The 64,526-nt window shown below is 41.1% G+C and overlaps 2 protein-coding genes and 6 non-coding genes across 22 annotated transcripts in view; 6 read left to right on the top strand and 2 right to left on the bottom strand.

The window, feature by feature from the left end:
- LOC133539814 (nucleoporin NUP42-like) overlaps nucleotides 1-6,999 on the top strand; it is a 9,564-nt gene extending 2,565 nt beyond the window's left edge. For 6 of the 8 annotated variants that reach the window (XM_061882021.1, XM_061882020.1, XM_061882018.1 and 3 more), the window contains 7 exons: nucleotides 1,292-1,350; nucleotides 1,438-1,684; nucleotides 1,792-1,886; nucleotides 1,974-2,032; nucleotides 2,111-2,179; nucleotides 4,146-4,245; nucleotides 6,398-6,999. In XM_061882021.1, the coding sequence (XP_061738005.1) occupies nucleotides 1,299-1,350; nucleotides 1,438-1,684; nucleotides 1,792-1,886; nucleotides 1,974-2,032; nucleotides 2,111-2,179; nucleotides 4,146-4,245; nucleotides 6,398-6,852 (1,077 nt within the window). In that variant the 5' untranslated portion in view covers nucleotides 1,292-1,298 and the 3' untranslated portion in view covers nucleotides 6,853-6,999. The remainder of the gene's footprint in view (nucleotides 1-1,291; nucleotides 1,351-1,437; nucleotides 1,685-1,791; nucleotides 1,887-1,973; nucleotides 2,033-2,110; nucleotides 2,180-4,145; nucleotides 4,246-6,397) is intronic. The other 2 variants (XM_061882023.1, XM_061882022.1) reach the window with 2 other exon arrangements.
- Nucleotides 7,000-12,812: 5,813 nt separating this feature from the next.
- On the top strand, nucleotides 12,813-12,884 carry trnap-ugg (transfer RNA proline (anticodon UGG)). The gene has a single exon. It is a non-coding gene; the product is annotated as a tRNA-Pro (tRNA).
- A 1,525-nt stretch (nucleotides 12,885-14,409) lies between these two features.
- trnap-agg (transfer RNA proline (anticodon AGG)) lies at nucleotides 14,410-14,481 on the top strand. Its single transcript has one exon. It is a non-coding gene; the product is annotated as a tRNA-Pro (tRNA).
- A 1,828-nt stretch (nucleotides 14,482-16,309) lies between these two features.
- On the top strand, nucleotides 16,310-16,381 carry trnap-agg (transfer RNA proline (anticodon AGG)). The gene has a single exon. It is a non-coding gene; the product is annotated as a tRNA-Pro (tRNA).
- Nucleotides 16,382-17,154: 773 nt separating this feature from the next.
- On the top strand, nucleotides 17,155-17,226 carry trnap-agg (transfer RNA proline (anticodon AGG)). Its single transcript has one exon. It is a non-coding gene; the product is annotated as a tRNA-Pro (tRNA).
- Nucleotides 17,227-39,984: 22,758 nt separating this feature from the next.
- LOC133539812 (nucleoporin NUP42-like) lies at nucleotides 39,985-48,416 on the top strand. Of its 8 annotated transcripts, XM_061882008.1 has the most exons (11): nucleotides 39,985-40,227; nucleotides 41,710-41,800; nucleotides 41,909-42,021; nucleotides 43,280-43,338; nucleotides 43,428-43,498; nucleotides 43,570-43,674; nucleotides 43,782-43,876; nucleotides 43,965-44,023; nucleotides 44,102-44,170; nucleotides 45,034-45,112; nucleotides 47,465-48,416. In XM_061882008.1, the coding sequence occupies exons 7-11, from the start codon at nucleotides 43,807-43,809 to the stop codon at nucleotides 47,914-47,916; spliced, it is 729 nt and encodes a 242-aa protein (XP_061737992.1). In that variant the 5' UTR covers nucleotides 39,985-40,227; nucleotides 41,710-41,800; nucleotides 41,909-42,021; nucleotides 43,280-43,338; nucleotides 43,428-43,498; nucleotides 43,570-43,674; nucleotides 43,782-43,806; the 3' UTR covers nucleotides 47,917-48,416. The 8 variants fall into 8 exon arrangements, with proteins under 8 accessions (XP_061737992.1, XP_061737994.1, XP_061737995.1 ...); XM_061882010.1 differs by lacking the exon at nucleotides 41,710-41,800; XM_061882011.1 differs by having other exon boundaries at nucleotides 39,985-41,800; nucleotides 41,909-42,026.
- A 9,906-nt stretch (nucleotides 48,417-58,322) lies between these two features.
- On the bottom strand, nucleotides 58,323-58,394 carry trnap-ugg (transfer RNA proline (anticodon UGG)). Its single transcript has one exon. It is a non-coding gene; the product is annotated as a tRNA-Pro (tRNA).
- Nucleotides 58,395-60,071: 1,677 nt separating this feature from the next.
- trnap-ugg (transfer RNA proline (anticodon UGG)) lies at nucleotides 60,072-60,143 on the bottom strand. Its single transcript has one exon. It is a non-coding gene; the product is annotated as a tRNA-Pro (tRNA).
- Between the last annotated feature and the right edge of the window lie 4,383 nt (nucleotides 60,144-64,526).

Genomic DNA, 64,526 nt, shown 5'->3' with positions numbered 1-64,526 from the left:
TTTGTAATGCACAACACAATGTGATAGGACACATACAGGTTGTTTTTCTGATGATTTTCATATTGGTTATATGATATCTAAAATTAAAAGTATTTTTTTCTTAATCTAGTTATTTGTTTTTTAATTCTTCACGGTGGCAGAGGGGTTAGTGCGTCTGCCTCACAATACGAAGTTCCTGCAGTCCTGGGTTCAAATCCAGGCTCGGGATCTTCCTGTGTGGAGTTTGCATGTTCTCCCCGTGAATGCGTGGGTTCCCTCCGGGTACTCCGGCTTCCTCCCACTTCCAAAGACATGCACCTGGGGATAGGTTGATTGGCTACACTAAATTGGCCCTAGTGTTTGAATGTGAGTGTGAATGTTGTCTGTCTATCTGTGTTGGCCCTGCGATGAGCTGGCGACTTGTCCAGGGTGTACCCCGCCTTCCGCCCGATTGTAGCTGAGATAGGCGCCAGCGCCCCCCGCGACCCCAAAAGGGAATAAGCGGTAGAGAATGGATGGATGGATGGAATTCCCATTTTTATATATCAAATTTAATGACCAAAAGACATGCTAATCAAGTAAAGTTAATTGTATTTCTATAGCTACCATTTCAGAATCAGCATTATTGGCCACAAGCAATTTGACTTGGTAGACTGCTCTCTGCGTTTAATGGAACAATAGGTATTAACAGTTAACAAAAATATAGTCAATGACTTAGATAACTAACATGTGAGAGGCTAATAATTAACAAAATAAGTTATCTTAAGGCACTCTATACATACAAGAGGTCCAGAACTCGTCTCTTCGTACATAAAAAGAACCAACTGAAGCATTTAGGCTGCGTTCACACCGGGTTCAATGTCCAATTTACATTTTTTTTGGGTCAAATCCAGTCTTTTTAGTGGCCGTTCACATTACAAAAAAATGTGATTTTTAATGTGAATGCAAACTGACTCTCTTGCAGACATGACGTAGCGAGCACTTCAGTGTTTACAGAAGTAAAATTGGCTTCAGCTGTAGTTGGTCTCAGTACTGGCACATTTGTGACAATTTCAAGGGTTTTTTGTGATCAAATTCAACGTTTTCTGAACCAAAATTATTGCGCATGTGAGAATAAGAAAGAAGAGAAGTAGTATTTTGGCTCCCGCAGTTCTACGGGATAATTTGCTTCAATGTCTGCTTGAAGACCTGAGCGTGGGAGCGTTCACACTGAGGACACAGCACATTTATATCCACAATGAAAGAGGCCTTGGTCAAATATGAAGTATTTGGAATTGCACTGTTTATACTGACAATAAAAATTCTGATACAGGTCACATATGGGGAAAAAACTTGGAATTGACCTGCAGTGTGAACAAGACCAAGACAGAGGCAAGGGAAAACTCCCTCATAAAGAACCCGGACTGTCTCGACTGTTTTGATAAAAAGTCTCCAATGTCACTTCTGTGTGTGTTTCAGGGCATAGAAACAAGGTTCCGGTGAATCCCTCTCACCAAAAAGGAGGACATAGCCAGCAAGTGTCCTCCCGTGTGGGTAATCAGTGTGGTGGGAGAGGACACAGCTTGAAGAGCTCCGAATTTAGCATCTCTTCTCAAAACAGTGTTTCGACAGTGGGCATCAACCGCGGGGACGATGAACAGGATGGAAGAGGAGGAAAAGGAGACAGAGGACCAGCACCGGGTGAAGAATATGAAGAGCAAAAATTGTGAGTTGTCATTTTCCTCAACTATGAATCATGCAACAATGACGTAAAAGCACAAATAGCCCTCTGATGTCCTCCCCTAAAAATGTTAACATCCTTGTCCTTCTCAGGGAGATCATTCAGACTCAGAGTGACATGATGGTTTGGGAGAGCTCAGACCAGTCAAGCTTTTCATGTTCTAGCGGCTCCAAGGCACTGTTTTCTGGTCAGTCTTAAACACACGTGACATTTGTTTTCGTAATACGCCAGCAGATAAACATAATGTCTCTCCCCTCTCACCCCACCACTGTAGGGTTTGCAGACATTTCTCCAGAAGAGCAGAGGTTTGAATATTACTCCACCGAGAGTTACGTAAGTGTAGCGTTGAAAGTTGGAATCTTGAATTGGTGTGAAAAGTGTTTAATGCTTGGTCCTGGTCTACTTCTTTAGCTCGATCGCATCAGCTGGCTGCTCATTCAGTGGGGAGACCGAATGAATCAATCTACTCGTGCAGCTTTGGTGAGGCACACACAGTCACTCATATTGAGTATTTATACTAGGGCTGTTTTCTTCTCAACATTTTCATAGTCAAATCTGATTTGTTAGAGTTTGCCCATTGTCCACGATTATGTGGGATGTTTTTATTTATTTATTTACTTAAAGGCCTACTGAAACCCACTACTACCCACCACGCAGTCTGATAGTTTATATATCAATGATGAAATATGAACATTGCAACACATGCCAATACGGCCTTTTTAGTTTACTAAATTGCAATTTTAAATTTCCCGGGACTTTTTTCTTGAAAACGTTGTGTAATGATGACGTGTGTGCGTGACGTCACGGGCTGTTATGAATATGAGCAATGCGTACACACACAGCTAAAAGTCGTCTGCTTTAACGGCATAATTACACAGTATTTTGGAGATCTGTGTTGCTGAATCTTTTGCAATTTGTTCAATTAATGTTGGAGAAGTCAAAGTAGAAAGACGGAATTGGGAAGCTTTAGCCTTTAGCCACACAAACACACGGTGATTCCTTGTTTAAAATTCACGGAGGTGAAACTTTAGTATGGATCACAGCGGACATAGATCCCGACTATATGTCAACCAGCAGGTTTCGGTGAGAAAATTGTGGTTAAAAAGTCGCCTCTTACCGGATATCAGCTGAGCTTGTGCCGTCCAAACAGCTGCCGTCAACTTCCCCGAGACACGGCGCGTCAACACCCGGCCGTGGACGTACACTTCCGACTATCAGGTACAGTTAAACTCACTAAAGCACTAGCAACACAATAGAAAGATAAGGGATTTCCCAGAATTATTCTAGTAAATGTTTCTAAAACATATGAATCCGTCTCAATGCAACGCGATTGCAATCGCGTTTTTTTTTTAAACTTTATTATTTTATTTTTTTTCTAGTCCGTCGCTATCAATATCCTCAAACACGAATCTTTCATCCTCGCCTAAATTAATGGGGAATTTGTCGTTTTCTCGGTCTGAATAACTGTTTTTGTTGGAGGCTCCCATTAAAATCAATGTGAATATATGAGGAGCCCACAACATGTGACGTCATCTTCTGCAACTTCCGGTAGAGGCAGGGCTTTTCTCCAGTTGCAAACTTTATCGTGTATGTTCTCTACTAAATCCTTTCAGCAAAAATATGACAATATCGCGAAATGATCAAGTATGACACATAGAATGGACCTGCTATCCCCGTTTGAATAAGGAAATCTCATTTCAGTAGGCCTTTAAGAGGAACAAATCTAAGCTATATAATAGTGTATACTGACTAGTCACTAGGTGTGACTAATGTCACATAGATGTTTTCTAGCACATATATGTGAATACTTCAAAGTTAATAAAAGGTACATGTGAAAGGAATACCGTACTATATGAAAATGAACAATATAAATATCCAATTCGCAATTTTTTCCACCTCACAAAAAGACTTAACTGCAGTGTGTGAAGTCCCCGGCTTTGACGCAGCACCGAGTGGACATCAAACTTGACCAAATAGAGGATGTAAAAGTATTAACAAAGTTTCCATACATGAACCTGCAGAAGGATCATTACCTTTTTTAAGAGCAGAGTTAAGCCTGTGGGGCTAAGCGGTAGATTGAATATAATAAGAGGTGGCCGAAACACGGCCAGCTGATTTTACAGACGTGACGTCACACCAGGAAGCAAGTGAAAACCGAGATTAAGATTTATCTCTTACTTTCTGAAAACTATTTGTCTGCACAGAAGAATATTGTTGTAATCTTTAAAGAAGACATGATGAAAACCATCAATGTTTCCTCCCAACACACCTGCTGCATGCGAGGCACGCGCAGGAATTAACTTAGTTTAAAAGCAGACGATTCAACTGCAAGGTTAATTGTCAAATCAGATTGCTCCCACTTAAATATTCAAATATTTGAAGACAGCCCTAATTAATACATGTTTTTATTTTTGATGCAGTACCTAATTGTTGGATCATTTCACAGATTGCAGAACTAAGATATCCAGCACCTCGGACCTCGTCAAGTGGCTTTGGCTCAGCACCTGCTGGATGTGGGTCCTCTTCCCTTGATGTTGGCAATAAAGGTAAGAGTTTACTTTTTTCTAAGAGTCAGTTTCAGAAATCTTGTGAATGCATTCTTCAGGGTTTTTGCGGTTCATTAAAAAGTAGACCTTGGCCAAAAAAGTAAATTAATTGAACGATAAATTGAACTTTTTAGCATCGATAAATTCCTAGATCTGTTTTTTTCTTAGTTCCTGGCTTTCAAAATGGATACTAGCTGTCTCACTCTGTACATTGCTCTCAGCACCTGAGCACGCATATTTGACAGCAGAATTAATTTAGTGAACCGAGTAACCTTTTTGTCAGTCATCAACACTCTTTGTGTCGGTGTGAGCAAGCGGAGCTGCTAGCTTACAGACAGAATACACAGACATTGTCTCGCCAGTGAGAAGCACTGCTAAGTAAGAACATTTAGGAGGAAAAAGATGATTGTAAAGGCAAACATCTGTGTGTGGGAATATTTCATCTTCAAACTGCTTCAACACAGATGAATGAGCAAGTATGTCGTGATGGCATTGGAAATTAAAAAAAGACAACAAAAACACCCGATCCATTTTTTTACCAATTGAGGAAAAACTGCACTTCAAGATGTTCAATATTGAAGGTCAATTTTTGATAACATAAATTAACAGTGTATTTTATTGTTTTGTTTATTTACTTATTTAAGATAATTGAGTTATTGGCCTTCCAATTAGACTGGTAGAAAGAAATACTACAGTATGAAAAATATTTGTTGCATTTGAAAGGGTTACTTGTATTATCATCAATCAAATATTACTTTAGTGCTTAATTTGGCCACAGTTAATGTCAACTTTTCAACATATATCAAATTCTTACAAATGTGTTGATACAAGTTTAAACTTTTGGCTGGATATAATAATTATCTGCAGTACAACATAGTTAACAGGCAAGGTTAATATTTCGAGCCTTCACAGTCATAAAAAAAAGTTAACCACCACTAATAATATAAAGTCTAAACATCAACTTTGATTATGACAGTGCATTAAAGATGCTAAAACCAATCCAAAGTAGGTCAATAAATGAGTGTAATATCTACTTTTGCATGTTAGAAAACATTCATTGCATGAATTAATGATCGCGCAAATTCAACCATTTTCTTGGAAATACGCACAACCTCGCAACTTTGTCCAATGCCCAAAGCCTAACAGTACATTTTGGCCAATCATTTGTCATTTTCCACCATTGAATTTGCCTCTGACCTGAAAGGCGGACATCAATCATCAACGGTCTAATCAAAACTTATTGTTTCTTGTGTAGACAAAGCAGGAACAGCAACATGTGACAATATATAAACTATTCATTGCTTAAACAGCAAAGTTTTTTTCTTCCTGTGTAGCTCAGACTTACTTCTGAACACCGTCTTCAGCACTAATCCTTCCGGACAACACCACGAGTTTAGATGTATTCATATTTTTATTTAACCTTTATTCATCCAGAATAAGTTAATTAAAATTACCATGTATATAGATCACTACCAACAGTTAACTAAAGCTCTTAAAGGGACACTTCACTTTTTTTGGGCATTTTACCTGTCGTACACAATCATTATGAGAGACATGAACACAGTTTTTTTTTTTAGGGTATTAAAGATAAAAAAAAGCTCATGGGAGTCATTGTTGTAGCCTTCAAAGCCCTCTAAAAACACTCTAAAACACTCCAACATTTTAATAAACAAACTGCAAGTAAATGTAGATAATGTAGTAACAGACACTTTCATAACAGTATGTAATATGTACAATGTTTACCATATTTTGGTCATTTTAATCATTGCCGGACTGATTTCTTGCCAGCAAGAACGAGACGATTTTGACACTTTAGAATGCAAACAAAAAACATTTGTTTTCTTATCTTTCATGATTGTAAACGATAGGCAAAATTCCCCCCAAAAAGTGCAGTTCCCCTTTAATGTGCAGAACATATAAAAATTACCCAAAAAAAGCCTGCAGAATCCTGAAAGACGGAATAAAAATATATTACATTCATTTTAAAACTATAGGCCAGTAATGCGAGCTAAAAAATGGCCCTGGTGCAGTTCTTAGTCAGATGTTTGGTGAGCTCATCGTCTGTGGATGTTATATTTTTCTGATCTTGGAGGGTTTTAGCGGTAGATGTGTAACGTACAAACATTTCATTCCTCATCTTGCTCTTCTTTAGGGTTTGAGGCCGAACCACCAGCCCAAGCAACTAATATCAGTTTAGCTTCTCCAGCGAGTGGATTAGGCTCTCCAGTGGCCCCAACATCTCCTCCTGGTTTCAACGGTGCCATCCCAGCTGTGACACAACCGCCCTCCGGGTCTGACGCCACCCCGTCTACAAGTTCTGATGCACCTCCGGGCTCCCCCTGCCCCCGCTCGTCCGGTGAAAAACTTGCGGCTCCAACTTCGGGCACAGGTTCCTCCTCCACAGCCGAGACCAACAAAGCGATGGAGAAGTCCGTCGCACCTGCAGGAAATTTGCCAGGACAGGTGCGTGCGGTGGAAACCTCAGGCGGTCTTTACTCCCTTGAGAGCGAGCTAACCCAGGAGGAGCTGGATCAGTTCAAAGCACAAAGGTTCACTTTGGGCCTGATTCCTCTGAAGCCGCCTTCTGCTGCAATGCTTGCCATTTAATGCTTACATTTATGTATTTATTTTTTATAAACAGTTTTTATTCATTTAAATTAATGCACATATAGAAATATCTATAACAAACTCCTCACTCCCCACACTCCAAACAGTCCTTGGACAAAATAAATAAATGCACATAAAATAAAATAAAAAGTGAATGAAAAAAACTACATGAGTGTTGAAGCTTCTTATAGACAATGCTGGCTAAGTACACTAAATGTACACACATTATTACACGTCTTGAAAGGAGTAACTTGGTTACCAAACAGACAGAGTTGCTACTTAGTCATCAGGAAGTGGCTTCAGCTTATTGAAGTGGGAGATAAAGGGGCGCCACCTTGATTGGAACTTGTTTAAAGGCCCTCTTAGATTGTATTTAATTTTTAAAGTTTGATGACGATCATAATATCTTTAAGCCAAAAATGATGAGAGGGGAGACTAGAGAGACTTCCATTCAAAAAGTATTCTTCTCCGAGCTTGGAGAGAAGAGAATGCAATAACATCTGCTCGCGGTCTTGAGTAGGCAGAAGGCACCATGCAGACTTTATTCTATCGATGGCCTTAGCCCACCAGTCATCAGTAAAATCCACACTTCATTCTTTTTCCCATGCAACCCTAGCTTCGAATACTGTTTTCTTACTGAGTGACATGAGACCGCTACATATCCGGGGTATGAGAGCTTTCTGAATTCAATTTAATTTAAACAAATCCTCCCAGGGCAAAGTGGGGAACAGTGAAGGAAACGGGGGATACCGAGTACTGTGATGTCCGAAAGAAGTTGCTCTATGTTGAACTTTTTTCTGGGGACAGGAAATGTGCAGCGTCCTACTAAAAGTTACAGTTTTAATATCCATCCATCCATCCCTTTTTTCCACCGCTTATCCCAGATATACACACACACATCGCACAACAAAGGGAGTACCTTAAACACCAGTCATTGAAAAATATATAGTAGGGAATAAGCGGTAGAAAATGGATGGATGGATAGCCTCACAAATACCAGAATCAGCTTTGAAGGCCAAGTGATTGTGACCATGTATCACTTCCTGGCCTGTTGATGTAAAGCAGTGGTGTCCAAACTTTTTCCACAGAGGGCCGCACACGGAACAATTTAAGCATGCGTGGGCCATTTTGATATTGTTCCTTTTCAAACCATAACAAAATATATGGATTTTTTTTTTAATCCTTAGGTCCCCTGGGGAGCATAGAGTGTCAGTCACTAAAATGTTAAAAATAAGTCGAATTATTATTTTTTTATTTTTATTTAATGCTTACAGTAAATCTCTAAATCAACTTGAGGTTGATATAAAGTAAAACAAATAAGGTTTTATGCCTTTTCTGTCAAAGACAATTTTGTTTTTCGTAGTAAAACTCAAATATGCAATATTAAGACAGATAGATAGTACTTTATTTATTCCTTCAGGAGAGTTCCTTAATTTAGCAATTAAAGCCCTCAAATATCAATAATGCAGGACACCATTGATTTTAATTATTTAATATTTTTGAGTAATCAAAGTAAAAAGTAAAATCCTACTAAATATATTTGAGATCCGAAAGTTTCCCCAATTCATAAAGTGATACATTTTTATTTGTTGTTTTTTTACTTTTAACACATACATTTCAAGATCAACTTCCGACATATCTGTCGATTTTAAGTGGGAACTATTATTTTGTTTGTTTTATGCTCTTTTGTCCAAATTTTGATGTTTTTATACGGCAACCACACAACATATGCAATATTTTTTCCACATAAAACATTTTAAAGTGATAATTTTTAAGAAATAATTCATTATAACATAGATTTTTTTTTTGAGCAATGGAAAAAAATGAAAATAAAGACAAAAGGAACAAAAAAACTGCCTGCATGGCAGCTTTGTGTCAACATTGCCACTTTTTCTCATTAGATTTCACCTCATTCCACTTTTTTTAAATGTTTTTTTAAATTTTTGCAATACCATCAATTTTGCCATTTTTGCAGAATGTGTGGCGGGCCGGTAAACGATTAGCTGCGGGCCACAAATGGCCCCCGGGCCGCACTTTGGACACCCTTGATGTAAAGTAACAACAGTACATTTTAGTGGAGGACCTTAGGGAGATTTTCATTCACTTTTGTCTAAAAGCGCCAAATTTGGCACAGGGCATACTTAAATGATTTAGCTAGGGCGCCCGCGCCGCTGACCTTTGGGGTCGCCACAGCGGCCAATCAAATATGGCCGCTGCTTGTAACATTTGAAACAGATGAGCTACAAATGTAAAGTTTGTGTCTATTTCATGTGTTTTGACAATTAGAAATGTGTTGAAATGCTCATTTTTATTTGTGGGTGTGTCTCGACCCCTAATTTGCATATTTCCAAGTGGCGTTTTGCTACTCTGAAGACATTGGACGTAACTTGGGCATTGTTATGACTAAAACCTGGTGCAACATGCATGATTCCTTTTTAATGTTTACATGAAATATTCACATATCACACAATGAATACCACTGGTTTGGGGATGACTTGATCGAAGCTTTTTAGGATTTAATAAGGAGAGGGCAGCATGATACTCATGCTTTGTAGCCCTTTTAACAGGAGAACTAAGACAGTAGCTTCTGCAGTGTTAGTGGTGTTTGGCCTTATTTAATACAAGTGTTGATGCGATACCTGAACCATCAGTCAATGGATCAATAGCCACATTTATACATAAAGGTATAGCATTTGCAATTTCAATGAAATCTTTCAGATCCTTTTCTAGCAACAAAAGTCCTTCGCTTTTGGGTGTTTGTAAGGGGTCATCAGACTGGAATTGGCAGAGATAACATAAGTCCCAATTGCTGCTGCTGCTACTACAAACCCCGTTTCTATATGAGTTGGGAATTGTTAGATGTAAATATAAACAGAATACATTAATTTGCAAATCATTTTCAAACCATATTCAGTTAAATATTCTACAAAGTCAACATATTTGATGTTCAAACTGATAAACTTTTTTTTTTGCAAATAATCATTAACTTTAGAATTTGATGCCAGCAATACGTGACAAAGAAGTTAGGAAAGGTGGCAATAAATACTGATAAAGTTGAGGAATGCTCATCAAACACTTATTAGGAACATCCCACAGGTGTGCAGGCTAATTGGGAACAGGTGGGTGCCATGATTGGGTATAAAAACAGCTTCCCAAAAAATGCTCAGTCTTTGACAAGAAAGGATGGGGCAAGATACACCCCTTTGTCCACAAATGCGTGAGCAAATAGTCAAACAGTTTAAGAACAACGTCTCTCAAAGTGCAATCACAAGAAATGTAGGGATTTCAACATCTACGATCCATAATATCATCAAAAGGTTCAGAGAATCTGGAGAAATCACTCCACGTAAGCGGCATGGCTGGAAACCAACATTGAATGACCGTAACCTCCGATCCCTCAGACGGCACTGTATCAAAAACCGACATCAATCTCTAAAAGATATCACTGCATGGGCTCAGGAATATTTCAGAAAATAACTGTCACTAAATACAGTTTGTCGCTACATCTGTAAGTGCAAGTTAAAGCTCTACTATGCAAAGCGAAAGCCATTTATCAACAACATCCAGAAATGGCGCCGGCTTCTCTGGGCCGGAGATCATCTAAGATGGACTGATGCAAAGTGGAAAAGTGTTCTGTGGTCTGACGAGTCCACATTTCTAATTTTTGGGGGAAATATTCTACATCGTGTCATCCGGACCAAAGGGGAAGCGAACCATCCCGACTGTTATCGACGCAAAGTTCAAAAGCCAGTATCTGTGATGGTATGGGGGTGCATTAGTGCCTAAGGCATGGGTTACTTACACATCTGTGAAAGCACCATTAATGCTGAAAGGTACATACAGGTTTTAGAACAACATATGCAGCCATCTAAGCGCCGTCTTTTTCATAGACGCCCCTGCTTATTTCAGAAAGACAATGCCAAACCATATTCAGCACGTGTTACGACAGCGTGGCTTCGTAAAAAAAGAGTGCGGGTACTTTCCTGGCCCGCCTGCAGTCCAGACTTCTCTCCCATCAAAAATGTGTGGCGCATTATGAAGCGTAAAATACGACAGCGGAGACCCCGGACTGTTGAACGACTGAAGCTCTACATAAAACTAGAATGGGAAAGAATTCCACTTTCAAAGCTTCAAGAATTAGTTTCCTCAGTTCCCAAACATTTATTAAGTGTTAGTAAAAGAAAATGTTATGTAACACAGTGGTGAACATGCCCTTTCCCAACTACTTTGGCACGTGTTGCAGCCATTAAATTCTAAGTTAATTATTATTTGCAAAAAAAAAATAAAGTTTATGAGTTTGAACATCAAATATCTTGTCTTTGTAGTGCATTCAATTGAATATGGGTTGAAAAGGATTTCCAAATCATTGTATTCTGTTTATATTTACATCCAACACAATTTCCCAACTCATATGGAAACGGGGTTTTATATGTATATAAAGATATATATGTAAGTGTGTATATATATATATATATATATATATATATATATATATATATCATGTACATGTATATATAGCATGTATATATATTCTATATATTGAGTGTGTCAGAACGCACACACAAAGTGCATACAAGCAATGACATCATAGAGAGGAGGAATGGCAAAAATTTACAATGTGGTGAAGTACAATATGGGGGTATTTGGGCTTCAAAACTAACACTTTAAACAAGGAGGTGCCGCGCTGCAATTTGTGCTTTAAAACACGCCTCGCCAAATGTGGCGATTAGTATTACCACCGTTGCTTCAAACTTAGGTAAACGTTTAAACAATAATCATTCAGATCTTCACAAACAGTTATAAAGAATGACAGGTAATAATGTTGTTACACCTGTCCTGCTGTTCAGCTCCGGTGCAGACCGTAGTAGAGGAGCACAGGGCAGACATTCCTTCCTGGGTGGATGTTTTCATCAGGGGTAACACCCTTCACTTCACCTGGGAATTTGTCTGCTAAGCTCCGCTTTCGGGTCAGAATGATGAGGCCGCCGATTCGTGACAATCTGTTTGCTTGATTATTAGTTTTGCAGGACACAACCGGACCTGTTCATCACTCTTCTGCGCAATGAACACGCTACATTTCTCTCTCTCTCTACTTGCCCTCTCACTCACCGATGTCACTCACACAGCCAACACGATGACATTCTCGCAAACATACATACTGTACGCGACTCTCATAAGTAAACTAGCTCCTCTGTTTTGCACATGTAGATACATAACATTTAGATACATAACATATAGATACATAACATATAGATACATAACATGTAGATACCTAACATGTAGATACATAACATGTACATACATCGACGCGCACACAGCTGTTTGGCTTGATGCCAAATATAAGAAGAATTTGGAGTAATTTTTATTAACTTTTTTTAAATTAGTGGTAAAAGTGCAACACACTAACCTAGTTTTAGATTGTGTTCCCTGTTTAAATCTCAAAATTCATGAGATTTTTTTGTTGAAACATGACTTTTCTGGACTTGTTGGTGTAGTTGTATGATTCTCGCTTTGTGTGTGAGAGGTCCCGGGTTAAATTCCCAGACAAGCTCTTGAAAGTAATTTTATACTCTTTCCAAGGGATCCACGACATTTGATAAAATCAAATACAGTTGTACTTAAATCTATGACCACATTTTGTTCTAGAATTGAGCTCATAAGCCTTAGTTCATTTTGGTATGAAAAAAAAATGCAGTAAATCCAATTGGGGTTAAAAGTGCAATATGGAAGCCCAGTTTCAGATTGTGTCCCCTATCAAAATATCACATTTATTGACATTCTTGCAAAACCACAACTCATAAATTGTTGATTCAGTCGTATGATCGGATCTGGGGTTCAATTCCTGAAAATGCTCTTGTTCAATTATGCATGAAAATTGCAGTGAATTAAAATGTGTGTTATTACAAGTGCAGTTACCAATGATCTCCGCAAATAAAATGCATTTTTATGTGGAGTTTAACGGTTTGTTGGTCTAGTGGTATGATTCTCGCTTTGGGTGTGAGAGGTCCTGGGTTCAATTCTCAGACAAGCCCATAACTGTGATCCTAAACACTTACCTCAATTTTCCAAACTGCACACACTCAAGTGATCAATGAAAGTCCATAAAATGAAGTATAGTGGTACCTTAATTTACGATCTCTAAATGTTTTAGGACAGAGCTTGTAACCCTTAATTATTTTTTGAATGAAAATAGCCATACCTTTAAATTAGTGGTCAAAATGTTACACACTAACCTAGTTTCAGAATGTGTTCCTTGTTAAAATCTCACAAATCTTTGTTGAAACATTACTTTGTAGGGCTTGTTGGTGTAGTCGTTTGATTCACGCTCAAAGTGCGTGAGGTCCTGGGTTCAATTCCGGGTCATGCCCTTGTGTACATGTGGCCTAAGTTCTTCATTAGTCCACAAGTGAATATCTTTTCATGTATGACTTTCGACTTAGTTTTAAACTTTAACTTCTTTTTTTCATGGAATACACTCAATAGATCAGTAAAAATCTATCAAATCAAATCAAATCCTTTGTGATGTTGGATTTTTTAGTTTTGTGACTTCATATCAGGTTCCATGGTGTAATGGCTAGTGTGCTAGACTCTGAATCTAGGGATCCAAGTTTAATTCTGGGTGGAATCTCCTTGTGAAACGTATGAATTCTATTTGACTTACTTTTTGCAAGCCCTGGTTTGTAATTCATTTATTCAATCATGACTTTTTACCTCACACAGACAGTTGTAAAGTTGTTTCATTTGTTACCCGAGACTTCATCTTAAAGTTTACCTCAATTTTCCAAACAGCAGACACTCAATGGATCAATGAAGATCTATAAAATATATATATATTTTTTATAACAATAAAGTTTTTTTTGCCTGAGCCCATAGATGAACCAAAGTTAATTTAAGCATTAAAATGGCTTTTAATTTAAATTTAGGTTAAAAGTTTAATACAATTTTAAATTCCAACCATCCATCCATTTTCTGCGGCTTGTCCCTTTTGGGGTTGCGGGGGGTCGCTGGCTCCTATCTCAGCTGCATTCGGGCGGGAGGCGGGATACACCCTGGACAAGTCGCTACCTCATCGCAGGGCCCAATTTTATATTGTTCACCCAATTTACATCACACCTTTCATGAGATTTGTGGAACAATACTGTTTCAGGGTGTGTGCCATGGACGAGCCCTTGTGTATACACTATCAGTTTTCAGTCATTATTTTCCCACCTGTACACATCCGCTTGTTGGTCTAATTGCATGATTCTCACTAAGAGTGCAAGATGTTTCGGTTTCAATTTCCAGGCTAACCCTGAAGAGTAACTTTAAACTCTTAGCTGAATTTGCCAAACTGCACACACTCAAGGGATCAAAGAAAATGTATAAAATGAAGTGCAGTGGTAGCTCAATTTACAAGCTGTAATTGTTTTAGGACAGAGCTTGTAACCCTTAGTTCTTTTTATGCATGAAAATAGCCATACCTTTAAATTAGTGGTAAATATGCAACACACTAACCCAGTTTCAGAATGTGTTCCTTGTTAAAATCTCATAATTCTCTGGTGAAATTTGGTTTTTCAGGGCTTGTTGGTTTAGTCGTATGATTCTCGCTTAGGGTGCGAGAGGTCCCGGGTTCAACTCCCGGACAAGCCCTGGGCATGGATTTTTGAACTCTTTGCTCAAATTTCCAAACTGCACACAATCAAGGGATCAACAACATTTTAATAAAATCAAATACAGTTATACTTAAATCTACGACCACATTTTGTCATAGGAATGAGTTCATAAGCCTTAGTTCATTTTGGTAGGAAAAGAAAATTCAGTAAATACAATTTGGGTTAAAAGTGTAATTTGGTAGTCCAGTTTCAGATTGTGTCCCCTACCAAAATATCACATTAATTGACATTCTTGCAAAATCATAACTCATAATTTGTTGATCTAGTCCAGGGGTCGGCAACCTGCGGCTCCGGAGCCGCATGTGGCTCAGCTGCATAATTGCCGACACCCCCGATTATCCCGAGAGATTTCCGGAGTTTAATGCTTCTCTCAGCAATCACCCGGGTCCAACATTCTCCGATTTCCACCTAGTCGATAATATTGAGGGCATACCCTGATGGAAATGCCTTTACAACCCTCTAACACTCGTCGTCGCGCCCGCTTTTACACACTGCTATCTGCGTGCCAGCTGGTCACATGTAGAACACAGCCTCTGGTGTCAAACGAAAGTGACTGCAAGACATACTTGTTCAACAGCTATACAGGTTACACTGAGAGTTTAACAACTTTAACACTATTACTAATATGCGCCACACTGTGAAACCACACCAAACAAGAATGATAAACACATTTCTGGAGAACATCCTTACTGTAACACAACATAAACACAACAGAACAAATACCCAGAATCCCATGCATCCCTAACTATTCCGGGCTACATTATACACCCCCGCTTGCACCAAACCCCGCCCACCTCAACCGACGCACGGAGAGGGGGGGGGGGATTTGGTTCTAGCGGGGATGTATACTTTGGCGCATATTAATAAGAGTGTCAAAGTTTATTATATCACAACTCTCAGTGTAACCTGTATGGCTGTTGAACAAGTATGCGTTGCAGTCGTCTGAGTGTGTTCAAGGAAGCCACATGTGACTTGTGGCTGGGCTGTGCTAGATATTTGTACATGTTGTAGAGAGTGGTAAAGGCAGCGCCTTCATGGAACGCCCATATTAATGTTGAAGGGCGACATTTAGCAGACATTCGCGTGAATAGTTGCTCTGGATCCCGGAAGGTCGGCAAGTGTGATGCTGTCAAACGGCATTAATTTAAATCTCGCGGGCCGCACTAACGTAACATTTTCATATTAAGGTTAATACACAGCAGGAAGCAAAAAAACAACTCCGTATGCAGTGTTATTTCATTTTAAATTTCAAAAGAGTTTTGTGGCTCCCATTGCTTTCTTTATTTTGTGAAATCCGTCAAAAATATTTCTTTGGGTGGCAAAGGTTGTTGAACCCTGGTCGAGCCATAAGTTTCTCATTTAGGGTGCGAGAGGTCCTGTGTTCAATTCCCTGACAATCCCTTGTGTTCATGAGGCGTGAGTTTTTCATTCGTCCACATTTGAATTTCTTTATGACTTTCGACTTAATTTTAAACTTTAACCTGTACTCACGTCACACACTCAATGGATCAGTAAAGATCTATAAAATAAAATAAAATTGACCAAATTTTTCACTACAAGTTTTTTTTTGCCTGAGCCCATAAATGAACCAAAGTTAACTTAAGCATGAAAATGGCTTTTTATTTAAATTTAGGTTAAAAGTGTAATACAATTTTAGAATGTGTACCCTATTTACATCTCACCTTTCATGAGATTTGTGGAACAATACTGTTTCAGGGTGTGTGCCATGGACGAGCACTAAACCAGTTTCAGAATGTGTTCCTTGTTAAAATCTCACAATTCTATGTTGAAACAAAACATTTCTGGGCTTGTTGGTCTAGTCGTATGATTCTCGCTTAGGGTGCGAGAGGTCCCGGGTTCAATTCCCGGACAAGCCCTTAACGGTGATTTTAAACTCTTAACTCAATTCTCCGAACTGCACACACTCAAGGGATCAACAACATTTTATACAATCAAATACAGTTGTACTTAAATCTACAACCACATTTTGTTCTAGGAATGAGTTCATAAGCTTTAGTTCATTTTGGTATGAAAAAAAAATGCAGTAAATCCAATCGGGGTTAAAAGTGCAATATGGAAGCCCAGTTTCAGATTGTGTCCCCTATCAAAATATCACATTTATTGACATTCTTGCAAAATCACAACTCATAAATTGTTGATCTAGTCGTATGATCGGATCTGGGGTTCAAATCCTGAATACGCTCTTGTTCATTTATGCATGAAAATTGTAGTGAATCGAAATGTGTGTTAATAAAAGTGCAGTTACAAATGATCTCCCACAATATAATGCAACTTTTTGGTGCAAAACTAGGGCTTTAGTAGGTCTAGTAGTATGATTCTCACTTTGGGTGTGAAAGGTCTTGGATTCAATTCTCAGACAAGCCCGTAACGGTGATTTTAAACTCTTAGCTCACTTTTCCAAACTGCACACACTCAAGGGATCAAAGAAAATATATAAAATCAAGTACAGGGGTACCTCAATTTACAAGCCGTATTTGTTTTAGGACAGAGCTTGTAACCCTTGGTTCTTTTTTGCATGAAAATAGCCATACCTTTAAATTAGTGGTAAATATGCTACACACTTACCCAGTTTCAGAATGTGTTCCTCGTTAAAATCTCACAAATTCTTTTTTGAAACTAGAATTTGCAGGGCTTGTTGGTCTAGTGGTATGATTCTCGCTTAGGGTGCGAGAGGTCCTGGGTTCAATTCCCAGACAAGCCCTTAACAATGATTTCAAACTCTTAGCTCAATTTTCCAAACTACACACACTCAAGGGATCAATGAAAATGTATAAAATGAAATACAGTGGTACCTCAATTTACGATCTCTAATTGTTTTAGGACAGGGCTTTTAACCTTTGGTTCTTTTTTGCATGAAAATAGCCATACCTTTAAATTAGTGGTAAAAGTGTGTTGCAGGTCCCAGGTAGCCAGCACAAGCAGTCAGATAATAATGTCCTGTTAAACAGGAGGAAAAAGCACATCAAACGTTTCAGTTGTTCACAGACCGGTCGCTCTCATCAGAATGACGAGACACTTCCGGTCTGCAGGTAATACCATTCAATTAGGAAGAAACGCCGTACTGCCCCCTGCTGACCAAGGTGAATATCGACAATTGTGGGATGGCAGCTCCAAAAAGAATTCAAACCACAAAATAAAATAAATAAATCAACACAAAAATGTGAAACATTATGGGTGGGTCACACGCTCCCCGACAAAGAAAATGATTCCCGGAATAAAAAAAAAATATATTCTTTTCAATACACTTTTTTTTTTCAAATCAAAACTTGTATGTTAGTATGCAAAGGAAGGGACAGTGTATGGCAGTGTTGGGTATGGTGTCGGATAGGGTGGGTAATGTGGTGTTAGGCCTGACTGTATTCCCCATGCTGGCAATGTCTGTGGCCCACAAAGTCCAATATTGTTGACTGACCCAATTGACTGGTAGGATGGCTGACCAAGAGACTCGTAAGTCAGTGTGCTGGGTGGTCTCCTGTCTCGCACTGGTCTCTTGACTGTACCACACTGAGGGGAAGTAGGACTGTCTTGGTTAGTGTCATACTTGGCAATGTTCATTTTCAGCATTCGGTTCATATTCGTGTTCACTGGATTGTTCTTGCCCCATCAGTTAAGGTTCCTCTGCTGTGAAGCCAGGAGGCTGTCTGTGCTCTCCTGCTTGTGTGGTCAGCCTTGCTTGTTCATGTAAGGATGGAGAAGTAACAGGGTTTCTTTGAGGCACATGAGTGGTTGTTATATTTGACCTTTGTGACTCTGCTGGCCTTGATACTCTGAGCCAGTACTGTGGTCTTGGGCCATCTTCATCAGAGTCAGATGAAGCACTGCATTGGAACGTCTCTCTCTCTCTACATTCCTTTCAACCTTATTCCTCTTCCTTTGTCTTTCCTTAGTCTGTTCTTGGTTCTTTGACTCTTCAGCCACACTCACAGGTAAGTCATTTACCAGGTGGAGGAGATTCCTATGTAGAGTACGGACCTTGCCACCACCTGTCTCTGGAGACACTTTGTAAACAGGGCTGTCGTTTATTCGTTCCTTAACAATGTTTACCGTTTGCTCCCAGTAGGACCTGAGCTTTCCTGGACCTCCTTTCTCACTCATGTTGCGAATTAAAACCCTGTCACCAGGCTGTAGAACGGTCCCCTTCACATGAAGGTCATACCGTCTCTGTCCTCGTGCACTAGACTGCTGACTGTTCTCAGATGCAATGCGGTAGGCCTCTTTCATTCTCGCAGCCCATTTGTCCGCATACTCTTGGGGTGTTTCACCCTCCTCTTCAGAGGACAGACCAAAGAGCAGATCAACGGGGAGGCGGGGATGGCGCCCAAACATGAGGTAGTGGGGTGAGAAACTTGTTGCCTCATGTCTAGTGCAGTTGTATGCGTGCACCACCTGTGGCAAATGATCCTTCCAGTTGCTCTTTTTCTCCTCTTGCAGTGTTCTCAACATCTGAAGCAACGTCCGATTGAATCTCTCGGCAGGGTTTCCCTGTGGATGGTACGGGGTTGTCCTGGAGTGTCCCACCCCAGACAGTTGCTGAAGGGTCTTGAACAGGGAGTTCTCAAACTCTCTGCCTTGATCATGGTGCAATTTGGATAAAAAACCAAAGCGAGGGATAAAGTCATTAAATGTTTTCTCTGCGGCTGTTCTGCCAGTCTTGTTTCGTGTTGGATATGCTTGGGCAAATCTGGTGAAGTGGTCTATGACTACTAAGATGTATCCATATCCACCCTTACTTTGCTCTAAGTGCATGTAATCGATAGATACAAGCTCAAGAGGTGCCTTGGTCGTGATACTGCCCATTGGTGCTCGGTCATGTACTACAGGTTTCTTTTTCTTGATACAGGGGCACTGTTTTGTGACATATGCCTCAATGTCCTTTTTCATGAAAGGCCAATAAAAACGATCTCTTGCCAGCCCAATGACTCTCTCTGATCCTAGATGTGCCATGTCATCACGGAGATGCTTCAATACAAGGGGCCGATATTCAGAAGGTAGGACAAGCTGCTGTCGTTCCCCTGCACTCCTGTACAGAAGGCCACATTTCATATATAGTTTACCCCACTCATGCATGAGTCTTTTCACAGGGCCACCTGCTTTCCTCCTATCCTCATTTGTCAGTGCTGTCTTTGTCTGTTTCAGCTTGATTATCTCACTGATGGCTGCATCCTGCATCTGAGCTCTGATTAGTTCACTTTGGCTGATGGTCGGTACTGGGTACTTAACTTGAGACTCTGAACTTTGGCCCAGGTTAAGAGAAGCAACATAGGCAATGTCATACCTTTTTGCAGCCTCAATTCCTTCCCAAGTAGCACGTATCGCATCTCTGTCGAGCTCTTCAGTACACTCCTCAACATAACTGTTTATGTCCAGTGGGAGACGAGAGAGTGTGTCAGCATCCACATTGACTTTTACATTGACTGTACATTAGGTTGAATCTGAAGTCAGCAAGCTCTCCAACCCAACTGTAGCCTGTGGCATTTAGCTTTGCAGTACTCATCACGTATGTCAGTGGATTATTATCTGTATACACTGTGAAGGATGGGGCATAAAACAGATAATCCCTGAATTTTTCACATACCGCCCACTTTAAGGCTAAGAACTCCAGCTTTCCAGAGTGAAGGTTATAGTTCTTTTCAGCGGGGGTCAATGTCCTTGAACCATATGCGATGACCTTCAGCTTTCCACTCTGTCGCTGGTACAAGACTGCACCGAGTCCCTGCTGACAGGCGTCTGTGTGTAGTGTAAAGGGCATTTCAATGTCAGGGTACGCTAGTGTAGGTGGGTGTGACAAGATGTCAATGAGCTGCTCAAGGATGGTTTGGTGACAAGCAGTCCACTGAATGGGGGTCTTTGAAGGTAACTGTGCTCCTTTAACTTTCTTCATCTTCCCCTGTGTTGCATCAGGATTTACTTTCACTTGTAGCAGCCCATATATTGGCTTAGCGATGCGGGAGAAATCTTGAATGTACATTCTAAAGTAACTCAGAAAACCTAACAGTTTTCGGACATCCCCCACCGTAATGGGTCTTTTCTCCCTCAGTGGTATTACAGCCTCGATGTCTTTTGGGTCTATTCTCACCCCATTAGCTGACACCTACCTCCCCACATACCTGACCTCTGGCTTGAACAACTCACATTTTGTGGGTCGCAGCTTGACTCCATGACGTTGTAGGGCTCTCAGGAGACGATGCACTGCATCGACATGATCAGCAAAGGACTTGGAGTAGCAGAGAATGTCATCAAGGTAAGGAATACAGCAGTCATCACGCAAGGTGACAAGCATCGCCTCCATGCTGCGTTGGAAAGCAGCAGGGGCATTGCTGAGACCAAACGGTATTCTCACCCACTCATGTAGACCCCAAGGCGATATGAAGGCTGTCATGTGGCGGGATCCTTCAGCTATGTAGCCCTGATGATAGGCTTTACCTTGGTCAAGAATGGTGAACCAGCTGTGGCCGCCCAGGGTGTCCAAGAGATCCTGGATGCGAGGCAGTGGGTGGCGATCTGGCACTGTTTTCTTGTTCAACTGCCTGTAATCAATACACAGTATCAGAGATCCATCACGTTTTCTGACACAGACAACAGGTGCTGCATGATGGGAATATCCAAGATGGCGCCAGTGTGTGCTATGGCCTGCCGTCTATCGCTGTCAGTTCTGTTTGTTTTTGTGCTGTTCACGTTTTTTGTTGTCCCTGTCCACTCACTGTTTGTGTATGATCGCCAAACGCTGTTGGATCTGTGTCCCTCTCACACGGACATGATCAACTTCGACGTTGGTTTTTCGACGTCCAAGTCAGCGTTCTCACTTGGCCGGATTCCTCCTTTCCTTTTTCGCCCACTGGCTCCTCCCCCCCGGCGAAAGCGCCACCGGCGCCGCGGCAAACGTGGCGGCCAGCTGGTGAGAGTTAGGGCACTCCTGGCCCGCCTTTCCGTGGCTTCCCGAAGGAGGTATGGTCCGGTACCTGGTCTCTTCCTGCACCCGCGTTCGCTGGATCCCCCCGGGTCCTGGATTGTGCCTGTTGTCGGTCTGCAGAGGGAAGCTCGCCCGCCTCGCTCCTGCTGGCCCCGCCCCAAGTGACGCGGCGTGAATTCCCGCCACCTGCGGGCTCTGTGTCGGGCCCCACCTGGATTAGCAGCGGCCTTGGACGCGACGGCCCCCGTTAAGTTCAGTCTTGTTAACGCAAGATCCTTGACCAACAAAACATTTATCCTGAAGGATTTATTCCTCTCCCGCGGACTGGACCTCCTCTGTTTGACAGAAACCTGGCTGAGAGTTGGTGAGTCTGCCGCTCTTAATGAACTTCTGCCTCCGGAGTGTTTCTATTTTAATTCTCCGCGGTCTTCCGGCCGAAAAGGAGGAGGATTAGCAGTCGTTTTTAAAAATGACTTTAAATGCCGTCAGATCCGCCTGCAATCCTCCTTTTCAAGCTTCGAACTATGCATGTTTGAACTGGGTCTTTCTGATGTCGTCCTGTGTGTCGTCGTATATCGACCACCCAAGTACCACAAAGACTTTATAAATGACTTTTCAGAATTTCTGGCCGAAATCCTGCCCAAATATGATCGTGTCTTAATTGTTGGTGATTTTAATATTCACACCTGCTGCCCAGACGAACCATTATCCAGGAGCTTCCTGAATGTCATTGACTCTTTTAACTTTGTACAGTCTGTGTGTGGTTCTACACACAAACGCGGGCATACACTAGACCTCGTACTGTCTTATGGTTTTATTGTTGACAATGTTGTTATTGGTGATGCGGTGTTCAGTGATCACAGTCCTGTTATGTTTAATTTAACTTTTGAACCTGATGTAAAACCGCTTGCCGTGCGTCATGCGCGTGTTATTAGGTCTGACACCGCAGCCGCCTTTTCTCCTTTGTTTACTGAGTACATGCAGAGTATATCACACCCTGCAGACACTGAACAATTGATGTACTCTTTTCTTTCGACATGTTCTAAGATTCTGGATAGTATAGCGCCCCTCAGAGCTATACGTCCCAAACTAAAACAGGAACCTTGGCTCAATGAAACCACACGCTCGGCGTGAGTGGCGAAGGGCGGAGCGCAAGTGGAAAGGGGATCACTTGGAAGTCTCCTATCAAATTTTAAAAGAAAACTGTCAAAATTATCAAAGTTTGGTTAAAGCTGAGAAAACAAAATATTTGTCAGACTTAATTTTAAATAGCATCAATAAGTCACGTGTTCTTTTTAATACTATTAGTAATGTTCTTAAACCAAATCCAGCCACTTCACTGGAGATGACAAGTGAAACTTGTGAAAAATTTCTCTCCTTTTTTAATGATAAGGTTGCTTCTATTCGGGCAAATCTTTCTCGTTTTCCGTTAAGTTTAATGTGGCCACTCAGTGCTCGACTGTGTTCTGTCACTTTGAGCCTGTGTCCATGCCTGAACTTACAGGAATAGTCGGCAAGCTAAAACCCTCGTCATGTCCCACAGACCCAGTCCCCCCTCGCTTTTTTAAAGAAATCTGGGACACTGTTGATTTGTCTGTTAGGAACATCATCAACAGCAGCTTGATTTCTGGCTGTGTCCCCTCCTTTTGTAAAAGAGCTGTTGTTGAGCCTTTGATTAAAAAAACAGGTCTTGATCCGACAAGTTTGTCAAATTATCGGCCAATTTCCAAATTACCTTTTGTGTCAAATATTTTGGAGAAATGTGTTCTGGCACAACTGCAGCCTTTTTTAGATGAAAATAGCACTTTAGATCCATTTCAGTCTGGATACAAAGCTTTGCACAGTACTGAATCTGCACTTTTAAAGGTTTTTAATGACTTGCTTTTAATGTCTGATTCTGGCAGCTCTGCCATTTTAGTGCTTTTATATCTTACAGCTGCCTTTGACACAGTCGACCACACAATTCTTTTAGACCGCCTGAGAGACTGTGTGGGTGTCAGGGGGACTGCGTTAGCGTGGTTCAGATCTTACCTGTCTGAGAGGTCCTTCTCTGTCAGGCTGGGGGACGCCACCTCCTCTTCTGCCCCGCTTTACTATGGTGTCCCCCAGGGATCTATTTTAGGCCCCATCCTGTTCGCTCTTTATCTCCTCCCTCTTGGAGATATTTTTAAGAAACATGGAGTGTTTTATCACTTTTATGCAGAAGACTGCCAAATTTATATGCCGATTTCAAAAAGCCACGGCCCCCTGACACCCCTTCTTAACTGTCTATGCGACATCAAGGCTTGGTTAGCCCAGAATTTTTTAATAATGAATGAGGGAAAAATGGAAATTTTAGTTTTAGGTCCGGCCCTCACTGACTTGGGACCATTGCAAAATTATGTGCGTCCCAAAGTCACCAGCCTTGGCGTCACTATAGACAGCGATGTTAAACTAGAGAAACAAGTCAATGGCGTTTTAAAATCGTGTTTTTATCACCTTCGTCTTTTAGTAAAGGTTAAACCGTTTTTATCTTTTAACCTTTTTGAACAAGTCGTGCATGCTTTTATTTCAAGTCGCCTGGACTATTGCGATGCACTTTATGCTGGCATTAGCCAAAAAGCTCTCTCCCGGTTGCAGTTAGTCCAGAACACGGCAGCACGACTTTTAACAGGGGCCAGGAAACGCCAGCATATAACCCCAATTCTTCAGAGTTTGCACTGGCTCCGTGTTCATTTTAGAATTGATTTTAAAACATTGCTGTTTGTTTTTAAATCTTTACATGGACTGGCACCTCAATATATCTCGGACCTTATCCAAATTTACATTCCTGCGCGCGCTTTGAGATCTGAGAGCCAGTTCCAGCTCGTGGTGCCCAAGACCAGACTTAAGACCAGGGGAGACAGGGCCTTCTCTGTGGTCGGCCCTAAGCTCTGGAACACTCTGCCCCTCCATGTTCAAACTGCTTCCACAGTGGTGTGTTTTAAGTCTCGTCTTAAGACCCACTTTTATTCTTTGGCTTTTAACACTACGTGAGTTGTGTGGTCCTCTGTTCTCTGTTGTCCTCTGTGTTTTTTATACACTTTGATTTCTATTTTACTGTTTTAATTGATTTTACCCTTTAAAATAGTTTTTAATCATATTTGTTTTTATATTGTTTTTATTGGTTTTATATTTATTTATTTTTTGTTTTTATTCAGTCATTGGTGGAGCATAATATATATATATATTTTTTTTTATTTTTTATTTTTTTTTTTTTTTTTTTTTTTTTTTTTACAATTGTTTTTAACATGGCTGTGCAGCACTTTGGAAACGTTATTGTTGTTTTAATGTGCTATATAAATAAAGTGGATTGGATTGGATTGCTGCAAAGGGTGATTTTGACTTGACAATCCAGCCTTTTGCAAGCAGCTCTTGGATGTACTGTTTGACCTCTTGATATAGTGGTTTGGGAATGGATGAATATGTTTTTTGGACTGGAATGTCATCTTTCAGACTTATGGTCATATGGAGGCTTGGGATGTCCCCAATGTCACCCTCATTGTGAGCAAAAGCTCCTGATTCCTCCATCAACATTTGTTTCACCTCCTCTTCTTGATCATCTGTCAGATGACTGACATCCACTGGTGGGTGCCACAGGTCTGCAGTTGTTGGGGCCTGATTAGAGCTGGGAGGAGATGAGGAGTCAACAGTATTAACCTGAATACTTTTAGGGTCACTGTGGGGACTGTCTGTCTCTATGACTTTGTCAATGGACTCAATGCTGCCTAGGACTGTAAAGCTTGGCAAGGTCACATCATGTTGGGAGTGGTTTGACATGGGCACTTTAATGAAACACCTGTCAGTCTGGTGAATCTCCATTAGGCCTGCTCCAATGCTCAATGACTCCAGCTGTACACTGTCAAGGTTGGGTTCAAACAACACAAATGACTCTGAGGGGTTAATCTTGGGAGGAACCCTGCACTTAACGTAAACTACCTGACCTGAACAAATTGTGACCTCTTTGAAACCCACATTTACAGTAGCATGTTCCTCTTTTGGGGAGTTCTGAGTCCGAATAAAACTCACTATGGCCCCGGCACTAACATCATCAATCTCCATGGCACCTGCGAGGAGGTTAGACAGAATGGACATGAGTTTAGGCCGGCCTTCATTGCTTTTAATGAGTTCTTGGATTACGTTAAAACCAACTAATGATCTGTCTAGTTTCAGGCAACTCACTAGGAAGGGTACACGGATGGATAAGTCTGGCTCATCATTGCCTGGCAGGTTTACCACAATTTCAACCCATCCGTCGTAAGGCACTTCATCACCTGTGACTGCCGAAACATTCAGCTCACTGTCCAGTAGCTCACGGAGAGGTTGAATATCTTGGCTAGGCAGATATTTGCTTTTCCATGTGCGGTCAATTAGGCTCACATTAGCTCCTGTGTCCAGCAGGACAGTGACAGCGTAGCCACCCATACTACATTTCAGCAGGGATTCGCGGCCAATGAGTGGGGCTACTAGCTTGCATGGTTGTGATGTAATATGGGATTGTATTGTTTTTGCATCACTGATCTTAGCTGGCTTTGGTTTTGGGCCTGTTTGGGGTTGGGACATGGGTGCAGGAGCGGTCAAAGGTTGTCCATCTGTCTTGACCGCGCCTCGTTTCCCGACGGTTTCTGTTTCTTCAAACACCCAACTGCACGATGGCCTTCTTCTCCGCATGCAAAGCAGTGGTTGCAATTTGGATTGGACTGTGCGACACATTGTGTGCAGCCATAGGGTCTCTGTGTCTTTCTCTGAGTTCTGGGCTTGTCAGGGTCACAGTAAGGTGTTGGTGCACAGCGTTGGTCTGGTGCATGAGCCTGCGTGACCAGCTGTTTCAGGGTGTCCATTGCCTGGGTCAATGCTTCAACCTGGGAGCTAAGCCTATGTATTGTGTCATCTCTATTGACGATGTTGACTTTTACCTCACTCTTACCTTTCTCCTCAGGTTCAGCCTGGATGCTATGGGCCTGACTTACTTTACGGGCAGAGCTGCGACCAAATCGGCGCTTTCTCTCACTTTCCTCTGTGGTGGTCTTTATCACCTGTCGCAGCAAAGCTTCATCAGATACTGTTGGGTCAGCAAGGAGAGGCTGTATTGTAGCGGTATCATACTTTACTACTGAGCTTGTCTGTTTAATAGTGAACATAATCTTTTGTTTGAGGCCAATCATTCTATACAAGAATTGCTGGGGTGTCTCATTTTCATGTTGCTTGGCACACATCAAGTCCTGAAAGAGCTCTGTGCATCCCTTTTCACCTAGGTGTGACTGGAGGAAGCTTTTGAGTTCTGTGACAGTCAAGTCGTCTTTGTTTGTCAACATATCTCTGAAGATGCCAGGTTTGATTGCACGGAGCACCCCTCTAATGACCTCCCCCTCAGTGTGTTTCTCTCTGAGACCTTCATCTATTTGTTTGCATAAGCTGTTGTAGCTGAGATCAGATGTTGTGTCACTTATTTGGCCCCCATGTATCCTGAACTCTTTTCGCTGGAAATAAGCAAGATCTTGTAGGGAGACCAACCTCTCGGGAGTTTGGTGTGGTGTGGGTTCGATATCACAATGGTGACCTGGCTGGTTGCCACCTTGTGCTGGTGTTCTTAAAGTCATTAGGGGGTCATTTGCATCATGGTTGTTCAGGTGTGGGTTAGTTGTGGTTGTCAGGCCAGAAGATGTGTTGGGAGTCACACATTCCTGTAACTTCCTACCTAGTTCTTCATACATGGCTGGTAGTTGCTTCATATCTGGTGTTGTTGTGTGGGTGTGTGTACTGGGGTTAGTGTGTGGATATGTAGTGTCACCTGAGTGTGTGGGTGGTGCATTTAAACAAGATGGCTCACCATTTGAAACAAAAACAGGTAATTCAAAACAATCACGTTTTTTGATAACCTTCAATATTACATCATTCAATATCATCAAACGACCAATACCCTCATTATTAGAATTAAACAGATCATCAGATTGCATAAAGGAAAGGATATGGTGGATGCAGCTTTCCTCATCGGTTGAGCTCAACTCATCTGTGCCTGGATGATCAATTCCGATGGACATCGCAACCTCATAAGGTTCAATGCCTGAGAGATGGTATAGTTGCTTTTTGATGCTCCATAAGAGTTCTTTGCGTCTTTCAGACATGGCCATAGCTGCAGTGATGACACCTTGCTTCTGTCGTCGCTTTGCAGCCACTTCACCTAGCCTCTGTAATGGCACTGAGTCACTGTAGTTGCACTGCAGTCCCTGTAGTTGCTTTGGCTCTATGGTCACACGCCACCTCTGTACTGTAGTTGTCCTGCAGTCACGCCACCTCGTCTCTGTAGCCGCACTGTAGACACACCACCTCTGCTCTGTAGCCGCACCGCAGACACACCACCTCACTTCAGCAACGTGAAGTCACTCTGGCCTTCTGGTTCATATGTATCACTGGATCAGCAACCGTCAAAACATCAATGGCGTTGCCGATCCCGGACGAGCCCCCAAATATCTGTTGCAGGTCCCAGGTAGCCAGGACAAGCAGTCAGATAATAATGTCCTTTTAAACAGGAGGAAAAAGCACATAAAACGTTTCAGTTGTTCACAGACTGGTCGCTCTCATCAGAATGACGAGACACTTCCGGTCTGCAGGTAATATCATTCAATTAGGAAGAAACGCCCTACTGCCCCCTGCTGACCAAGGTGAATATCGACAAATGTGGGATGGCAGCTCCAAAACGAATTCAAACCACAAAATAAAATAAATAAATCAACATAAAAATGTGAAACATTATGGGTGGGTCACAAGTGCAATATACTAACCCAGTTTCAGAATGATTTCCCTGTTAGAATCTCATAATTCATAAGATTTTCTGTTGAACAATATTTTTCGGGGCTAGTTGGTCTAGTCATACGATTCTCGCTTAGGGTGTGAGAGACCTAGAGTTCAATTCCCGGACAAGCCCTTGTGTTTATCAGGAGTTTTTCCATTAGTCCACAGTCAAATTCCCAATCACGCAGTAGTTTTGACTTATTTTTAAACTTTAACCTCTATTTTTCTCACAGCACACACTCAATGGATCAATAAAATCCCTAAAATAAAATACAGTGTTACCTCAATTTACGAGCTCTAATTATTTTAGGACAGAGATTTTAACCCTTAGTTCTTTTTTTTTTTGCATGAATATAGCCATACCTTTAAATTAGTGGTACAAGTGTAATATACTAATCCAGTTTCAGGATGTGTTCCCTGAGAGATGTTTTGTTAAAACACAAATAAAGTGGTACTTAAAAAAATATCACATTTATTGAGATTCTTGCAAAACCACAACACAAAGCTTTTTGGCCGAATCGTATATTTTTTGTTTTGTGTCTAGGGTTCAAATCCAGAAAAAGCTCTTGTTCATTAATGCATGAAAATTGTAGTGAATCAAAATGTGTGTTATTAAAAGTTACAGATTATCTCCCCAAATGAAATGGCGACTTTTTTTGAAAATTTGGGCTAGGAGTGTGATTCTTGCCCTGGGTGTGAGAAGTCCATGTTTCAATTCCAGGACAAGCCCTCAATGGTCATTTCAAACTCTGAGCTCACTTTTCCAAACTGTACACACTCAAGGGATCAATGAAAATGTATAAAATGAAGTAGAGTGGTACCTCAATTTACGAGCTCTAATTGTTTTAGGACAGAGCTTGTAACCCTTAATTTATTTTTGCATGAAAATAGCCATACCTTTAAATTAGTGGTATAAGTGCAATATATTAACCCAGTTGTAGATTGTAGTCCCTATTAAAATCTCATAATTCACGAGATTTTTTGTTGAAACATAGTTTTGCATGGCTTGTTGGTCTAGTCGTATGATTCTCGCTTAGGGTGCGAGAGGTCCTTAGATCAATTCCTGGATAAACCCTAAACAGTGATTTTAAACTCTTTGCTAAATGTTCCAAACCGCACACACTCAAGGGATCAATGAAAATGTATAAAATCTAATAAAGTGGTTCTTACATCTACGACCACATTTTGTTCCAGGACTGAGCTCAAAAGCCTTAGGGCTTACAAAAAAATTGCAGTAAATCCGATTTGTGTTAAAAGTGCAACATGGAAGCCGAGATTTAGATGGTGTCCCCTATCAAAATATCAAATTTATTGAGATTCTTGCAAAATCACAACTCAAAGCTTGTTGGTCTAGTCCAGGGGTCGGCAACCCAAAACAGTGAAAGAGCCATAATGGACCAAAAATACAAAAAACTAATCTGCCTGGAGCCACACAAAATGAAAAGCCGAATATAAGTCTTATAATGAAGGCAACACATGTTGTAAGTATCGTTATTAGCTATAATAGCCTACAATCAAAATGACTTTAAAAGTCTTATATAAGTGTTATAATGAAGACAATGCATTACATAAGTGTCGATATTAGTTTTAATAGCCTATCAAAATTACTTTACAAGTCTTATATAAAGATAAAGTCGTTGGCAATCACTTGAAACGAGCATGATTGTCCTCCTGTTGGTGGGATTGCCTTCAGGAGAACGCCTGTGTGTGAAATCTTTTAAAGTGGGGAGACTGGTGCACAGACAGCCACCACACTGTCCTTGGCAAATAGAAGGCCAGGGTTTCAATGGCATGGAGACCAAGACAATTGGGGGCCCATCTTTGCTGCAGCCTTCTGCCGCCTTTGTGACCATTGTGGAGCTTCGAGGTCTTTTTCGACAAGGTAGACGCGCAGACTCCAATGTCACTTTTTGGCTGTATCCGGTGGCAAGGGAAACCCAGGACGACTGACACAGCTGCAGGAGGCTGCCGGAGCTCCGGTCTGTCGGAGGAAGTGAAGTGAAGTGAATTATATTAATATAGCGCTTTTCTCTAGCGACTCAAAGCGCTTTACATAGTGAAGCCCAATATCTAAGTTCCATTTAAACCAGTGTGGGTGGCAATGGGAGCAGGTGGGTAAAGTGTCTTGCCCAAGGACACAACGGCATTGACTAGGATGGTGGAAGCGGGAATCGAACCTGCAACCCTCAAGTCGCTGGCACGGCCGCTCTACCAACCGAGCTAAACCGCCTATGGTGCGCCTACCAGCACTTGCTTTTCTCTCTGGTTGTGCTTCCCTAGCCTTTTGTCTTCCCAGACTAACCCACAAGGCAGCGGGGCAAAGTTAAAGTACTCCAAAGTATTCTCTGCATTTGACCCATCACCCTTGATCACCACCTGAGAGGTAAGGGGAGCAGTGAGTAGTATCGGTGGCCACGCCTGGGAATCGTTTTTGGTGATTCAACCCCCAATTCCAACCTTTGATACTGAGTGCCAAGCAGGGAGGTAATGGGTCCCATTTTTATAGTCTTTGGTATGACTCAGCCGGGGTTTGAACTCACGACCTAAGTGCTATAATGAAGACAACACATGACATACCGTATTTTCGCGACTATTGGGCGCACCGTATTTAGAGGCGCAGTCTCAGTTAAGACATACGCTAGCTTAAAACACACGGTAGCATGCATGCACACCGTTCTAAAAAGGCAGCAGGAGCGAAGCTGAGTTTGGCTGTTCTTTATTGAAGTATTGAACTGCCGGTTTCTTTACGTAGACCTCACTCAGCCACTCTCTCATTTACTCCTCGTCCATCCAGCCCTTTTGATTCACCTTAATGATGACTCCAGGTGGAAACTTTTCTTTCGGTAGCGTCTTCCTCTTGAAAATGTTTTCTGTCCATTAGCACAGCAAGCTAGCACAACAGTAAAAGTCGACTTCTCATGCCCAGTTGTGCGTATCGCTACCGTGCTGGTCCCCCTTCTTCTTGACATTGTGGTTCACCGGGATGTCGAAAGTGAGCTGCACCTCGTCCATGTTGGTGATGTGGCTCCAAACTGTTCCCACAAGGTTTGGACTCGGGAGCATTGGAATTGTCCAAAATGTTTTGGTATCCTGGAGTTCGTTTCACTGGAACTAAAGGGGCCAAGCCCAACTCCTGAAAAATAACCTCACACCATAATTCCTCCTCCACCAAATTTCACACTTGTCACAATGCAGTCCAAAATGTACCGTTCTCCAGGCAATCTCCAAAACCAGACTCATCCATCAGATTGCCAGATGGAAACGCGTGATTCATCACTCCAGAGAACGCATCTCCACTGCTCTAGAGTCCGGTGGCGACGTGCTTTACACCACTGCATCCAACGCTTTGCATTGGACTTGGATGTATGGCTTAGATGCGGCTGGGCAGCCATGGAAACCCTTTCCATGAAGCTCTCTGCGTACTGTACGTGGGCTAATTGTTATGGCACCAAAGAGCCATAAAGTACAATTTATTATATATAAAGTCAATCAATCAATCAATGTTTACTTATATAGCCCTAAATCACTAGTGTCTCAAAGGGCTGCACAAACCACCACGACATCCTCGGTAGGCCCACATAAGGGCAAGGAAAACTCACACCCAGTGGGACATCGGTGACAATAATGACCCAGTGGGACGTCGGTGACAATGAAGACTATGAGAACCTTGGAGAGGAGGAAAGCAATGGATGTCGAGCGGGTCTAACATGATACTGTGAAAGTTCAATCCATAATGGATCCAACACAGTCGCGAGAGTCCAGTCCAAAGCGGATCCAACACAGCAGCGAGAGTCCCGTTCATAGCGGAGCCAGCAGGAAACCATCCCAAGCGGAGGCGGATCAGCAGCGCAGAGATGTCCCCAGCCGATACACAGGCGAGCAGTACATGGCCACCGGATCGGACCGGACCCCCTCCACAAGGGAGAGTGGGACATAGAAGAAAAAGAAAAGAAACGGCAGATCAACTGGTCTAAAAAGGGAGTCTACTTAAAGGCTAGAGTATACAAATGAGTTTTAAGGTGAGACTTAAATGCTTCTACTGAGGTAGCATCTCGAACTGTTACCGGGAGGGCATTCCAGAGTACTGGAGCCCGAACGGAAAACGCTCTATAGCCCGCAGACTTTTTTTGGGCTTTGGGAATCACTAATAAGCCGGAGTCCTTTGAACGCAGATTTCTTGCCGGGACATATGGTACAATACAATCGGCAAGATAGGACGGAGCTAGACCGTGTAGTATTTTATACGTAAGTAGTAAACCCTTAAAGTCACATCTTAAGTGCACAGGAAGCCAGTGCAGGTGAGCCAGTACAGGCGTAATGTGATCAAACTTTCTTGTTCTTGTCAAAAGTCTAGCAGCCGCATTTTGTACCAACTGTAATCTTTTAATGCTAGACATGGGGAGACCCGAAAATAATACGTTACAGTAATCGAGACGAGACGTAACAAACGCATGGATAATGATCTCGGCGTCTTTAGTGGACAGAATGGAGCGAATTTTAGCGATATTACGGAGATGAAAGAAGGCCGTTTTAGTAACGCTTTTAATGTGTGCCTCAAAGGAGAGAGTTGGGTCGAAGATAATACCAAAATGTTTTACCGTGTCGCCTTGTTTAATTGTTTGGTTGTCAAATGTTAGAGTTGTATTATTAAATAGAGTTCGGTGTCTAGCAGGACCGATAATCAGCATTTCCGTTTTTTTGGCGTTGAGTTGCAAAAAGTTAGCGGACATCCTTTGTTTAATTTCATTAAGACACGCCTCCAGCTGACTACAATCCGGCGTGTTGGTCAGCTTTAGGGGCATGTAGAGTTGGGTGTCATCAGCATAAAAGTGAAAGCTAATACCGTATTTGCGCATGATGTCACCTAGCGGCAGCATGTAGATGCTGAAGAGTGCAGGGCCAAGGACCGAACCCTGGGGAACTCCACACGTTACCTTAACGTAGTCCGAGGTCACATTGTTATGGGAGACACACTGCATCCTATCAGTAAGATAAGAGTTAAACCAAGACAGGGCTAAGTCTGACATACCAATTCGTGTTTTGATACGTTCTAATAAAATATTATGATCGACGGTATCGAAAGCAGCGCTAAGATCGAGGAGCAGCAGCATAGATGACGCATCAGAATCCATCGTTAGCAATAGATCATTAGTCATTTTTGCGAGGGCTGTCTCCGTGGAGTGATTTGCCCTGAAACCGGATTGAAAGGTTTCACATAGATTGTTAGACGCTAAGTGTTCATTTAACTGCTCCGCAACAATTTTTTCGAGGATTTTTGAAATAAAGGGAAGGTGAGACACCGGTCGGTAGTTTACCATGTGGTCAGGATCGACGTTAGGTCTTTTAAGAAGAGGATGAATAACCGCTTTTTTAAATGCTAGGGGAACAGTGCCCGAGGAGAGTGATAAGTTTATAATATTTAGCACTGATGGACCTAATAATACAAAGAGCTCCTTGATCAGTTTCCCAGGAAGAGGGTCAAGTAAACATGTTGTTTGTTTTATCCATTTACACGTTGTAACAATTCCTCTAATGTTATTTCCTCAAAACGAGAGAAACTATTTTGGAGGGCAGTATCCGCCGTATATACCATCGTGTCAGTGTTAATAGAACCCCGTTGTAGCTGGGACGCATTGTCTTTAATCTCCTTTCTAATGACTTCAATTTTCTTACTAAAGAATTGCATAAAGTCATCAGCTGAGTGGGTGGAGCAACTGGAAGGAGTCCCTTGTTGGGTTAGCGATGCTACCGTACTAAACAAAAATTTTGGATCGCTTTTATTACGGTGGATGAGATTTGAGTAATATTTAGCTTTAGCTAAGGTAAGCATGCGTTTATAAGTTATTAAACTATCACTCCATGCTTGATGGTGCACCTCAAGTTTAGTCGTGCGCCATTTGCGTTCCAGCTTTCTACATAATAATTTCTGAGCTCTAGTTTCTTCTGTAAACCACGGGGTGCGCTTTTTTGGAGCCTTTTTTAACTTCAGCGGTGCTATGTTATCAAGGGTTTCGCGCAGGGCGTCGTTAAAGTTGTTAGTGAGGTTATCAATAGAGCCCACATACTTTGGGAATGGTGCCATTACCGAGGGCAGTAGGTCAGCAAGAGTTGTCGTTGTGGCCGTCTTAATGTTGCGGCTGCTATAGCAGTTATTATTATTAGTTTGACGAACATGCGTCTGAACCTCGAATTTTATAAGGTAATGATCGGACAATACTTTAGTATACGGGAGTATCGTAACTTTGGAAACGGTGATACCCCTGACAAGCACTAGGTCTATCGTATTACCGTTGCGATGCGTGGGTTCATTTATTATTTGTGTGAGACCACAGCTATCAATTATAGTCTGGAGCGCTGCGCACGGTGGGTCCGATGGGGTATTCATATGGATATTAAAGTCCCCCATTATGATTATATAATCGGCGTGTGTCACTAGATCAGCAACGAACTCTGAGAATTCATTGAAAGTCCGAATAGGGCCCTGGGGGGCGGTAGATAACAGCCAGGTGTAGAGGCAGCGGTGTGACAGACCTCATAGTAAGCACTTCAAACGATTTATATTTATTATTTATGTTAGGACTAAGGTTAAAGTTTTCGCTGTATATTAGTGCGACCCCCCCACCCCTTTTAAACGGACGGGCAATATGCGCATGTGTAAAGTTAGGAGGACATGCCTCATTTAGTGCAAAAAAGTTGTTTGGTTTAAGCCAGGTTTCACTGAGACCGATGACGTTAAGATTGTTGTCTCTGATAATATCATTAACGAACAACGTTTTGGGAGACAATGATCTTATGTTTAAAAAACCTATATTATAGGTAGTGGGCTGTTTTAGGGAATTTTTGATCAAATTATCCGTAGTAGCAATATTAATAATGTTGTGTTTATTATGCCCAGTGCATTTAGTATAATTACGATCATATCTAGGAATTGATACGACGGGAATTTTCCGATTGTTTGATTGTTGCTTTGATAAACTGCACGCATCATGGTTAGCCACCTCAGTAACGGGGATTTTCCGATTGTTTGTTTGTTGCTTTGATAAACTGCACGCATCATAGTTAGCCACCTCAGTAAAACACATGTCCAACTCTGAAACACTCAAAGCAGAAAAAACTTGTTCTAATTTAACTGACTCCTTACCCAGACCAGTAGTCTCGCATCTTCCATTTAAATCTGGCTGCAGGATGGAGGGAAGTGTTCTGTGGGGATTAGCATTCTGCTTTGTTTTTAGCCCCGCTCGGCATCCGCGTTTCCGATCACACCGCTGGCGTCTGCTCCGTAGACGGCCCCCGCTGCTACTATACTCCCCTGCTTCACAGGCCGCTGGATGTAGCCGTCGACGTATTCCCATGCTAGTTAGCACGTTTAGCACGCACGCGTCTATCGGTCCAAAACGGCCCGATATGTCCATATCCAGAAGTGTCTGGCGGTCGTACGTGATCACGGAGTGACCACGATGTGAGCCAGCCATAAAGTTTGTAGAATTGTCCGGTATTTCTGCCAAATGTTCCATCTTTAGCAGGAGCTCCGCGAGGTCGCAGCCCGTCCGGGCGCCGCCATCTTAATATATCAATATATAAAGTCAATGTATATATAATAATACCAAACATTACTACTAAATAAACTAAGGAAATGAAGTGTGTCAAACTCAAGTGCGTATGTGTGTTACTATGTGTGTAGATTAACTGAAGTGTGTGTTACCAAGTGTTGACGAGAGCGAAGGAACGAATTAGTCCATGGGTCAGGCAGATGATCAGGGGCGAGAGAGAGGCGTTGGAGTCCAGGGACGAGCGAGGAGTCGAGGAACGAGGGAGGCAGTCAGAGGACAGAAGGAGATCCGGGGAAAAGTGAGACGGGAGGGTAGGTACAGCATGAAAACTATTAAGTTCCCACGCCGATCCTTGGGTCCACTGGTCTTTTATCCAGCTCGCCCTCATCAATACCAGGTGTGCAGATTAGCAATTGAGTGCAGGCTTTTCGCTGCATGGGCGTGCTGCGCTCAGCGTGAACGGGGGCGTGTCCGGGCGAGCAGTCAGATGACGAATTGTGACACTCAGATGCAGGAGGGATAAGCAGACTTGCGCGTGCGCCGTAACACTAATTGGAAGGTCACATGAAGTTTGGAGCTCTGTAGCAACTGACTGTGCAGAAAGTCAGCGACCTCTTTGCACTATGCGCTTCAGCATCCGCTGACACCTCTCTGTCAGACTACGTGGCCTACCATTTTGTGGCTGAGTTGCTGTTGTTCCCAAACTCTGTCATTTTCTTATAATAAAGCCGACAGTTGTGTTTGGAATATTCAGGAGCGAGGAAATTTCACGCCTGGATTTGTAGATTAGGTGGCATCCTGTGACAGTTCCACGTTGGAAATCACTGAGAGTGACCCATTCTGTCACAAATGTTTGTAGAAACTGTCTCCATGCCTAAGTGCTTCATTTTATACACCTCTGGCCAGGCCAAGTGATTAGGACACCTGATTCTGATCATTTGGATGGGTGGCCAAATGCTTTTGGCAATATAGTGTATTAAACAGTGGGTTTTCTAACAACTGGGAAGGTTTGTGTCATGTTTGTCCTCAAACAAAAAACATACTAAAACTAAATAATTATTTCACCCCCATGTTATTCCATTTTCAGTCCATTTTTAAAAATGTTCCAGGGAGTAAAGAGCACTAAAGGGCAGCATGCGGCTCGGGAGCAGCAGGTTGCTGACCCCAGTTCTAGTCGTATAATTTTTGCCTCGGGTCTGGGGTCCAAATCCTGAAAAAGCTCTTGTTCATTTATGCATGAAAATTGTAGTGAATCAAAATGTGTGCTAATGAGAGTGGAGTTCAGACCTAATACTGAACTGGGGCACACCTGGGGCACAAATAGTTTATGTGAGCGTGCAAAGCGCGCAAGCAAAAACATTTTTAGCACTTATTTATCATAAAAAATTAAAAAATAGTGCTTTAAACTATGAAATCATATCAGATTATGTTGTATGGATCTTTGATTAACCGACTGAAATTAACTAATGCATTTGACCTACTTGTGCACTTTTTTACTCCAGACTTCTAAACTGCTACTGGTAAAAGCAAAAAGGAAGAGCAATGAATCTTTTTGAAATATATATTGCAGTAATCATCTGCAAATTTAACATCTACAAAAGTAAAACAAAAAATAAAGCACCCGTAAATCTCTGGGTTCTTTTATATTATTTAATTTCCATTTATGGCAACGTGGCTAATCCTATTTCAGATACACAAAACTATAAAATATACACAAAACAATAAAGCCACAGTAGTAGAATAAATGAACAACTGTTGTGTGTCTGTTCAGGGAATCATTTTCTGAGAAGTAAACTGTAACGTCTCCTTTTCATTTTTGCAAAGTGGTCAATCACTCTGGACAGACATGGAAATATTACAGTAACTGTTATGCAGTTGACCAGTGGTTCCCAACTGCTGGGTCGTGACATAAAAGTGGATTGTGTGTCATTTTCAGTGAGTCGCAGTCAGATGTGTGCATGAAAAAAAAAAAGTTTAGGGAGAAAAAAATCAAATTGTGGCAACAAAACCAGATATTTTTACCCATTTTTCAAGTGACTATTAGTGAGTATTTTAGCAAAAGGCAAACAGACTAACAAGTTGGAGGAGGACTCAGGACAGACATGGAAATATATTTTTTTTAAATCTAAATGGGGCAACAAAACCCGATATTTTCAGCCATCTTTCTGAAAACAAATACAGAAATGTTACTATTTTTTCTGGAAACAAAACCAGATGCTTTAGCTGTAGCCATTTTTCTGGTGACAAAACAAGATTATTTTAGTCAAAGTCACTCCGATTAACAAGACAACTCTACTGTGCTATTTCTCTGTGAAATAAACTTGAATGATTAAAAAATTTGGCTCACGACTTGATGATATGGAAAAAAAATTTCTTCCTGAAGATATACCATTTGAGAAGCACTCAACTCACACAAGCTTACTCCAAATCATCGTTGACGCAGAACCAGCAGACAATAACCAACATTATGTTTCATGTTTATTGGAAATTCCCCCGACAACTCGTACAACAAATGAATATGTTTGTCTTGATACAAGGAATAACGTTAGCTAACTTAGCATCAACTTAAGACAATGATGTTGCCTAGCTAGCTAGGACTTCACTTACATCTCTCATTCCTTCCTGCTTCTTCCCTGCTGCGGCCGAATAACTTTCTGATATCCATCTAGGAGTTACATCCATCCATCCATCCATCCATCCATTTTCTACCGCGTATTTCCCTTTCGGGGTCACGGGGGGCGCTGGCGCCTATTTTAGCTACAATCGGGCAGAAGGCGGGGTACACCCTGGACAAGTCGCCACCTCATCGCAGGGCCAACACAGATAGACAGACAACACTCACACTCACATTCACACACTAGGGCCAATTTAGTGTTGCCAATCAACCTATCCCCAGGTGCATGTCTTTGGAGGTGGGAGGAAGCCGGAGTACCCGGAGGGAACCCACGCATTCACGGGGAGAACATGCAAACTCCACACAGAAAGATCCCGAGCCTGGATTTGAACCCAGGACTGCAGGGGTTAGGCAGACGCACTAACCCCTCTTCCACCGCGAAGCCCTCTAGGAGTTACAGTTTGGGTCAAATCAAAATCAAAAAGAGATTTCTTTCTAAATCATTCATGGTTGTTACCCTGTAAAAACTGTGGTCGGTAGATTGAAGAAGGACATTGATGTTACCTGCACCTTATGTAACATGCATCCAGGGACTGTTTACTACCTGTTTTGGACTTGGGAAAGCACTTGATCATTATGACTGGCATCTGTCCTTTCATCGTGGACAATATTCATGGGAAATATTTGCTTCATTTTGAAAATGTGGTATTTGGATTTACACAGTATGAAAAAAAAAATAATAAAAGGAATTTTAGCTATTGGCTAAGTTTTATATTCATAAATGTAAGTTTCTCAATACCCAAACCTGTTTTTTTGCCTTTAAAAAATAATTCAAACTTGATTTCAAAACGCCTTCTATCTCTAACAACCAAAAGGCTGTGAAAACTATGATGCCATGCTCCAAATTTGTATTACTTATGGAACTTGTGTGAGCCTATGACTTAACTTCACACACACACACACACACACACACACACACACACACACACACACACACACACACACACACACACACACACACACACACACATATATATATATATATATATATATATATATATATATCTACACATTGCATTCTACTTAAGTTGCTTATGGAGATTACAACCCCCTGGCACTGTTTTGTTTTGTACTGTTTCTGTACTTGTTTTGATTATCATTATATATTTGCGTGTATGTAAATGTTGAATATTAAAAATAAAGGTTTTAAAAAAAAGAGCTTTAAGTGGCTGCTGTGCTTAACCAATCATGTGACAGTTTAATCAGAGGTCACTTCTTTGTCACAAGAAGACACGAGAAAGGGGCGTGGCGAGCAGGGTTGCCAAATTGTGACCAATAGACCCTTTTACAGCAAACGTAAGTGCGCCAATTCAGGTACCGAAAGTGAAGCAACACTGCTTTTTACACTCAGACAAGGAAGTGTAGCCTTAAAAAAAAGTTCAGAAAAATATCATGGAGGTGTCAGGTTGTTGGTTTATTTTCTGTTGAGATGGAAAAACATGGCAACGAAGGTAAGGAGAAGCTCAGCCATCGATGACGTCACAGCAGTGTCAAACTTGACAACGACGGAACTGACGACACTTTAGCGCATGCGCGGTCTGATAGAGTTGACAGGTGGATAGTGGGGCAAGTAGGAGCGACAAGACAAGCCGACGTTTAAGTTTAAAGCCATAAAAAGAGAAATCATGACTGTCTGTAAGTATTTCATGCAAGGACGTTGTCAATATGGTGTTAAATGCTGGAACGAGCACCCGGTTGGAGGAGGAGGAAGAGGCTATAACCGCTCTACCTCTCAACAGCACTCCAGAGGAGATACAGGTAAGATATGTTATGTATATATAGTTGTATTTAAAACAAATAGTTGGGCGCTCTTAGGGTCAGTGTATAGTTTGGTAATTGATATTTTCGTTTAATGAATAGGAATTTTTAAGAAAGAAAAAAAACATTTGCTTTATTTCAATCTAATTTTGTAATATGTAAATGTTCAATTGAACAACGTAGCTTTCTTTTTGTTCGTGTCGAAAAACAATAAGTATATCCAAGGACTGATTGATTATCACTTTATAGTTTATATGGCAAAAATAAAAATCATCAGTTATTAAATTATTATAACGTAATTAACGGACGTCTTTTTCAAATTCGGGAACCGGAAGTTGCTGTTTAAATACACGACAGCTGATTGGCCTCTAGGGGGGAAGAAAACTGATGATCCGTTTGCGCATGCGCTGAAAGTCAGCAACTTCCGTTTTACAGGTTTAACTTTTTACAAGGGTTGGCAAATGTATCAACTAAACTCAAATAATCAACAACTACTCCTTGTAAATAATGATTTGTTATCCATCTAAATCGTACATTGCTAATTGCCTAAATATTAGGTAGAAAATGATTATGTCAGAAAATGGTTTAAGTACACTTTAAGCAGGATAGAATGCAGCTGAGATAGACTCCATCAATCCCCGCCTATGACCCCAAACGATTGATGGATGGAATGAATGTGTGTCTCAACTGCATGTTAAGACCAAAGAAAATTTAATAAACTGGGTTTGCAATATTTTCCCTCAAAAAAGTTTAAAGAGCAATGTTTGATGTGAAGTAATTAGAGCCTTATTAATCATTCATAACATCATTGCTTTTGGTTCAGTATAGTTTTTTAAATATTGATAGTTTATTAAAAAAAATCTGTTTAAAGGTATTTTTTTTTACTTTCCATGCTTGAATCTCATGATCAACTTCCATGCTTGAATCTCATGATCAACTTACATACGTATATATATATATATATATATTTATTTATTTTGCCCTTGTTGGGAAATCTGTCGCAGGCTGTAAAAAAAAGTTAGCTGCGGGCCGCAAATGGCTTTTGGGCCACACTTAGGATGCCTCTGCTCTAAAGTATTTGAATATATTCTTTAGTTTCAAAAATACATTACCACTGACAATCAATTTGGTTTTAAAACGACTAACCAGTTCAAAGGATTTAAACTTGTATTTCTCATTACTGTAGAATTGTTTATCATTGTTCTGTAAGTTGAAAATAATAAGTTTATCGTACATAAACAAACAAAACAATTGAATGGACTCATAAATGTAAACATAAATTGTACCTAAATAAATATAGAATATAAAAATAGGGTGCTTAAAAAAGAAACTGTGTCCAGAAGGTCTGCTGTGGAGAGGTCCAGTGTCTTCAGCGATGGTGGGGGCGGGGGTCCAATGCATCTCTGATTTCACAGCGATCAAATGTATCACTGATTCATGTATCGTTTTATCTGCGCTTCTCTCGGATGATATCATTGACAGCTTCACCTGTTGGGACGTACACACAGCGTGGAAATCAAATGAAGGCCCACCCAAGCAGGCCAGTTGCCACGCTAATGTGGGGAACGCCAAGGTTCGCTGTTTGCTCGCTCTGTCCACTGCCGTCACGTTATTCTCATGAGCAAATTGCAAAACACCTTGGCCTTCCGGGCGTCTCTGGCGGGCTTTTTACACTTTTCAGACGCCGCTGAAATGAGAATGGCCGGCGGCTTTTCTTCCGGCAGCTTCTTTGCCGGCGGAAGCGTCTTCATGGACTTTTGAGGCATGAAGGCTGGCGGATTTTCGGGGTGGCTGGTGAGGTATACACATATGAATCCAGTGTTATTGTTATTCTTCCCAGCAGAGTGTTAGCAGGGCATTTGGTGTGGGCGGCATGCAGGATGTCTTATTTTGAAAGGAGCAACAAATTCCTACATGACCAATGAAAGCCATGTTTAACACTCTGTCTGCTGCGTTTAAATGGGCGCTACACTTCATTTACTTTCCGTAACCTGTATAATAACCAATCTGTATTGCCATTGTTATTGTAAGAGCGAATACTGGTATTTTTTTTGGCATAGTAACACATCGCATTGTTCACAGAGACACTCACACTGCTACGGCATTAACAAAGGCAAGCTAGCTTCTGCGTCAGCAGCTGAATTGCTTTTGAGTTTGTAATGCACAACACAATGTGATAGGACAAATACAGGTTGTTTTTCTGATGATTTTCATATTGTTATACGACACCTAAAATTAAAAGTATTTTTTTTTTAATCTTGTTTTTTTTAATTCTCATTTTCATATATCAAATTTAATGACCGAAGACATGCTAATCAAGTAAAGTTAATTGTATTTCTCTAGCTGCCATTTCAGAATCAGCATTATTGGCCACAAGAAATTTGACTTGGTAGACTGCTCTCTGTGTTTAATGGAACAATTGGTATTACAAGTTAACGAAAATATGGTCAATGACTCAGATACTTAACATGTGAGAGGCTAATAATTAACAAAATAAGTTATCTTAAGGCACTCTACACATACAACAGGTCCAGAACTCGTCTCCTCGTACATAAAAAGAACCAACTAAAGCATTTAGGCTGCGTTCACACCGGGTTCAATGTCCAATTTACATTTTTTTGGTTCAAATCCAGTCTTTTTAGTGGCCGTTCACATTACAAAAAATTAGATTTTTAATGTGAATGCAAACTGACCCGCTTGCAGACATGACGTAGCGAGCACTTCAGTGTTTACAGAACTAAAATTGGCTTCAGCTCTAGTCGGTCTCAGTACTGGCACATTTGTGACAATTTCAAGGGTTTTTTGTGATCAAATTCAACGTCTTCTGAACCAAAATTATTGCGCATGTGAGAATAAGAAAGAAGAGAAGAAGTACTTTGGCTCCCGCAGTTCTACGGGATAATTTGCTTCAATGTCTGCTTGAAGACCTGAGCGTGGGAGCGTTCACACTGAGGACACATCGCATTTATATCCACATACGAAAGAGGCCTGGGTCAAATATGAAGTATTTGAAATTGCACTGTTTACACTGACATTAAAAATTTTGATACAGGTCACATATGGGGAAAAAACTTGGAATTGACCTGCAGTGTGAACAAGACCAAGACGGAGGTGAGGGAAAACTCCCTCAAACAGAACCCAGGCTGTCTCGACTGTTTTGATAAAAACGCTCCAATGTCACTTCTGTGTGTGTGTTTCAGGGCATAGAAACAAGGTTCCGGTGAATCCCTCTCACCAAAAAGGAGGACATAGCCAGCAAGTGTCCTCCCGTGTGAGTAATCAGTGTGGTGGGAGAGGACACGGCTTGAAGAGCTCCGAATTTAGCGTCTCTTCTCAAAACAGTGTTTCAACCGTGGGCATCAACCGCGGGGACGATGAACGGGGTGGAAGAGGAGGAAAAGGAGACAGAGGACCAGCACCGGGTGAAGAAGATGAAGAACAAAAACTGTGAGTTGCCATTTTCCTTAACTATGAATCATGCAACAATGACGTAAAAGCACAAATTGCCCTCTGATGTCGTCCCCTAAAAATGTTAACATCCTTGTCCTTCTCAGGGAGATCATTCAGACTCAGAGTGACATGATGGTTTGGGAGAGCTCAGACCAGTCAAGCTTTTCCTGTTCTAGCGGCTCCAAGGCACTGTTTTCTGGTCGGTATCAAACACACGTGACATTTGTTTTCGTAATACGCCAGCAGATAAACATGATGTCTCTCCCCCCTCACCCCCACCACTGTAGGGTTTGCAGACATATCTCCAGAAGAGCAGAGGTTTGAATATTACTCCACCAAGAGTTACGTAAGTGTAGCGTTGAAAGTTGGAATCTTGAATTGGTGTGAAAAGTGTTTAATGCTTGGTCCTGGTCTACTTTTTTAGCTCGATGGCATCAGCTGGTTGCTCATTCAGTGGGGAGACCGAATGAATCAATCTACTCGTGCAGCTTTGGTGAGGCACACACAGTCACTCATATTGAATATTTATACTAGGGCTGTTTTCTTCTTAACATTTTTATAATCAAATCTGTTAGAATTTGTCCATTGTCCACGGTCATGTGGGATGTTTTTATTTGTTTAAGAGGAACAAATCTAAGATATATAATAGTGTATACTGACTAGTCACTAGGTGTGACTAATGTCGCTAGGATGTTCTTTAGCACGTATATGTGAATATTCTGAAGTTAATAAAAGGTACATGTGAAAGGAATACTGTACTATATGAAAATGAACAATATAAATATCTAATTTGCAATTTTTTCCACCTCACATAAAGGCTTAACTACAGTGTGTGAAGTCCTCGGCTTTGACGCAGCACCTAGTTGACATCAAACTTGAGCAAATACAGGATGTAAAAGTATTAACAAAGTTTCCATACGTCAACCTGCAGAAGGATCATTACCTTTTTTAAGAGCAGAGTTAAGCCTATGGGTCTAAGCGGTAGATTCGATATAATAAGAGGTGGCCGAAACACGGCCAGCTGATTTTAGAGACGTGACGTCACACCAGGAAGCAAGTGAAAACCGAGATTAAGATTTATCTCTTACTTTCTGAAAACTATTTGTCTGCATAGAAGAATATTGTTGTAATATTTAAAGAAGACATGATGAAAACAATCAATGTTTCCTCCCAACACACCTGCTGCATGCGAGGCACGCGCAGGAATTAACTTAGTTTAAAAGCAGACGATTCAACTGCAAGGTTAATTGTCAAATCAGATTACTCCCACTCGAATATTCAAATATTTGAAGACAGCCCTAATTAATACATGTATTTTTTTTTGATGCAGTACCTAATTGTTGGATCATTTCACAGATTGCAGAACTAAGATATCCAGCGCCTCGGACCTCGTCAAGTGGCTTTGGCTCAGCACCTGCTGGATGTGGCAATAAAGGTAAGAGTTTACTTTTTTCTAAGAGTCAGTTTCAGAAATCTTGTGAATGCATTCTGCAGGGTTTCTGAGGTTCATTAAAAAGTAGACCTTGGCCAAATAAGTAAATTAATTGAACGATAAAATGAACTTTTTAGCATTTATAAATTCCGAGGTCTGTTTTTTCTTCGTTTCTGGCTTTCAAAATGGATACTAGCTGTCTCACTCTGTACATCGCTCTCAGCACCTGAGCACGCTTATTTGAAAGGCAGAATAAATTTAGTGAACCGAGTAAGCTTTTTGTCAGTCATCAACAATCTTTGTGTCGGTGTGAGCAGGCGGAGCTGCTAGCTTACAGACAGAATACACGGACATTGTCTTGCCAGTGAGAAGCACTGCTAAGTAAGAACATTTAGGAGGAAAAAGATGATTGTAAGCCAAACATCTGTGTGTGGGAATATTTCATCTTCAAACTGCTTCAACACAGATGAATGAGCAAGTATGTCGTGATGGCATTGGAAATTAAAAAAAGACAACAAAAATGTGAGTGTGAATGTTGTCTGTCTATCTGTGATGGCCCTGCGATGAGGTAGCGACTCGTCCAGGGTGTACCCCGACTGTAGCTGAGATAGGCGCGACCCCAAAAGGGAATAAGCGGTAAAAAATGGATGGATGGACAACAAAAACACCCGATCCAGTTTTTTACCAATTGAGGAAAAACTTCATTTCAAGACGTTCAATATTGAAGTGCAATTTTTGATAACATAAATTAACAGTGTATTTTATTGTTTTGTTTATTTACTTATTTAAGATAATTGAGTTATTGGCCTTCCAATTAGACTAGTAGAAAAAAATACTACAGTATGAAAAATGTTTGTTGCATTTGAAAGGGTTACTTGCATTATCATCAATCAAATATTACTTTAGTGCTTAATTTGGCCACAGTTAATGTCAACTTTTCAACATATGTCAATTTCTTACAAATGTGTTGATACAAGTTTAAACTTTTGGCTAGATATAATAATTATCTGCAGTACAACATAGTTAACAGGCAAGGTAATATTTAGAGCCTTCACAGTCATAAAAAAAAGTTAACCACCACTAATAATATAAAGTGTAAACATCAACTTTGATTATGACAGTGCATTAAAGATGCTAAAACCAGTCCAAAGTAGGTCAATAAATGAGTGTAATATCTGTTATTGCATGTTAGAAAACATTCCTTGCATGAATTAATGATCGCGCAAATTCAACCATTTTCTTGGAAATACGCACAACCTCGCAACTTTGTCCAATGCCCAAAGCCTACCAGTACATTTTGGCAAATCATTTGTCATTTTCCGCAATTGAATTTGCCTCTGATCTGAAAGGCGCGCATCAATCATCAACTGTCTAATCAAAACTTGTTTTTTCTTGTGTAGACAAAGCAGGAACAGCAACATGTAACAATATATAAACTATTTATTGCTTAAACAGCAAAGTTTTTTTCTTCCTGTGTAGCTCAGACTTACTTCTGAGCACCGTATTCAGCACGAAGCCTTCTGGATATCACACCACAAGATTACATGTATTAATATATTTATTTAACCTTTATTCATCCAGAATAAGTTAATTAAAATTACCATGGATATAGATCACTACCAACAGTTATCTAAAGCTCTCAAAGGGACACTTCACTTTTTTTTGGCATTTTACCTGTCGTACACAATCATTATGAGAGACATGAATACAGTTTTTTTTTTTTCAGGGTATTAAAGATAAAAAACAGCTCATTGGAATCATTGTTGTAGCCTTCAAAGCCCTCTAAAACAACTTCAAAACACTCCAACATTTTAATAAACAAACTGCAAGTAAATGTAGATAATGTAGTAACAGACACGTTCATAACAGTATGTAATATGTACAATGTTTACCATATTTTGTTCATGTTAATCATTGCCGCGCGTGCGTGGACCGATCGTGTCTTACAGTACCGATTGAGTGACACGGTTCCGTTTTTAAAATATTTAATAATATTCTAATTTCTAGCCAGCAAGAACGAGACCATTTTGACACGTTAGAATGCAAAAAACGTTTGTCTTCTTATCTTTCATGATCATAAACGATAGGCAAAATTCCCCCCAAAAAGTGTAGTTCTCCTTTAATGTGCCCAACATGTAAAAATTAACCAAAAAATCCTGCGGAATAAAAATATATTACATTCGTTTTAAAACTATAGGCCAATGATGCGAGCTAAAAAATGGCCCTGGTGCAGCTCTTAGTCAGATGTTTGGTGAGCTCATTGTCTGTGGATGTTATATTTTTCTAAACTTGGAGGTTTTTAGCGGTAGATGTGTAATGTACAAACATGTCATTCCTTATCTTGCTCTTCTTTAGGGTTTGAGGCCGAACCACCAGCCCAAGCAACTAATATCAGTTTAGCTTCTCCAGCGAGTGGATTAGGCTCTCCACTGGCCCCAACATCTCCAGGTTTCAGCGGCGCCATCCCAGCTGTGACACAACCGCCCTCCGGGTCTGACGCCACGCCGTCTACAAGTTCCGATGCCCCTCCAGGTTCCCCCTTCCCCCGCTCGTCTGGCGAAAAACTTGCGGCTCCATCTTTGGGGACAGGTTCCTCCTCCGCAGCCGAGACCAACAAAGCGATGGAGAAGTCCGGCGCACCTGCAGGAAATTTGCCAGGACAGGTGCGTGCGGTGGAAACCTCAGGCGGTCTTTACTCCCTTGAGAACGAGCTAACCCAGGAGGAGATAGATCAGTTCAAAGCACAAATGTTCACTTTGGGTCTGATTCCTCTGAAGCTGCCTCCTGCTGCAATGCTTGCCATTTAATGCTTAAATGTATTTATTTATTTTTCATAAACAGTTTTTATTCATTCAAGTTGATGCACATATAGAAATATTTAGGGTGAGAAGCTCTGCCATCCGGGAGGAGCTCAACGTAAAGCCGCTGCTCCTCCACATCGAGAGGAGCCAGATGAGGTGGTTCGGGCATCTGGTCAGGATGCCACCCGAACGCCTCCCTAGGGATGTGTTTAGGGCACGTCCAGCTGGTAGGAGGCCACGGGGAAGACCCAGGACACGTTGGAAAGACTATGTCTCCCGGCTGGCCTGGGAACGCCTCAGAATCCCCCGGGAAGAGCTAGACGAAGTGGCTGGAGATGGGGAAGTCTGGGCTTCCCTGCTTAGGCTGCTGCCCCCGCGACCCGACCTCGGATAAGCGGAAGATGATGGATGGATGGATATAACAAACCCCTCACTCCCCACACTCCAAACAGTCCTTGGACAAATTAAATGCACATTAAAAAAATAAAAAGTGAATAAAAAAACTACATGAGTGTTCAAGCTTCTTATAGACAATGCTGGCTAAGTACACTAAATGTACACACATTATTACACGTCTTGAAAGGAGTAACTTGGTTACCAAACAGACAGAGTTGCTACTTAGTCATCAGGAAGTGGCTTCAGCTTATCGAAGTGGGAGATAAAAGGGCGCCACCATGAGTGGAACTTGTTTAAAGACCCTCTTAGATTGTATTTAATTTTTAAAGTTTTATGAAGAGCATAATATCCTTCAGCCAAAAACTATGAGGGGAGACTTGGGAGACTTCCATTCAAAAAGTATTCTTCTCCGAGCTTGGAGAGATGAGAATGCATACTTGATCATTTTGCGATATTGCCATATTTTTGCTGAAAGGATTTAGTAGAGAACATCACCAATAAAGTTTGCAACTTTCGGTGCTAAGAGAAAAGCCCTGCCTCTACCGGAAGTTGCAGACGATGACGTCACATGTTGATGGCTCCTCACATATTCACATTGTTTTTAATGGGAGCCTCCAACAAAAAGTGCTATTCGGACGGAGAAAACGACAATTTCCCCATTCATTTGAGCGAGGATGAAAGATTCGTGTTTGAGGATATTGATAGCGACGGACTAGAAGAAAAAAAAACGTGATTGCATTGGGACGGATTCCGACGTTTTTGGACACATTTACTAGGATGATTCTGGGAAATCCCTTACCTTTCTATTGTGTTGCTAGTGTTTTAGTGAGTTTAACAGTACCTGATAGTCGGAGGGGTGTCTCCACGGGTGTCTTGAAGCCAATGTCTCAGGGGAGTCGACGGCAGCTATGGACGGCACAAGCTCAGCCTTTCTCCGGTAAGAAGCGACTTTTTAACCACAATTTTCTCACCGAAACCTGCTGGTTGACATTCCTTCGTGATTCATGTTCGCTTGACCGCGTTCTGATCCATAGAAAAGTTTCACCACCAGGAATTTTAAACAAGGAATCACCCTGTGTTTGTGTGGCTAAAGGCTAAAGTTTCCAAACTCCATCTTTCTACTTTGACTTCTCCAATATTAATTCGACAAATTGCAAAAGATTCAGCAACACAGATGTCCAAAATACTGTGTAATTATGGGGTTAAAGCAGACGACTTTTAGCTGTGTGTGTGTGTAGCGCTCATACTTCCTAAAAACCCGTGACGTCTTGCGTACACGTCATCATTACACAACGTTTTCAAGACGAAACTCCCGGGAAATTTAAAATTGCAATTTAGTAAACTAAAAAGGCCGTATTGGCATGTGTTGCAATGTTAATATTTCATCATTGATATATAAACTATCAGACTGCGTGGTGGGTAGTAGTGGGTTTCAGTAGGCCTTTAAACACCAGTCATTGAAAAATATACAGTATTTAGTCTCACAAATACCAGAATCAGCTTTGAAGGCCAAGTGATTGTGACCATGTATCACTTCCTTGCCTGTTGATGTAAAGTAACTACAGTACATTTGAAACAGAATGTAAAGTTACCTTCATGAAGTTTGGGATTGTACATCAAAATGGACAAAAAGTATCTGCAGTCGTCGGCCATCAAAGAAGTGATGAGAGCAGAGTGTCTGTGGAATTGTGCAGGGCAGATGTGCACTTTATGACTTTAAATGCAGGTTAAAACATTAAAGTTTACATTGTGGTGGCATAACTGACACACTCACGGTGTGAACTTTGACCTTAGAAACACAATCATCATACAGTATGCTGTAATTACACTTAAATAGGGTTTTTTGCTTTTACATACTAGTATTTTAATTTATTTTGTGACCTTAAATTAATCTTAAACAAAATTGCTGTGTTACCGCATTGCTCTTAGAAATATTGCAAATATTTAAATATTTTAAAATATTCACTGCATAAGAAATACTTTTTTAAAACCTTATTATTATAATTATGGCCTGAATGAAATATTTTTAAGCATAAAAATGGCTAAACGACAACTAGAAATATCAACACTACAGAAAAATTGGCAACTAAAAGGAGACCAAACTAGTCAGAACGCACTGTTAAGTATTGTGGCCACGATTGGCTCAGCCTTACAGTGTAAATGTGACTAAAGCGTGTTCATTTGTGTCTTGAAGGGTTTCAAATGTTAAAAAATTTATTTAGAAGATCATAAAACAGCTTTTTATACTTGAGCTATGAACATATTTGATCTATAGTGAATGATTCCTATTTCCCACTTCACCGAAATTAAATTATTTCTTTAACCTTTTTATTGTGTATGAAATTCCGACTGTTACATTTCATTTGTGTTCAAATATTGTTTAGTTTTTTTAAGTTTATGTATATTGTGCAAGCGAGTAATAACCTGTGATTGATGTCAGCGATACACAAGGGACGACGGTATTATTATTTGTAAATACAACAATGAATATGTATGCTTATATACTGTGTATTTATATATATATAGATATATGTATATATATATATATATATATATATACATATATATATATAGTGCTGTCTAATTATTATATATTTTTAAAATCTGAATAATCACATTTTACAATGTGTATTTATCATAATCAAGCACATAATACTCATTTCTATAATATATATTAACCTAAAAAAATATGCCAATTTATGAGCACTAATGCCATTTTATAATCAAAATATCATACAGGAAAATGTTTGAATTGCACTTCATTTATTTGTTCTAGACTTTTATCCAAACGACTGTCTGGGTTTAATTTGAAAACAATTTTAACCAGGGCTGTGAATCTTTGGGTGTCCCACGATTCGATTCAATCTCGATTCTTGGGGTCACGATTCGCTAATATATCGATTTTTCGATTCGATTCGATTCTCGATTCAAAAACGATTTTTTTCCCCTGATTTCAAAGGATTCTGTATTCATTTAATACATAGGATTTCAGCAGGATCTATCCTAGTCTGTTGACATGCAAGCAGAGTAGTAGATTTTTGTAAAAAAAAGATTTTATAATTGTAAAGGACAATGTTTTATCAACTGATTGCAATAATGTAAATTTGTTTTAATTATTAAACGTACCAAAAATATGACTTATTTTATCTTAGTGAAAACATTGGACACAGTGTGTTGTCTGTCACGATCCGCGACTCGGATTGTTTATGGTTTTGCCTTTTGGTATGTTTTTCATCATGTTTGTTTCTGGACTCTGCCGATCCTTGTTTGAGCACTTGTTCGTTTTAGTCACCATGGCAACTTATTGTGCTCCTCCTCACGGGCTCCTGTCACACACCTGTTTCTGATTATTATTTGTGTATTCAAGCCCACCTGATTCCTTAGTTCGTCCTCGGTCCATTGTTTGCTTTTGCAACAAAGTCACGTATGTATTCAGTCTTATGTTTTCCATGTGCTAAGATCCGCCTTAGCTTCGCGTGCGGTCGGCACGTCGCATTTTTGTACTTTCGTCTCCTGCTAAGTTTAGCGTTAGATTCCGTGCGTAGGCACGCGCTTTATTTTGTCCTTTTGTATCAGTGTTCTTTTGTTTTATTATATTAAAAATCAGTTTCTTACCTGCACTCCTGCCTGACTGGTCGTGTGCATCCACGAAGTGGCAACTCCGCGCAACAAGTGCGCCGAAAGCGTGACATTGTCAAGCTTATGAGATGTATTGCAAGTGTAAGCCACTGTGACACTTTATTTTAATTTTTATAAATGTCTAATGATGTCAATGAGGGATTTTAAATCACTGCTATGCTGAAATTATAACTAATATTGATATTGTTTTTGATGATATTAATGTTTGTTTCCATTCTTTTGGTTTGTTCTGTGTCATGTTTGTGTCTCCTCTCAAGTGCTCTGTTTATTGCAGTTCTGAGTGTTACTGGGTCAGGTTTGGTCTTGGAATTGGATTGCATTGTTATTGTATTGCTGTGTAGTGGTTTGTTGGATTAATTAAAAAAAAAAATTAAAATAAAAAAAATATATTTTTTAAAAATTGGAATCGATTCTGAATCGTACAACCTAAACGATTCGATTCGTATTTGAATCGATTTTTCCCCACACCCCTAATCCATCTATATATATATATATATATATATATATATACAGTGGGGCAAAAAAGTATTTAGTCAGCCACCGATTGTGCAAGTTCTCCCACTTAAAATGATCACAGAGGTCTGTAATTCTTACGCTTCAACTGTGAGCGACAAAGAATGTATTTGTAAATTATGGTGGAAAATAAGTATTTGGTCAACCATTCAAAACTCTCACTGATAGAAGGAGGTTTTGGCTCAAAATCTCACGATACATGGCCACATTCATTCTTTCCTTAACACGGATCAATCGTCATGTCCCTTTAGCAGACAAACAGCCCCAAAGCATGATGTTTCCACCCCCATGCTTCACAGTAGGTGTGGTGTTCTTGGGATGCAACTCAGTATTCTTCTTCCTCCAAACACAAGGAGTTGAGTTTATACCAAAAAGTTATATTTTTGTTTCATCTGACCACATGACATTCTCCCAATCCTCTGCTGTATCATCAATGTGTCCATTTTTTACTACAGCGTGGCTTTGTAGTAAAAGAGTGCGGGTACTTTCCTGGCCCGCCTGCAGTCCAGACCTGTCTCCCATGGAAAATGTGTGGCGCATTATGAAGCGTAAAATACGACAACAAGACCGCAGACTGTTGAACAACTTAAGCTGTACATCAAGCAAGAATGGTAAAGAATTCCACTTTCAAAGCTTCGACAATTAGTTTCTTCAGTTCCCAAACGTTTATTGAGTGTTGTTAAAAGAAAAGGTGATGTAACACAGTGGTGAACATGCCCTTTCCCAACTACTTTGGCACGTGTTGCAGCCATGAAATTCTAAGTTAATTATTATTTGCAAAAAAAAATTAAAGTTTATTGAGTTTGAACATCAAATATCTTGTCTTTGTAGTGCATTCAATTGAATATGGGTTGAAAAGGATTTGCAAATCATTGTATTGCGTTTATATTTATATCCAACACAATTTCCCAACTCATATGGAAACAGGGTTTGTATTTTATAAAAATCTCTACCGGTACCGTTCTTTCATCTGAATGCCACTGTACGGCGGTGACTACAGAACCGAGGCGCGTGATGTTGAGTGTGTCAGAACGCACACACAAAGTGCATACAAGCAATAACATCATGGAGAGGAGGAATGGCACAAAATTACAATTTGGTGAAGTACAATATGGAGGTATTTGGGCTCAAAACTAACAATAAAGGTGACACTTTAAACAATGAGGCTGCAATTTCCACTTTAAAACACACCACGCCAAATGTGGCGATTAGTATTACCACCGTTGCTTACCACTTAGGTAAACATTTACATAATAAGCATTCTGATCTCCACAAGGAGTTATGAGGAGGGACAGGTAATAATGTTGTTACACCTGTCCTGCTGTTCAGTATTGATGGGATCGGCAGTTCTTTTGACTGTACTGAATCACTAGAATCAGTTCCTTAAATTGATTTGTCAAAAGATTCGTTCACCGAATCACTTCTGCAGCAGCAGTTCTGTGTACAGGTCGGTGAAACATGAGTCAGTCAGTAACAGCTTCCCCAGCGGCAGATCTCGCTGTGTGTGAATCTGGCAAGATAATAACAATTTATTTTAAAATTTGCTACAAATATTATTTTCTTTTTTTTCCTTCTTCTTTTTTTTGTGTCCTCTCCATGAGGTGTCCATGACATTTTAAAATGGATCTGAAAACAAAATAATTTAAAAAAAAGTTTTTTAAAGTGGTAGATATTACATACAAATTTACAAATGGTATTATTATTTTTACATTTTAACATTTGACTCGACGACAAAATTTGAAATATGTTCTTAAATGTGTTTGAAATGCAATTATTTTCTACATTATTACATTACATTTATTTTAACAATTCATAGTGGATTTGACAAGATAGAAAAAAGGATTCTAAAATGTGCTACAAGTTTTTTTTTTCACAATACATTTTATTATTTTGACATGTAATGTTTCTAACAAAACAATCATGTATTAAAAATGTAATAAAAATCACTCTTTTATATCACATCCAATGTGGGTTATTTTTTTTTTCAAACAATTATGGTCACTCTAAAAAGGGTATATAATAAACACAATATGAAAAATAGAATAAAAAATGTGTGCAGGTCGGCGAATCATGAGTCAGTCAGTAACAGCTTCCCCAGCGGCAGATCTCACTGTGTGTCAGTTCGCGAACGACACAAGCCCTCAGCACCCAATGAACGACGCGCGCAGTGACTGAATGAGATCCTCAATGTGACGTCATCCTCCGCGACACAGTCAGTTCCCTGCGTCAGTACGTTTGCGAACGTGATTCACGTGATTCACGTCGGGACACAGTCAGTTGTCTGCGTCAGTACGTTTGCGAACGTTATTCACGTGATTCACGTCGGGACACAGTCAGTTCCCTGCGTCAGTACGTTTGCGAACGTGATTCACGTGATTCACGTCGGGACACAGTCAGTTGTCTGCGTCAGTACGTTTGCGAACGTGATTCACGTGATTCACGTCGCGACACAGTCAGTTCCCTGCGTCAGTACGTTTGCGAACGTGATTCACGTGATTCACGTCGCGACACAGTCAGTTCCCTGCGTCAGTACGTTCGCGAACGTGATTCACGTGATTCACGTCGCGACACAGTCAGTTCCCTGCGTCAGTACGTTCACGAACGTGATTCACGTCGCGACACAGTCAGTTCTCTGCGTCAGTACGTTTGCGAACGTTATTCACGTGATTCACGTCGCGACACAGTCAGTTCTCTGAGTCAGTACGTTCGCGAACGTGATTCACGTCGCGACACAGTCATTTCTCTGCGTCAGTACGTTCGCGAACGTGATTCACGTCGCGACACAGTCAGTTCTCTGCGTCAGTACGTTCGCGAACGTGATTCATGTCGGGACACAGTCAGTTCTCTGCGTCAGTACGTTCGCGAACGTGATTCACGTGATTCACGTCGCGACACAGTCACTTCCCTGCGTCAGTACGTTCACGAACGTGATTCACGTCGCGACACAGTCAGTTCTCTGCGTCAGTACGTTTGCGAACGTTTGCGAACGTTATTCACGTGATTCACGTTGGGACACAGTCAGTTCTCTGAGTCAGTACGTTCGCGAACGTGATTCACGTCGCGACACAGTCAGTTCTCTGCGTCAGTACGTTCGCGAACGTGATTCATGTCGGGACACAGTCAGTTCTCTGCGTCAGTACGTTCGCGAACGTGATTCACGTGATTCACGTCGCGACACAGTCACTTCCCTGCGTCAGTACGTTCACGAACGTGATTCACGTCGCGACACAGTCAGTTCTCTGCGTCAGTACGTTTGCGAACGTTTGCGAACGTTATTCACGTGATTCACGTTGGGACACAGTCAGTTCTCTGAGTCAGTACGTTCGCGAACGTGATTCACGTCGCGACACAGTCATTTCTCTGCTTCAGTACGTTCACGGACGTGATTCACGTCGCGACACAGTCAGTTCTCTGCGTCAGTACGTTTGCGAACGTTATTCACGTGATTCACGTGATTCACGTTGGAACACAGTCCTTTCTCTGCTTCAGTACGTTCGCGGACGTGATTCACGTCGCGACACAGTCAGTTCTCTGCGTCAGTACGTTCGCGAACGTGATTCACGTGATTTACGTCGCGACACAGTCACTTCCCTGCGTCAGTACGTTCACGAACGTGATTCACGTCGTGACACAGTCAGTTCTCTGCGTCAGTACGTTTGCGAACGTGATTCACGTCGTGACACAGTCAGTTCTCTGCGTCAGTACGTTTGCGAACGTTTGCGGACGTTATTCACGTGATTCACGTCGCGACACAGTCATTTCTCTGCGTCAGTACGTTCGCGAACGTGATTCACGTCGCGACACAGTCAGTTCTCTGTGTCAGTACGTTCGCGAACGTGATTCACAAGATTCACGTCGCGACACAGTCAGTTCTCTGCGTCAGTACGTTTGCGAACGTTATTCACGTGATTCACGTCGGGACACAGTCAGTTCTCTGAGTCAGTACGTTCGCGAACGTGATTCACGTCGCGACACAGTCATTTCTCTGCGTCAGTACGTTCGCGAACGTGATTCACGTCGCGACACAGTCAGTTCTCTGTGTCAGTACGTTCGCGAACGTGATTCACAAGATTCACGTCGCGACACAGTCAGTTCTCTGCGTCAGTACGTTCGCGAACGTGATTCACGTGATTCACGTCGCGACACAGTCACTTCCCTGCGTCAGTACGTTCACGAACGTGATTCACGTCGCGACACAGTCAGTTCTCTGCGTCAGTACGTTTGCGAACGTTTGCGAACGTTATTCACGTGATTCACGTTGGGACACAGTCAGTTCTCTGAGTCAGTACGTTCGCGAACGTGATTCACGTCGCGACACAGTCATTTCTCTGCTTCAGTACGTTCGCGGACGTGATTCACGTCGCGACACAGTCAGTTCTCTGCGTCAGTACGTTTGCGAACGTTATTCACGTTATTCACGTGATTCACGTTGGGACACAGTCATTTATCTGCTTCAGTACGTTCGCGAACGTGATTCACGTGATTTACGTCGCGACACAGTCAGTTCCCTGCGTCAGTACGTTCGCGAACGTGATTCACGTGATTTACGTCGCGACACAGTCAGTTCCCTGCGTCAGTACGTTTGCGAACGTGATTCACGTCGCGACACAGTCAGTTCTCTGCGTCAGTACGTTTGCGAACGTTTGCGAATGTTATTCACGTGATTCACGTCGCGACACAGTCATTTCTCTGCGTCAGTACGTTCGCGAACGTGATTCACGTCGCGACACAGTCAGTTCTCTGTGTCAGTACGTTCGCGAACGTGATTCACAAGATTCACGTCGCGACACAGTCAGTTCTCTGCGTCAGTACGTTTGCGAACGTTATTCACGTGATTCACGTCGGGACACAATCAGTTCTCTGAGTCAGTACGTTCGCGAACGTGATTCACGTCGCAACACAGTCATTTCTCTGCGTCAGTACGTTCGCGAACGTGATTCACGTCGCGACACAGTCTTTTCTCTGCGTCAGTACGTTCGCGAACGTGATTCACGTCGCGACACAGTCAGTTCTCTGTGTCAGTACGTTCGCGAACGTGATTCACAAGATTCACGTCGCGACACAGTCAGTTCTCTGCGTCAGTACGTTCGCGAACGTGATTCACGAGATTTACGTCGCGACACAGTCATTTCCCTGCGTCAGTAGGTTCGCGAACGTCATTCACGTGATTCGCGCCAGTTCGAACTGGCTGAGCCAGAAGGCAAAACTTTTGGTCTACCGAGCTACAGTATCTACACACCTATGGTCATGAAGTGTGGGTCATGACCGAAAGAATAAGATCGCGGATACAAACGGCTGAAATGATTTTCCTCAGAAGGGTGGCTGGCATCTCCCTAAGAGATAGGGTGAGATGTTCAGTCACCCGAGAGAGACTCGGAGTCGAGCCGTTGCTCCTTCCCTTGGAAAGGAGCCAGTTTAGGTGGTTCGGCCATCTTGTGCGGATGCCTCACGAGGGTCTCCTAGGGAGGTCCTCGTTGCCAAGGATCAGACGGGGGGATTGCATCTCCTCTTTGGCCTGGGAACTCTTTGGGCTCCCCCAGGAGGAAGTTGCTAATATTGCTCTGGAGAGGGAAGTCTGGATAGACCAACAAGCCCCGAAAAATCACATTCCAAAAAAAAAATCTCATGAATTGTGAGATGTTAACAGGGAACATAATCTAGGTTAGTATATATTGCACTTTTACCACTAGTTTAAAGGTATGACTATTTTCAAGCAAAAAAGAACTAAGGGTTACAAGCTCTGTCCTAAAACATTTAGAGCCCGTAAACTGAGGTAACACTGTATTTGATTTTATAAATGTTCATTGATCTCTTGAGTGTGTGCAGTTTAATAAATTGATCTAAGAGGTTTAAATAACTTTTAAGGGCTTGTCCGGGAATTGAACCCAGGACCTCTCGCACCCAAAGCGAGAATCATACCACTAGACCAACAAGCCCTACAAAACCTGTTACCAAATTTCCAAAAAGTTGATTATTTCTTTGCGGAGACACTCTGTAACTCCACTTTCATTAGCACACATTTTGATTCACTACATTTTCATGAATTATGATATTTTAACACGGACTACAATCTAAAGCTGGGTTAATATATTGTACTTTTACCACTAATTTAAAGGTATGGCTATTTTCATGCAAAAATAAACTAAGGGTTACAAGCTCGGTCCTAAAACAGTTAGAGCTCGTAAATTGAGGTACCGCTGTTCTTTATTTTATACATTTTCATTGATCCCTTGAGTGTGTGCAGTTTGGAAAAGTGAGCACAAAGTTTGAAATTACCATTAAGGTGTTGTCCTGGAATTGAACCATGAACCTCTCACACCCAGAGCAAGAATCATACGTCTAGACCAAATTTTCAAAAACGTATTTATTTCATTTGGGGAGACAATCTGTAACTGCACTTTTATTAACACATTTTGATTCACTACAATTTTCACGCATAAATGAACAAGAGCTTTTTCAGGATTTGAACCCTAGACACAAAACAAAAAATATACGATTCGACCAAAAAGCTTTGTGTTGTGATTTTGCAAGTATCTCGATAAATGTGATATTTTTATAGGGGACACAATCTGAAACTGGGAGTCCATGTTGCACTTTTATCACAAATTGGATTTACTTAGATTTTTTTTTTTTAGCTTTTGAGCTCAGTCCTTGAACAAACTGTAGTCGTAGATTTAAGTACTACTTTATTTGTGTTTCAACAAAACATCTCTCAGGGAACACATTCTGTAACTGGGTTAGTATATTACACATATTACCACTAATTTAAAGGTATGGCTATAGTCATGCAAAAAAGAATTAAGGGTTACAAGCTCGGTCCTAAAAAAATTAGAGCTCGTAAATAGAGGTGACACTGTACTTGATTTTATGGATTTTTATTGATCTATCGAGTGTGTGCTGTGAGAAAAATAAAGGTTAAAGTTAAAAAATAAGTCAAAATTCATTCATGAAAAGGATTTCGACTGTGGACTAATGAAAAACTCACACCTGATAAACACAAGGGCTTGTCCAGAAATTAAATCCGGGTCCAATCGCACCCCAGGCAAGAATCATACGACTAGACCAACAAGCCCCGCAAAATATTGCTCAAATGAAAATCTTATGAATTATGAGATTTTAACAGGGAAATCATTCTGAAAATGGGTTAGTATATTGCACTTTTACCACTAATTTAAAGGTATGGCTATTTTCATGCAGAAAAGAATTAAGAGTTACAAGCTCAGTTCTAAAACAATTAGAGCTTGTAAATTGAAGTACCACTGTACTTCATTTTATGGATTTTCAGTAATCCCTTGAGTTTGTTCAGTTGGTAATTCCTTTATTCCATTTGACTTGAGTAAGTCAATTGGAGATCACAGCTTTCACAAGGAGGTTCCACCAAGATTTGAACTTGGATCACCAGTGTGCTAACCATTACACCGTGGAACCTGCATACATGTGGGTAAAATGTTGGGATCCAACAGCACACAGGGTCTGATTCCATAAATTTTAATTGATCCATTGAGTGTGTCCCGTGAGAAAAATAGAGGTTGAAGTTTAAAATTAAGTCAAAAGTGATTCATGAAAGAAATTCAGCTGTGGACAAATGCAAAATTTATACCTGATAAACACAAGGGCTTGTCCAGGAATTGAACCCGGGACCTCTTGCACCCAAAGCAAGAATCATACAACTAGACCAACAAGCCCTGAAAAACCTTGCTTCAATGAAAGATTTCATGAATTGTGATATTTTAACAGGGAACGCAATATAAGACTAAATTAGTATATTGCACTTTTACCACAAATGTTCATGCAAAAAATAATTAAGTGTTACAAAGTATGTCCTAAAACAATTAGAGTTTGTATTTTTTATTTTATACATTTTCATTGATCCTTTGAATGGGTGCAGTTTGGAAAATTGAGCTTAGAGTTAAAAAACACTGTTAATGACTTCTCCAGGAATTGAAACCAAGACCTCTCACACCCAAAAGCTGGAATTATACTCCTAGACCAATTGACTTCACCTTTAGTTTAACTTTGGCTTTTAATTCAAATTTAGGTTAAGAGTTTAATACAATTTTAGATTGTGTACCCTATTTACATCTCACCTTTCATGAGATTTGTGGAACCATACTGTTTCAGGGTGTGTTTCATGGACGAGCCCTTGTGTTTGTAATTCTTGTTTTCAGTCATTATTTTCCCCCCGTCGAAAGTCATGTCATTTTTTTTTAACTTTAGACCTGATCTGAAACTTTTAGCTCCATTTTCCTAAAGGCGCACACTCAAGGGATCAACGAAAATCGATCAAATCCAATCAAGTACTGTGTACTGTGGGATCCAAAGGTTTTATGTGTATTTTTGTTTGTTCCATGGTGTAATGAATACAAACTTGTGTAAAAAGTTTAGTGTTGTAAACCAGTTTCAGAATGTGACCCCTTTTTTGTTATAAGTCATGTTTTTATTCATCACTTTTTACCTCATACACACACTTGTCTCTACATTTGTGACTTTAGACTTAATTTTAAACTTTTACCTCAATTATCCAGACAACTGACACTGACGGAATTTAATGAAAATTCATGAAATCAAATATAATAGTACTTAAATCTAGGACCACATTTTGTTCTAAGACTGAGCTCATAAGCCTTAGTTCATTTTGTTATAAAAATAAATGTTTGCAGTACATCTAATTTGAGTTAAAAGTGCAAAATGGAAGCCCAGTTTCAGATTGTGTCCCCTATCAAAATATCACATTTATTGACATTCTTGCAAAATCACAACTCAGAGCTTGTTGGTCTAGTCGCGTAGAATATGGGGTTCAATTCCTAAAAAGCTTCTGTTCATTTATGCATGAGAATTGTAGTGAATCAAAATTTGTGTTAATAAAAGTGTAGTACCAGATGTTCTCTCCAAATAAAATATCAACATTTATGAAGATTTGGTGAAGCAGTCGTATGATTTTTGCTTAGGGTGCGAGAGGTCAATTCCTGAACAAGCCCTTAACAGTGATTTTAAACTCAGAGCTCAATTTTCCAAACTGCACACACTCAAGGGATCAATGAAATTGTATAAAATGAAGTACAGTGGTACCTCAATTTACAAGGTCCAATTGTTTTAGGACAGAGCTTGTAACCCTTAAGTCTTTTTTGCATTAAATTAGCCATAACTTTAAATTAGTGGTTAAAGTGCAATATACTAACCCAGTTTCAGAATGATGTCCCTGTTGAAACCTCACACTTCATAAGATGTTTTGTTAAAACATGTTTGTAGGGGGCTTGTTGGTTTAGTCGTAAGGTTCTTGCTTAGGATATGAGACGCTCCGGTTTCAATTCCCGGAGAAACCCTTGTGTTTATCATGTATGAGTTTTTCATTTGTCCACAGTCGAATGACTTTCGATTTATTTTTAAACTTTAACCTTTATTCTTCTCACGGCACACACTCAACGGCTCAATAAAGTTCCCTAAAATCAAGTGGTAACTCAATTTACGAGCTCTAATTGTTTTAGGACAGAACCCTCAGTTCTTTTTTGCATGAAAATAGCCATACCTTTGAATCAGTAGTAAAAGTGCAAAATACTAACCCCGTTTCAGAATGTGTTTACTGTCCACAATTCATGAGATTTTTTGTTGATTTGTGATTATTTTGGGCTTGTTGGTCTAATTGCATGATTTTCAGGGACGGCATGGCATATTTGGGACAGTGGCTGTGCCAGCAACATGAGGATTCCTGGTTCAATCCCCATCTGTTGTGTCCTTGCATGGCAGCTCCTGCCATCAGTGTGTGAATGTGTGTGTGAATAGGTGAAAGTGGAAATAGTGTCAAAGTGCTTTATGTTCCTTAAAAAGGTAGAAAAGTGCTATACAAATATAACGCATTTCCCATTCTCTCTTGGGGGCTAGAGGTCCTGGATTCAAATCCCAGAAAATCCCTTAATGATGATTTTAAACTATTAGCTGTGTTTGCAAAATCGCACGCAAACAACGGATCAATGAAAATGTATAAAATCAAATACAGTAGTAATTTGGAGGTGGAAGGAAGCCGGAGTACACAGAGGGAACCCACATAGTCACGGGGAGAACATGCATACCTCACACAGAAAGATCCCAAGGCCAAGACCTTCGTATTGTGAGGCACACACACTAACCTCTGTTCCACCATCTCACTCAAAGTGCAAGAGGTCCTGGGTTAAATTCCCGAACAAGCCCTTAACAGCGATTTTAAACTCCTAGCTCAATTTTCCAAACTGCACACACTCAAGGGATCAAGGAAAATATAAATCAAATACAGTTGTACTTAAATCTACGACCACACCTTGTTCTATAGGACTGAGCTCATAAGCCTTAGTTCATTTTGGTATTAAAAAATTGTGTTAAATCTAATTTGGGTTAAAAATGTAATATAGAAGCTCAGTTTCAGATTGTGTCCCTTATTAAAATACCACATTTAGGTTTAACTTTTTATTTATTGTGATTCTTGCAAAATCACAACTCAGAGCTTGTTAATCTAGTCGTATTATTTTCGCCTCGGGTCTGGGCTTCAATTAATCAATCAATGTTTATTTACATAGCCCTAAATCATAAGTGTCTCAAAGGGCTGCACACATACGGGTAAGGAAAATCTCACCCCAGTGGGACGTTGATGTGAATGACTATGGGAAGGCTCGATATATATATATATATATATATATATATATATATATATATATATATATATATATATATATATATATATATATATATATATATATATATAATATATATATATATATATTGTAGCGGCTGGCTACGGGGTGCTAGCCAATTACTCTGTCTGGGGGGCGGGACTTCCGGGAAGAGATAGGGAAGTGACGTTGTTGATAGCGAGTGAGTGTTCGAGTTGCCCGGGAAGAACGTTGGAGAGACACATGAGAGCTGTTGTATGTTGTTTTGCATCTTGTGCAATAAAGATAAGATAAAACGGAGAAGTTGTATGAGCCTGCATTCCTGGGATTATTACACTGGTGTCAGAAGTAAAACGGCGAGTTCGAAAGAGACTTTGTCGCGGTAAGGACACGCTGAGTACCGCGCATTAACTTCAGTCTGTGAGTTAGCTAGGACCGTTAGCCGTTTATCATGTTTAGCTCCGGTGAAAGGAAGTATAAAGTGGAGCGGGATGACGCTGTTTTGGAGCGGGTGACTGTCGAACAGCCGCGCTACTGCTCGCCCACTAGCGGCTCGTCGACCCGTGAAGATGTAAAGTTGCCGCCGCCCGCAACTTCCCCGCACGGCGCGTCCCCCCCACTGTCTGCTGCATCAGTGAAGACACTAAAATTTGCCGGTGGATTGGATTGGGAGGCGTTCCACGCTCAATTTGAACTGTTGGCAGACGCTAAAAAATGGGAAGAAAAGGACAAAGCATTGTAATTGGCTTTGTGTCTAGAGGGAGAGGCTCTTTCGTGCCTCCTGCTGCTGGATCCTGAACAGCAGCGATGCTACGCAGCCCTGGTGGGGGCGCTCAAGAGGAGGTTTGGGAGATGGTCTCAGCCAGCACTTTTTAAAACTGAACTGAGAGGGAGGTGCAGGAAGCCTGGCGAGCCACTCCGGGGGCTCGCTAATGACATTGAGGGCCAGGTGCGCCGTGCATATGGTCACCTGCCTGCTGAGGCACGAAACGAGCTCGCAACTGACCTGTTTGTTGGAGCAATTACTCCTCCTGACCTGCTCGTGCAAGTGCAGCTTCAGCACCCGAGGTCCCTGCAGGAGGCACTGGAAGCTGCTGTTGAGAGGGAGATGCTGGGAAGTGCGGCTGCAGCTGGGGAACCGGAAATGAAACCCCATCCAGTGAGGGCAGTGTCGTCACACCCGTCTGGTGATAGGGCGCCGGCTTGGGCGACAGAAATTACCGAACTACTGAGGGCGGTGACTCTGCAAAATCAACGTGGCCCGCGCACCATGCAGGTCTGCTGGGGATGTGGCCAACCTGGACACTTTCGCAGGGAGTGCCCTGCCACTCGTCGTGAGCCGGGAACTGTGCCGGGCCCGCATAGTCGGGGGTATGCGGGCCCCTACGTCCACCACGAACCCTGACTCGCCAGCACACGCTCGTCAGG

Source organism: Nerophis ophidion, linkage group LG21, assembly GCF_033978795.1.
Source record: "Nerophis ophidion isolate RoL-2023_Sa linkage group LG21, RoL_Noph_v1.0, whole genome shotgun sequence".
Taxonomy (NCBI): Eukaryota; Metazoa; Chordata; class Actinopteri; order Syngnathiformes; family Syngnathidae; genus Nerophis; species Nerophis ophidion.
This window is presented reverse-complemented; position numbering and strand designations above follow the sequence as displayed.

Excerpts from the sequence above, each read along its gene's own strand:
- LOC133539812 (XM_061882012.1), top strand. The coding sequence starts at position 43,807 with ATGATGGTTTGGGAGAGCTCAGACCAGTCAAGCTTTTCCTGTTCTAGC. Across the intron at positions 44,024-44,101 it reads ATTACTCCACCAAGAGTTAC|CTCGATGGCATCAGCTGGTT; the intron begins GTAAGTGTAGCG and ends CTACTTTTTTAG. Across the intron at positions 44,171-45,033 it reads AATCTACTCGTGCAGCTTTG|ATTGCAGAACTAAGATATCC; the intron begins GTGAGGCACACA and ends ATCATTTCACAG.